Genomic DNA, 60,948 nt, shown 5'->3' with positions numbered 1-60,948 from the left:
GTAAAAAAATACAATAATGTAAAAAAAATACAATAATGTAAAAAAAATACAATAATGTAAAAAATACAATAATGTAAAAAAAATACAATAATGTAAAAAAATACAATAATGTAAAAAAAAATACAATAATGTAAAAAATTACAATAATGTAAAAAAAAATACAATAATGTAAAATTACATAGTAACTTGTTCTTAAAAAAAAAAACACACACAGTGTGTAGCATGAGGTGGTGATGTTGTTAAAGAGTCCGATTAAACAGTCTGACGGCAAATGGGATGAACGACCTGCGGTAGCGCTCTGTCTTGCAGGGTGGGTGTCTGAGCCTGCTGCTGAAGAAGCTGCTCAGGGCCCCCACAGTATCATGCAGGGGGTGAGAGCTGTTACCTTACATACTGGAACTTTACTGTCACTAGACCTCTTTATCTAAACATCTTTCAAAGTAGAAATTCAATTTAAAAACAGTAGGCCTATATTAATATTGGCTTTTGTAGTTTTGTGGGATTTTATATTTTCAATATATTTATTTTATCTAACAAATTTAAAACAATAGTCCATCGATATTCTGTAGACCTACATATTTTTTTTGAGTTGGTGGGATCAGAAAGTGTCTTTGACTTTTTGCCCTCTAGCCCCCCCTTGTGGTCTCTCTGACTCTATGCGTTGCGGTTTCCAAGTAGTGAACAAATGCAGAGAAGCAGGTGTGATCACACCGGCAGTGAAAGACAGGTGCACACCGGATACTTCGATGTGTTATCTTCAAAATAAAATACACGCACACACACGGCCTATATATTCTTAAATACAAACCTGCGGTTGTCTCTAAAGAGCCTGGTTTAACTAGGCTATACTTAATTTAAAATCATTAATAGGCTCCTTAGCTCCCACTATGGAAGCGACTAGTGATCAGAATTCAAATGATAAAGCTAATTTGAAAATGAAAAAGAAAATGTCATTTTCTTCTTCGTTTTAATTTAGTCAAAGAATGTGCATTTTTGAAGTTGAAAACTAAAATGAAAATTAGATAAATTTGTTATTTTTGTGTCAAATAATACACCCATATTCTGAAAATTAAAAAAAAGCATTTCTGTTAATGCATTTTCATTTTCAAATGAGCTTTATCATTTGAATTCTGATCACTAGTCGCTCCCATACATTTTTTTTTTAGTTGAATTGGTGAGTTTGTTTTGGTAGAGAATGACTTAAGGTACAGACAGTAAGCTAAATAAATACATAGCCTATCATAACGCTTATTATAGGACTAACTGTTTAGCTTGTCATCAGAAAGTCCCTCTTGGGGCACCGAGCAGATCCGATGAACAAAGGTGAACAAATCTGAACTCTGACCTGTCTGCAGTGTGAACGCAACCGGATAACTAAAGTAGGCCTGTGGCCCAAGCTCCACTTTAAAGCCTGAGAACTTAACACCCGAGGCTTGATCTGACGTCACTGTGTTTTGTAGTTCGTGTGGGTAGCCTACATAATTCACAATGATAGCATTATTATCAGAATATTATGCACAAACAAAAAAAGGGGCATTTTTTTCCCCCAGCTGTGATTAAATTGTATTTATTTAAGATGCATTATTAAAACAAACAAATAATAAGACCTGGTGGCCACAATATTATTTTGATTGTAATTTATTCCTCTTTATTCCAGTCAAAAATCATGTTCATATAATTCAATTGGTCAAAGGTTGGCTACTGATTTTCATGCACCATAATACGGTTTTTATATAACCATTGGCCTTTTCATGAATTATTTATGTTCAACATTTAAAAATAATAGTAATAAAAATAAAACGTGTAGAATCTTTTCACCAAGGCTGCTTTTATTTCAAAAATTAAAACCGGAAATCTACCCTGAACGCAGCGGTGGTTTCGTCAGCAGTGAGGTGTCAGTGGCTGCGTCTCTGTCCGTCTGTCTGTCTGTCTGCCTGTCTGTCTGTCTGTCCGGTGATGCGCGCTCACCGGTGCCGGCTGCAGGCGTGCCCAATAGCAGCGTACAGGACGCGGTACCGACCCCGTTTATCACCGCTCCACAAACTTTGTATCCGTCATGTTTTGACAGTGTGAGAGAGTAAAGGATGCTCACAGACATGATTGTGGACGAAGAATTTGAGATCAAGGAGGAGGAACCGTGGTACGACAAGCAAGACCTTGAACATGGTACAGTTTCCTCTCCGTCTTTGTCTCTTAAGCCTGAAAGATAACGAACCGTGAACCTCCTTTCTTTAACAATCTAACAGGAACACTACAGCTGTTACATGGGAATCTTTGCACAATTTGTACATGTAGGCTGCCTCGGTTAAGACCTATTATTTAGCCCTATACTCATTACATATCAGGATTTTAATTGTGATTGCTACACCGAGGTCATTTTGTTTTGAAATAAGATTAAAAATGTGTCGTGGAAATCTAGCAGGTTGACTTCACATAAGGCAGGGTCAGCAGGACACTCTCATATGCTGCAATGTGAAAAAACAGAAGAGGTGTGTGTGTGTGTGTGTGTGTGTGTGTAAGGAGAAGTGACTTTGACTTTAATTAACCATTTCATCTGAATTGCACACCTTATACTAAAACTCGTTTTTGTTTCGGTGTAATATCCTAACCCTGTTTTTACACCATAATCATGTCAGTGTTAAAAATGTGTTGTGTTTTTAAAATATAACATGATGGCTGAAAGGAAGGTCAAGTTGTAAGAGGGTATTTATACTCAGCACTAGTTGAGTTCATAGTTGTAAAAATGGTAACTTCTGCGTGTAAGAAGATTTGTACTATCAGTGTGTGGAGGTGGTTTGATCCTGTGGCACAGTTTTTAAATAGCAGGTTGCTGGATTCCTGCCAACATCAGGAACAGAACCGCACAAAGCTGCTTGTGAGCTTTGTGTCCATCAGTGACACCCCACGACACACTATGAGCCCTGAGAAGCGTTCACGGTTCCTCTCTCCGTCCCTCCTGCAGACCTGCAGCTGGCAGCCGAGCTCGGGAAGACCCTCCTGGACAGAAACAGGGAGCTGGAGCAGGGGCTGCAGCAGATGTACTCCACCAACCAGGAGCAACTGCAGGAGATCGAGGTGAAGGGGATGAAAGGGTGGTCTTGTCATGTCTGAATTTCTATCTCTGTCCAAAAATCACCAGAAACAAAACACCTGGTGGGCTAGAATGTGCCGGGGGGGCGGGGGGGACGATTAGTCTGGACAAAAGTTGTTGAACTATCATGCAGGTTTTCTTCTTTAAGGATAAAGCTTCAACGTCACATGTTTATACTGCGTTAAAAAGCCTCATATTAGCCCTAAAGAAAACTACAACATGCAAACATGGCGAGGATGAGGGGGGCAGATTCTACAAAAAAAAACCATTATTATCATCCCAACTTTTTTACTGCTAGTTTGTGTCATTCAGTAAAAGACAACTAAAAGGTCAAACAGGCATTCAAGTGCGTGTCAGGCTTTTTAGCCCCTGAATTTCGCCTCACAGGCAACACACAAGCTCCAGTACCTACCTGGGCTTCCTGCTAGTATATCTTTACAGGTTCTATGTTTGTAGCAAAGAGGGACAGAAACTAACCTCTCACTGTGCAAACCTGTGGTGTATAATGAGAGAGGGATTACCTTGCTTTTTGGGTTGTTTTTCAGCTTGTGCGGTGATCTCATGGTTTTGAATTCATGTCATGTTTTGCTTCTTTTTTTTTTTTTTAATTTTAATTAATTTCATTTGATTTAGGGATTGTAATTGTTTAAATTTCAACCCCTTTAAAAATAGAGACTAAGCTAAACCTGCAGACACTGATCAGGGCCTAAAAACTCACACTACTACATGTTATGGTTAGAGAAAAACCCTTTAGTGCTCCTGAAAAAGATGCCAACATTCATCATACAATTAATTTGTATCCAGTGTTTGTGAGAGAGAGAACTATTTGAGCAGTTTTAAGATTCTGAAAAGTTAGGATATTTTGTCAAACATCTTGACCATTTCATTTGGTGTTTGTTGCTACATTTGTATTTCTTGTATATAGTATGCATATTTGTGACTATGTTGTTAGCTTCTGAAACCACCCCTCCCTTCCTGTTGCTTTATTATGTTCCTCTGTCTGCGTCTCTGCAGGGTTTTCAGTCGACCTTTGACCAAGTCGTTAGTTCAAGGTCTTATTTCAAACTTTAATTACAGAAATTCAATATGAAGCTTCGGGTTTTCCTCGTTTAATTTCCTTGAGTGAGTCTGCCGCTAAATCCTCACCTTCCCTCCAACGCTGACACGCTGAATTAATCTCTTAAGGCCGCCTTTTGAATGGTGTAACGTCACAGGTCTGAGTCCGGCTCCTGACCTGTGTGGCAATCAATTAGCCGCTTTACTGTCGCTCTTTGGCGGAACAAAAAGCCTCTAACGGAGCAGGAATATCACTCTTAAAATAGAACTACCCTTCTTACTGCTTGAATAAAATGTTCTTCATCGACTCCTGATGGATTTGGCCAGTGTTCATGTGCAGTCTAATGTTGAATTTAATAACACAGTCTAACACTTATATTGAAGTGTGAACAGAGAAGTGAAGCTGATGTTCAAGTGTTTCTCTGTCAGCAGAGGCTGTGCAGGTAGATTAGATGATTAAAGGTTCAAAGTGTCCTCATGGCTGCAGCGGCTGATAAGATAACCTGTTCTCACAGAAAGTGTTTCTCTAAGAGGCTTTTTAAAGACCTTTAGGAGCTGTTAGTCAAATAAACAAACCCTAGAGTTCCTCTTCACATTTATTTTTCAGCTTCTTGGCCGTTTGTCTGCAGAATAAACCCAGCAGTTCAATGATGATAATGATGGAGGGGGGGGGGTTTGGTCTGCCACTGATCCCTGTTTTAATCATCAGAAACTCCAGACTCTGCTGGTAGTTTGACCTTCTGATTACTGATGTGTTCAAATTGTCCACGTAGTTCAAAGATCGTCATGAAACTGTTACTGTAAGCTGTACAGATAAATCACAGAACGAGATGGAAGACGTCCCGTTCACTGATGTGATGTTAAACATCTTTCCAGTCACAGTCCATCATGACGTTTCCTTACAAAGGAAAAGAACATCTTTAAAATAAAGTGCTGTCTTCCTTAAAACATCCTTTTTGTTGGGGCGCTGGTGGCGCAGTGGTTGGTGCGCGCACCCCATGTGTGGAGGCTGTGGTCCTTCAGGTGGACGGCCCTGGTTCGATGTCCGACCTGTAGCTCTTTTCCCGATTTCCGACTCTGTCCGCTGTCCTATCTCTCCAATAAAGGCACAAAAACGGCCTAAATACAATATCTTTAAAAATAAAATAAAAAACATCCTTTTTGCTTGGTTTTAACTGTTCCTGTTAATTGAGTCTGTCTTTTTACGGGTATCTTATGTCTCTTGTGAAGCCTGTTTGTAATGTATTATAAGACAAAAGAAAACATGAGAGGTGAAGAGACTATACTTTAGATCAAGTCTTCCTGTTAACCCTCTCCTCTCTTGACAAATGTGACATTAAAGGAAGTGTGACACAGTTTGTCTCTGTGGCCTAACTGCTGTAACGAGAAACCTGGTAGTGCGGTGGAAACCACAGCAAACACTGTCGTTCAATCACTGGTGGTACCTGCTGTTAGAAACATGGTCCTAGGAACTCTCTGTTGCACGGTTTCATGGTGCAAAAGGAAATACCTTAAGTCTTAGTCTGAAGCTCAGTCAGTTGTAGAATCTCTTGCCAGCAGTAGGGAAGGTTAATTGGGGGTGGGGGTTTGGGGGGGATTATGGTCACTCACCAGGGAGGTAATCGAGGGGTTGGCATTTGGTTGTGTATGCATGTGTACTTGTTGTGGCTAAACACAAACGGGGATGAATATGATGTATGTTAACTGTCCACACAGTTGAAGTTATCTGCAAACTTCTCACACACATGCTCTAAGTCAAGTTGTGTATTTATTTTGACTTGGATCATAGTTGATGTTCTATGATTGTGTTCAACACTCAGTTTAATGAACTTCCTGTTTCCTTATTTTCTGAATGTTTATGTGGATGTGGACAAGCTCTCAATTTAAAATAAAAAAGGAAATCTGGCACAGTTCATGGAGACTGAATGACAGTATGACCTTGTGTCTCTTCTCAGTACCTGACGAAGCAGGTGGACCTCCTCAGGCAGGTGAACGACCAGCACGCTAAAGTGTACGAGCAGCTGGACGTGGCGGCCCGGGAGCTGGAACAGAACAACCGCAAACTGGTTCAGGACAACAGGACGGGCCAGCAGAAGATCCAGGGGTAAGAGAAAAGTGGTGATGGACAAGTATCCCAATGTTTTGGATTTAAAATATCCGTCTAACCTCAGAGAGCTGTGTTTTATATTTCTGTGCAGGCTGATGGAGACGGTGGAGGTGCTGCAGACGCAGGTGGAGGAGCTGCAGCAGCAGGTGGAGCAGCTGAAGCTGGGTCCATCGCAGTCTCAGAGGCATGCACACAGAGAGAAGTGGCCCCCACGCGGCTCCCAGAGTATGTCCTGTCTTACAGAGCTACAAAACACACTCAGGTGAGGATATATAAGAAGCCTGCGTCATGTAAACAATCAATGATATTTTTGTTTTTAACTGCTTATTAAAGTAGCCGTTGTTTGTTGTCTCTGTCGATGCGGCACCAGGTCCAGGTCTAACAGAGAAGTTTACACCATGCACACTGAAAGAATCTTTACATTTCAGCTGCTAAGTTTCACATTAAGACTGCTATAGAAAGTGGAATAGAGAATACTCTGCACACATGTTGGCAAAGAGATAACACAAACAGGGCCATCAACATTAAGAGAGAAAGCTCTGTGTAGCTTTTCTAACAAGAAATATATGTGTGTGGGGGGGGGGGCTGTCAAAATATTCATGCATCCTTGATTCCTTTTCTATAACACCCAATAAATATAAGATTTAAAAAAGAAAAGAAAGAGAATATGCTAAAAAAACAAAAAGTGTTTCAATGTGAAATGTTGTTTGTGTGAATTTAACAGCTTTAGTTTCTGAATGGTTAGAAGGACATTTTTTGAAGACTTCATCTTATGCTTCTAGCTTTTTTTTTTTTTCATCTTTTCTCAGGAGAACTAATTGAAATGAAGCATTATGTGTAGCCTAACACTTTAGACTCAGACTCGGCAGAGCAAAGTACGTGTAAATGAATGTGTTGTAGAAAGAGTTGCATGAAGTTGCAAAAGAAACCGGACTGAGAGACTTCCTTAATGGTTGTAAAGCAAAGAGTTCAAACAAGCACTTCCTCAACCGATCTATTGTTAAGCAGCTTTCTTTCATCTGAATGTTGAAAATTTTCTCTCTTTTTTTTATATACATTTCAGTTGAACATATTTAAACTTTTTGGACCGTTTGTTTGTTGAAGAAAAGAAGCAATTTGAAGCAGTTGTCTTTCATTAGGGAAATGTTCTCCCTGTTCCCAAAAACAAGATAAACAGTGTTGTAACACTATGATATGCACACCATAAACCTGTATCTGCGGACGCTAATCTTTTCATATCATAGCTTGGCTTTGCATGAATACTAGAAGCATAGGGAACAGGTACCAACGCTCTGTCGAAAGCAAACATGAACCAGTGAGCTTTAAAAGTGCTGCTTGACTTTTTTTTCTTTTAACCCTTTTCCTGAGCTAGGCTAGCTTCTCCTACTTGCCTCAAGTGTTTATGCTAAGCTACGCTAACCAAACGCTGGCTTTAGTTTGACACTCAACATACAAACATAAGCATGGTGTGGATTTCCACAGCTTGCTTTGAGCAGGAACGAAAAAAGGTAATTTCCCAAAATACAGAAGCCTTTAACTTTACAGCCAGAAGGAACCTTTGAGGAAAATATTTACCATCTCTTAAAAAATGTTTAACCAAAGACGTGTGTGTTTCGCAGCCAAAATTGCACATTTACAGACTTCAGTTGTAAATGTTTGAAGACACACAGACACACACAGCATCACCCATTTAGGATTCAATCAAAAATAACTGTGCATTAATACACTAACCCATCTGTTAACAACTTAATCTACATAACTGTTGAAGTATAATCTGGTGTTATTAGGCAAAAAATAAATCCTTTCAATAACTGTTAAAACAGCATTCTAAATGTATTTCTTAACCTGGTCAAATATGAAATCTTGCTTTGTCACCGGTTCAGAAACTCTTTGTAAGATGCATGAAATCCTCCCCTGAGTCCTCCTGGCTTTAGCTGTCTCCTATTGAGTCCTAATCCTCCTCCCTGGCAGCTGTCCATGTCTACCTCACAGCCCTATTACTCTGAATGTTTCATGCCGCGGTCACTTCCTCTGTGTTGGTGTCACAGGTTAATGCCGTGCCTACGTTTTGTCTGTGTGTGTGTGTGTGTGTAATCCTGTTAGTACTGGTCCCTAAAAACATCCAGGTTAGGTGGATGCAAATCTCACTGAACTATGTTTGCTGTTTGATAGCTCAGGTTGGAACGAAAGAGGTCAAAGTCTAAGCCTGAGGGTACGAACATGTCTCAATATCGCCCTGAAGCCGCCATTGATTCTTCAGCTGCTTTTTTAATCGACTCTGTTTGACTGATAAGTTGTTGATGAGTGTGCGTATGTTCTGTTCCTTGTTGTCTTACGTAACCTGTCCATGCATGGTTTCTGTTTTCAGCTGCTCATATATTCCCCCCATGTGTGAAACAAAACATCCTTGCTCAAATGATATTGTATAGATATTTTAAACACAGATATAAGAGACAAAGGATACAGAAGAGTATAAAGTTTGATTCATTCATTTGCATCTGTAAAGACCAATAAAGCTGATTCTTGTTCTGCACTGTAAGCACATTTATGTATGATAAGTTAAGACAACTACGATTTAATGAATGAAGCACAGTTTTCAATTCATTGATCACAATCAGCATTTTTTGTATCTTGATTAAAATGATATATTAGGTCATGCAGTATTTGTCTGAACCCAGCTTTATGAGTTTTTATACATTTTTCCCCACTTCTCTTAAATTTCCTTAACCTCTAAATTTGTTTTGGGTTGTTATAAAGCACGTACGTGTGAAAGGTAAAATGCTAACGTAAGCTGTGAACTAGTGCATATCTGGCTAAATGGAATGACAAAGGTTATACAGAAGTAGTTGACTAGCAGAACTCAAAGTGCACTTACACGCCTGCTGTGGATGTTTTGATCATATCAGATAGCATTTATCAGCTAATGAAGGTTAATCAGTTGTTATGGAATCATAGGTGCTAAAACATTTCATTTAGGGAGTTTATTCGGGGTATTTTCTTCATTTTGGCTTCAGTCATGCCAGTGGAATCATCATTAATGTTCAACTCTGGTATTTAGAGAAAATACCCACAAAACTCAAATTTAACAAGTTAAGCGCTAATTAGCAAATGTTAGCATACTAGAATGCTATATTAAGACGGTTCATGGCATTGGGATGATGTTTAAAATAAATGTACAATAAATATTGGTTAAGTTTGACACTTAACCTGTAAATAAGTTGTTAACAAGTGTGATATAAAAGTCGTGAACTTGTGAGTTGACGCTAGGTGTGAAACACAGCCAGGCTAGCTGCTTCCTTGTTTCTAGCCTAGCGGAGCGCTCGCTCGCTTTCGCTTCATTAAACTTTGCACGAGAGTAAAAAAATGTATTTCCTAAATCTTTTAATTATTCCTCAGGTATACTAATAAAATAGATAGAATATAATAAAGAAAAATGTAATGAAGGAAAGAAGAAGGACAAAAGTAGGAATAGGGGTATAGAGGAAGGGAAGGAAGGAAGGAAAGGAGGGAAAGGAAAGGAAAAAAAACATACACTCGAATTACACACACACACACACACACACACACACACACACACACACACACACACACACAGGGCCCTTCAACACCCTCAAAACGTTATTATTACTCCCTGTCTCCTACATACTTTTGCTCTTGTCATGCCCCTCACTTGTCTTGTATTGTTCTGCATCACCTCAAGAGAAATCAAGAGAAAAAAAACTAATATAATAGATATACTTCTGAACTCATTTTTAACTAATATTCATCACTATTAAAAACTCTTAAATATTAATAAAAACTCAAGGATTCAAACTGGGTGAGCAGATAACATCCACATAGTAATGACTGTCTGTGTCTGTGTACAGGTATGACTATGACGCTGAAGAAGCTTCGGATGATTTTGAGTCCTCAAAGGAGTCGTGGCGCGAGGAGGAGCAGGCGTCACTACGACAATCCCTCCGCGCGCTGCAGACTCAGTTCGCAACTGAGCGTGCTCGGCGGGAGGCGTCCGAGCGAGAGGCCGAGATGCTCGCCGGTGAAAATGCAGCGCTGGAACAGCAGGTGTCAAAGATGGAGGGATGTCAGGTATAATAGATATGGTGTATTAGTACTTTTTTCACACGTGCACCTACTACAAGTTAACCAATAATGAAAAAGACTTCAGTCAAAACATCAACTATGAAGTGTTTAAGGTTTGACCGGAGGGCGACATATCTGAATATTCTAGGGGTGAAGCTTTTTCCCGCTAAATTGTTAGCTTTTAGCTTTTTAGCTGTTTTTGACACAGTTGATTTATCTCTTTGGTCACACTTAAATATACCAAAAACGTTTTCTAAGATACATAAAAAGTATTAAGAATTTCAAATACGTTCATGGTCCCTGTGGGATGAATCCTACCTACTTTCTTGAACACCTCTCTTTTGCTGTCGTGCTATCATGACCGCAACATCTTTTAAGGGAAATGTCTCAACAGCTAGTGGAAAGAAAGTTTTACTGCACACTTAGTATTAGCAAGTTAGCATTGTCGTTCTGAGGAGATGAGCATCAGCAAGCATTTCGCTAAAAGTACCTCCATGTCAAACTGAAACATCAGAGAGCAGCCAGCGTTTCGTCTTTTCCCTGAACTTTGATCTCTGAAATCCCTTCAAATCCCTTTTTATACAAGAATACCTCTATTCTACTGTCACTAAACTTCAAACCACACTCTTGTTTTTTTCTCAAACAGCATGATCACAGTTTGTTTTGGTCCTCTTGACCTTCCTCTCCTCTCTAAATCAACGTATATTGTGTTTTAGGTCAGAGTGTCCGAGCTGGAGCACGAGGCTGAAGAGCTCCGCCAGCTTTGGAAATCAGAGTCTTCCAAAAAATCCGCCAGGCCGGAAGTCCTCCATACCCTGCTGTCCAACTCGATGTTCCTGAACCCAGAGGACGAGGGTGAAGGGGAGTCCGCTGTACCCAGGAGCCCCCGGATCCTGAAGCGTTGTGACAGCGAGCGGCTCATGAAGTTGACCCAGATGCCTGACTCTACGGACAGGATCTACGACCACGAGTGCTCCTGCGTGCGCAGAGCAGAGGTGGTGAAGTACCGCGGGATCTCGCTGCTCAACGAGGTCGACGCCCAGTACAGTGCCTTGCAGGTGAAGTACGAAGAGCTGCTGCAGCGTTGCCATCAGGGGCCGGAAGAGGATGAGGACATGCAGAGCAACAAGTCAGTCCAAACTGCATCCCTCGCTGCTGCCGCCGCCGCTTGTTCAGCTCTGGCCGACATGGAGGACTTTAAGGACGACTTTCACCAACCGGAGTACAAGGAACTTTTTAGGGAAATCTTCTCCCGCATACAGAAAACCAAAGAGGACCTGATTGAAAACAGAGAGAGACTCTCAGCTGGTGACGTGCCGCCTATTTTACATTAACTGCTTCCCAAAAAGAAAATGAAAAAAAAGAAAGAAAGCAGGACAAACGAAAACCTGCTGCAACATTTCTATTTGTCTTCCAGTTCGGAGTTTTTCTGAGACTTTTTTCAGCAGCAATTGAAGCTAACTAATTCCACTTTTTAGTGCATCTCTTTTACCCCGATAGTGATCTGCATGTTTAAGGGTTAAGAGATGAGAGTGATACAGGAACAGGAGGGGCAAACACCAGCAGCTCACATCTCAGATGGGACTCATTTTGCACTGAAACACCCGTGCCTAATGCTGCCATCTCGACTGAACAATCACTCTACCTCACTCGCTCGGCAAAAACCCCGTTCTGAGACAAACCCAGAAGATTTTGTATTAGTTTAATTTTTTTTAAGGATCCTATAATTTCCTGTATAGGAATTGACAACTCTCCTGCAGGTAGCATGAGAGGGGTTAACGTAAAAGTAAGATTCTGTATTTAAAGGCAACAAGAGCTTTTTGCCAATTATTGTAGATATGTTGAACCTATTATGAAACAGTTGCTTATTCACACATCTTACAGCTTGAGAGGAACATAAATATGACTACCTTAGAGCCTTATGTCCACCTGGTGAATGTAAGTTACATATTCAGTGTCTTTTGCTCTAGTTTTGGTCTCCACCAACTCCTGGGGGCTAAGCTAAGCTGATTCTAAGCTATGTTGTAGCTGCTCTTTGAGGTTGTCGTCCTATAAGCTCTGAACATGAAGTTGTCAGTGAGTTTTCAAGCAATTTTCTCTAAGAACGGCATCATGAGAGCTGCAAGAGTGAACCAGAACAGTGAGGTTGTGGGTCAGACAGCTTAAAAACAAGCTAATGGTCACTATGACGCTCTTTAAAGGCTGAAAAGAAACCCCACATTCAGCTGAGTCATTTCCAGCGACATGTTGTTTTCATACAGCCGTTTAATAAACTGTGTAGAAATGATTGATTATAGCTGCTTCAGGCCCATAATTTCCATCCAATACCTTCTTATATATTCAGTACCAAATCATATAACTGTCACCGGGAAACTTAAAAAAAAAGAAAAAGAATGAAGGATCCATAAAGTCAAACATGACGACTGTACGTGCGGTTTGTTTTGTTTACTTGTTTCTTTTATTTTTCCTTTGCAACTTTAAAATCAAAAAAGAAGAACCTTCCTCTGTGACGGTTTTGCCTGCGCCTATAAGAGCAATATATGCAAGAATGTCGGACATGTTTTTGGCGATGGAGTTGATATATATTATCTGGAATCGGTGATTTAAGGTGCTATAAAGTGATTTTTGTAACTGTGACATGTATTCTCAATACGTTTACTTGATTACTGTATGATAGGGTAGACGTATGTGAGTGAATGTGATATTAAAATTAGGAGGTCTACTAAAGGACTGAACATATGTATTTAATGTATTTACTGGGCCTCGTGAAGGATTGTATGATTAGAAGCTTTCCTCCTCATGCTGCCTGATGTTTGCGTGTTCAGCTTCATACTGAGCACATAGTTTGTCTTAAGATTCACTTTGAGAAGCACTTTAGGGTTGCACATGTCAGATGTTCTCTGACACTTTAAGTTTCTGTCACATGTAGTTCTTAAAAAAAAAAAAAAAGATGATGTTCACCAGTAATCTGCAGCATATATGTGTGTATGTGTGTGCACAATGTGTTTTTAAGTGAGTCATGATTGGACGTCATTGTTTGTTGTTCTGAGCCATAAAAGGTGAAGCAGCGACGTGTGGTGTTTATTTTTATTTTTTTCCCTTCTGCTTTTTCTTCTAAAATCTATGAAATCTATTTATAGAGACGTGTCGTACAAACTCGTATATCTGTCACAGTTTGAGAACTGTATAGACAGTAGTTGATGCTTCGGTGTTTCCGAGCTCAACACATTAGTCTGAGAGTAAGACTGAACAAAGCAGAACTCACTGTTAAAATATTATAAGCATCATCCATCAGAACTATTGTGCTCCTGTAGGAAATCTAACAAAGAGCTTTCAACAGTTTGGAGGGTTGGGTAAATAAAGATGTCGATTTGCACACATAAAGCAGGATCACAGAGGAAGTTATTTTAAGGGGTAACTTTAAGAATGAATATCCTTTTAAGTGTGCTTTTAATGTGAAAATATTTTAAGGGTTTAATCGTGGGCTTTTTTTCAGCCGTAATTGGAGAGACAGGATAGAGTCGGAAGAGAGTGGGGAATGACATGAGGTTGGATTCAAACCCAGGCCGTCTGCTTGGGGGGGGGGAACTACAGCCTCAGTACATGTGCTGCACAAACAAACCGCTCAGCCACCAGCGCCTCTAAAGGTTTGTTTTTAACAGACTGCTTAGAGGATCTTAAAGATGTTTAAACTCAAACGGCAATCATTATTTATACCCAACAGAAACAGAAATACGTGTTGCCCATTTCAGTCTAAAGAATATAATGTGTGCATCACTACAAGTTCAAGCAGGTGAAGGTGAATTTAAATTTAACTTTTTTTTTAACCACGCAGCTAAAAGAAAAATAATTCTCCTTGTGGATCAATGAGATTCTAACAGACACATAACCATTGATGTATTTATCTGAACATGCTAACTTAATAAGCGGCAGTAGCTAACTTGGGTCGGTAACCCGAGAGGGTCGCTGGTTCAAATCCTGGCCCAGAAGTCTGGAAGTTGGTGTGATAGTGGGAGAGGTGCCATGGCACTTCCCGTGTACTGCAAAGGAACCTTGAGCAAGGCAGCGAACCCCCAACAGCTCTGGGGCGCTCCCTGTGTAGCAGCCCCACTCTGACATCTCTCCACTAATGCACGTCCACAGGTCCTGTTTACACCACGTTCCTCTAAATGTAACACCACCGATCAGAGAGAAAACACGTCACAGAAGTGTCATGACAATGTTTAATGAGCAAAGTAACAAATGAAAAAAAAAAAAACATCTGTTATCACTTGATGTGCCCCTTTTCCACTTTGGAAGGTTAAACTGTCTCGAAAGTGTTTCAATGAGAACCAGAGTGTTTATTTCTTCGTGTGGGAGTTTGTCCTGAATGCTTTGTGAGACGGAGGCACTTTAAGATGGAGGCTCAAGATAGCAGCAAATGGCGACACATCAGCGTATCCATAGCAACAACTCCCCCATCATCCGAAGACGATGGTCCAGCTTGCCAGTTAATGATGGAATCAATCCAAACCGTTCAAAATATGACTTTTTTTTTTTTTTTTTTGGCCATCTTTGTTGGCCATCATCAAAATCAGCCTCTCTCCTAAAGAAAATAAACATCATGAACTCGTTACATTCAACCAGAAACACACCTCGAAAAACCAGTTCTTAAATCCACCTCACCTCAGGATTTATATTTCAGTCGTCAAACATCTGAATCATAAGTAAATATGGGAAGAGCCACACTGGATGTAGCAGTGATTGCATATCAGGAGAAAGAGATTTCTTTTTTTTTTTTCCACACTTTATATTTTAGGTATGCTGACTTTTGTGTGTTGCATCAACTCTTTAAGTGCCTTCAAATGTTTTGATCACATGAATGTATCATCTGAACGTCATGCATAACCATTTGAATCGTGTATTTAAAAAATAGGAGAAATGCTAGTTTGACCTTTTACACTTTAACTATGTCAGATAAGGATTCAAAATCATCTTAGTTTTTTTTAATAGGCCTCAAACTGATTTTTTTATTTTATATATATACGATAAAGTAAAAGATGTTTCCTTAACCCAGGAGTGAATTTAAAGCACTTTAAGGATTGGCTGCTTTCAATAGTAAACACCATCCTGACATGGTAAAAGTTTAATTCAGAAATAATCAAACATGAGATCTTAAATCCAAAAATCTATTGATAAACCGTAAATATATCTCACTTTTCTTCATATTTTCCCTTCATACACTCCAGCTGTGTTCGTGTGTGTGTGTGTGTGTGTGTGTGTGTGTGTGTGTGTGTGTGTGTGTGTGTGTGTGTGTGTGTGTGTGTGTGTGTGTGTGTGTGTGTGTGTGTGTGTGTGTGTAGAGCTGTTTTCTCCCGCGCTGCATCAGAGTGCTCGTGTTCTCTGTCAGAAATGCTTCTGTTCATCCAGGACAAGCTCCACTTTCTGAAGCTTTGTTCTCCAAACCGCTCGCGCCCTCTGTGCAGGGCGAGCTGCGATTGGCTCACATCTGTCTCTCTGCCCTCCCACCGGACACCTGTGAGAGGATTTGATTGGCTGACGGTAAATCACAGGGGTAGGGGGTGGGGGGGCAGGCTCTCAGCGTCATGACTGTATTGTTCCTTTGAGGTACCACATCCCTGCATGGCTGCTGCAGCACTCCTGGAGCAACAGAAGACAGAAGAGATAAATGACAGAAACATAACAAAAAGTAAAATTAAATAAAATTAGATCAGAACCGTCACCCGTCTTACACTGAGCAGCCGGTCGATGTCCGCCTTCGAGACGTCTCCAAAGTCCTGAGCCAGTCTGGTCTGTACCATGTTCCTCCTGACCCGGTAGTTCTTCGTAAACAGGTCGTACAGCAGTCGACGCTGCTGCAGGAGGAAACATACAAACACAGATATAGAATTTAAAACAATAGTTCAACATTTGGGAAATACTATTTGTTGCTATTTCACCCAGAGCTCAAAAATCCTCTAAATAAAACTCAGATTGAGAGGTTTGTTTTGTTTAAACTGAACACCAAGGCTTGTTTTTACAACTACTCAAAGTCTTAGAGTCTGGCCAAGAAGTAGTCAGACAAAAAATCCTCTTAAAACCAAAAGTTGTTGTTCTTATTTTATTCTTGATTAAACAAAAAGGCTTCTTATTATTTATTTATTTTTTTAACTTTAGAGGACATGCAGAATGCTGCCTTTGACGGACCCAGGCGAGGTGTTTCCTTCAGTCTACAACCTTCATGCCAAGCTAGGCTAAGCTAACAGCTATCTGACGCTTCATATTTAAGCATACAGAAATGAGTGTGTTGTTGATCTTCTTGTCCAATTCAGACAAAAAACAATAACCAATCATATTTATCTATAAAAAAAAAAAAAAAATTAAAAAAAGGTGCAATCTTTCGACATAAGCACCGCAAAGAGAAGGAGACACATCTTTACATTAGGAAATCTGACAAAGGAAGTCTTGTGAGGACATTTTAAGATGTGATTCATACTGCAAAAGCTTCATCCATCATTGCCTCCCATGTTCTATCATTATAAAAGAGAGGAACGAGAAGCATGCAGCTTTTTCACTTTAACTGTGCTAGATGCTGGCAAGCAGAACTGTGTCCTACTTCTTTTTTTTTTCTTTTTTTTTATCTGTGTTGCTTTGCAGTGATGCAACCAGCCAATCATCTCACTGTCACACTGTGTGGTTTCTTAACTTCATGTGAAATTCTGTGATGGCCGACATCTTCGACTCGAGGGTTTGTGGCGAGTTTTTGGTAAATGTCTACATGTTTTTGCAAGAAGAGACGGATGTGAGACGACTCTGAACCTCCTCGACGAGCCTCAGGGTTCTTACCTTGTCGAAATCCTCTCCCGTCTCCCACAGACCAAACACCTTCTGTTCATCAGATGCTGCTTTGCTCTGAGCGGGAAACTGAAGTCGGACAGAAACAGCGAGGTTAGAAAATCAAGTTCAAGTGGAAAGCTTTTTCAGCTGAGCTCCTTTAACATACAGAATCAGGGAGAGGAGTGGAAAAAGCTTCTGTTTTCATTCAGGCTGTCGAAATAACCCGTTCGTTTTGATTCATCAGTCGCAGAAAAACAACAAGTTTGAAACATTAAAACGCAGATTAACGGCCCTGATGACAAACACCACTGATCACACAACCCTCACAGCAAATTAGTTAAAACGATAAAAACCAAAATGCTATAAAGGCTTTTAGGTTCATTATCTTTTCTACGCTAGAAAAAAAAAAAACCTGCATTCGTTTAATAAGTCTGACAAGGTCTCTCCCCAACACATGACATGAGGAGGTTCTACAAACACACTAAAGAGTTCTACAAACACACAAGCTTACATACAGAGATGTGCTCAGGAACATCCAAAGTTTAGATGCATGGATTAAAGGGTGACCTTTTCTGTAACGCTACAAATTCACTCTAAATCTACCCCTGCACTTTTTAAAAGCTTGGAAAAAATGTCAAATATCGTTCAGAACATCTCTCTTTTGGATTCTTTCTATACTGTATGTCATTAAATTCTAAACGGACTTGAGCTTGTATAGCGCTTTTCTAGCAGTCTGACTACTCAAAGCGCTTTTACACAGCAGGTCACACCCTGATGACGGAGGCCATACACCGCCAACGGAGCAGCGGGAGCAGCTTTGGGTTAAGTGTCTTGCCCAAAGATTTATCAGACATGTGTGGCTGCAGGAGCTGGGGATCGAACCGCCAGCCTTTTTTTTTTTTTTGACAGGTTCACATATCAGTGACTAAAAAACTGCTCCGCAACCCACTTTTGCAACCAACCCACCAGTTGAGAACGTCTGGTCTAAATCACACAAATACATTGGCAGTGTTTCGGCACATTGGTAACATGACTGTAATTCAAAAAGTGTGTCATTTCTGGTTATTAAAAATCAAGGTATTATCCAATATCACGTGCCTAAGATGTATTCTAGCATCTTGAAAACCTTCGTTAAAAATGTTCTTGTGGGAGTTGCTTTGGGATTTTTTCAGCAGGACATTTTTTAAATGTGTCTCCCATGTTTGTCCAAAGCTGCCTTCAGAAGCTAAGATACCCAGCAGTCGTGTAGAAATATTCTCAATAATTAAGTGAAAACTCAGGAAATGTAAGAGAACATCTCCTGAAGAGGGGGGGAAATTGCCAAAATGTTGGTACATATTTTTTTTGGTTATGTTGTCAAGAGATGTGAGCTTTAAGGAACAGCGAGCAGCCTGGAAGAAAACACAATATCATTGTTGTCGTTTTGACGCCACAAACAAGAAAAGAAAACATCAAGTGAAATCTGTGCAAAAGCCAACAACTCATAGCCAATCTGTCCTTCCTCTCAGACACATTACTTGATCTTTTGTCCAAATGCCAGGCTGAAAATATGCAGAGTCCGAGCACTGCTGTGACCAGAAGGGCCAGCTTTAAGTGTCCAGACCAGGGTTACCCTCCTCACACATCCCACTGACACAGACCTGATCTCTGTCAGACGTCTCTGAACAATGAGGCCAGCAGTGATGCAGAGAGAGTCACCTGATTCAAGATCTGCCAGAGTTTACACACAACAAACCTGATTAGTCCCTCTCTGATCACTAATCAGCTTTACTTTGAGGCCAATAATTGGTTGCATAACAAAGATGGCGCCCAGCCACTCCCCCCTACAGTGACTAAAATCCTCTAATGTCAGGGAAACAGATTGGATAAGACCTAAGCCAGGACCAGGACCTGGCATGAGATCTGGCTGCTTAATGAAACAAGGCGCCACTCCCTGTCCTGTGAGCAAACACCACACCAAGGAAAACACAGCTAAAACAAACAACAAAAACAGGTCTGATCCATCTATATTAAGCCTTAAAACTAGAGTCTAAACATAGTGGAAGGACTACAAACACCAGGTATCAGGTGGCAGCAGGAACTACAGGGCAACCCGAGAAGGTCCGCATTGCTCCAGTGCATCGACTGCTTTGAAGACAAGAAAGCGCTCACAAAAGCAAAACGACCGTTAATGTCGTTATTCTGTTGGAGAAAACTGATAGGGTATTGTGCGTTCAAACTGCAGAGAGGGGAACCCACCCCCCCCCCCTCCTCCTCCTCCTCCTCCTCCTCCTCCTCAGCTTACACAGGAGGTTACAACTAGACTGGGACTAAAGCAGCAAGGACTCAATCCAGGACAAAGAGGATCATACTCTTGGATCCTGATGAGACAGAGGAACCCTCAGTCCGGCTTCTTGCTGAGGTGTGAGCCTTCAGTATGAAGCGAGTATGAACTGAAATCTAATCCAACTTATCGTTACTTCGTATCCTGGAGGACATGTTTGAACAATTGCAGTTCAACAGAGCAGACTAGCGGTTATCAAATGATTCTACATTAGAGCCACAAAAAAAAAAAAACTATCTAATGCAACTTCAGCAAAGATGAAACAGTTCTTATCATTCTAGTTTTTTTTTTTAAATGGCTAATGAAGGTCAATGAAGCTTTGTGTTAATTAGCATATGAAGCGGGAAGTGAGATCTGATCACAAGTTGTCACTGGAGACGGATATGGAGGCGCATGATCTAGCCATGTGCTAGTATGTTCCAGTAAATTGACAACATAACTAAAGCGATGCTACACTTATGTTCTCCTGTGTTTTGAGGAGAACACCCCTTTCCATAAAAAGGAACCGTCACACACACACAAAAAAAAAAGCATCATTTGATAATAATTTTAGGTCGCATTTCCCGCCCTGCCTGACAGTAACATCAGTTATAACAGTGAGAAAGATTAAGAGAAGAATACTCACAGGCACCAATATCTGTCTGCACGGGCTGAGCAGTATGGCCTCCTGCAGCATGTGATCCGAGATGGAGTGGAAGGCGCTCCGACCCACCGGCATGGAGGCCAGGTGGAGGTTTAGCAGCCTCTTAAACTCGTTCAGCGTCAGTACAAAATGCTTCCTGAAAGTCTTTTGCACAAAGTCCTGCAGCTCCAGAGACGACGCGTTGGCTCCGTTGCCGTTAGTGTGATCGAAGCCAGCGGAGGTGGAGCCGGGGTAGCCGTTGACGGAGCCGTTGGGGATGGAGGAGGAAGACGACGTGTCCATGGGTTCCTCCTCCCCGACGGGCTCCTGCTTGATGCGGACACTGGTTCCCGCCCTTTTTGCGTCCAGGTCCTTCTGTAAAGACGAGCGGTGGTCTTGTGCACGTTCCTGAGCCATCTTTAGACGCTGCTCCCCGCTTATTTGAACCGGCTCTGGACCCCACCCCAAAAAAAAAACATTAGCTACAAATGTTCATGTTATTCCTTTGAATTTTTGAATGCACCAAGGTGGATGTTAAAATTATAACTCACCAGGCTGAGGTGAATTCTTTGGCATGAAATCTTCTTTAGAGCAGTTGAAGACCTTTTCCAACCTTAAAGGACAGACAACAGGTTTGTACAGATTAAACACATTAAAGGGCACTTCTGTGACCGACGAGAGCACTCCATTATAGAAGCAGGAAGTCGTTTTTTAACCGCACCATCTCACAGGTGTTTCACACCTACGCAAAATGTGTACATCGTACTTTTCTGTTCAACATGTTCTTCTCCTTGAACTGTGAATGTGTTTGTAACAAATCAAACTGTCAATAAAGTGTCATTCTCTGCCGCTTCTCCTCCAGTTTGGATTTCTGCAGCAACAGGAGCAGGCTGCTGACATTTTCAGGAGTGCATGTGTGCAAACAGCTTCACTGTGACCTACTTGCTCTGGATGCCGAGCCACAGCATGTGCTGCCTGTGGGCCACATCTGGGTGTTTCTTAATGAAGTCTGCATCAGTAGGCAGCAGGAACTCCCAGCCCCGGTTGACTCGAGGAGCAGCGACATGCTCCAGGAACTCTTTAACATCCTCTGGAGGAAGCTGGGGGGGGGGGGGGGGAGGGGGGACCACAGGAGGAAGAAGACGTTAGTTCAGTTTATCTTCATGAAAAGAACAACTGAAGCCTCGGGGTGAGACGAGGAGGATGGAAAAGGCGTTCAGAAACACTACGGCTCAGCTTCTAAACAATCACAGACTGAGAAGAGTCTTATAACAAAGTGAAGAAGCTGTCTTTTCTTTTTTGAAAAAACATTTACAACAAATTCATACCATCCCTGCAGTATTTTGTAATTTATTTATACATTCCATGTCAGACTAAAGACAAGTCAAATTAAAAATAGTATCTCAAACTTCCAGAAACAACTTTCTTGCAAACTTGCCGAACATTCAACATCTTTTTTTTGTGGCATATCCAGATAATATGCAGATTTATGGTCCTAATTCTGCTACAGTATAAAAAATAATGAAATGCAATTTTTGCAAACTGGGTCCAACATTGTGATACGAGACAACAACAACAACAACAACCTCAACAGCAGAATGAAGCTCCCAATGTGCTACTACCAGAGCAAACATCATTCCACAACAGAATACATCATTCTGTGGACAGACACTGAAATTAGATGTCTTGTCTGACTCGTCAGTGTGACTGTTTTGAAGGGGAAAAAAAAGGATCTCCTTGCTAATGATCCATGTTCAAAAGCCGTGACACATTGTTTCCACAGCAACACATGACAATTGGTCAGTGAGGTCTGGACACACATTTCCCCTTTAATCACTGAGACTCAAATAAAAAGTCTGAAAGAGCAGATCTGAGACAAATCTGATGTTCCTGCAGTCTAAACAAAGTCTGCAGTCAAAAATGGAAAATAATAATAAGAAAAATAAATCCTTTGCAACATACAGTTACTGATGTACAAAATGAGCTAATATTAGTTTAAGCCAGCGTCAAATGTCCTTTCCAAGCTGCAGTGATCGGAGGAGTGATTCTTACTTTGATGATGGCTGCGATCTCTTTTCTCATCACAGAGCGCTCCAGAGTGAATCTCCACATCTACAATAGAAGGAACAATGAGTCACTATGATTTTATAACCACGTCAAAAGAAAAACACATCTCGAGGCCGTACACTGCAAAAGGTCTCGAGCACGGTGAGGGAAAGCAGCTCACCACAAAGTCTCTGCCACGACAGAGCACTTCAGCTGGGACGCCACTGTGAGGACTGCAGGTGTTTTTAGGATAGAGAACATCACTGCAAAGAAAAACAGGAATATTGCTCACCTGACAGACCAGTAAGTTTATCAAAATAAACCAGAAAGAACAAATAGTCTCTTATTAAAGGCTGAAAAAGCGTTCTCGTGCAATGTGAGATACACGTCATTTTGAATAACACCTTTCGATCTGTGTTTAAACCTGTTGTGCCTTTTAAATGATGCTGCACTGAAGCAGTTGTCTCACCTCTTAACAACCCAGTTCCCCTGAACCAGCAGCGCCACCTGCTGGATGCAGCGCAGCACTGCAGTCGAGTCGGTGCCAGAGGCGAGCAAGCCCATCAGGTTAGCAAACGGCATCACTTTGACTAAAGAAAAAAAGAGGATAGAAAACGAGAAACATGTCTTTCAGAGGAAGTCAAAAAAACTGTGAGAGCGAGAGTAACAAGACTTTAAAAAAAGATACACGATCGAACTGTAAACAAGCCTTAGCTTTGGAAAACACAAGACAAGAGAATTCTGCACTTCTTTTTGAAATGAATTGAATATTTCTGTAACTGAGGAGGATCAAGTTTTTTCTGGCATCAATTCTAATGTTTTGTCGCCCCCACCTGGTACAAACAAAAACTGCATGAGAAACACAGGCTGTCTGATAACTGAGCTGCTGTCTAAATTATAAAAAAATATATATGATCGTCAAAACCAGATGCTGCAGACAGACAGACAGACGCTGGATCATTTTGTATCTATGTGTCATCAGCCTACCGTTCTTCATCAGGGTCTTCACTTGGTCTCCGAGCGGCAGAGTGCGGAGTTGAGCCATGGAGAGTACATTACTGGGACCAACAGGCTTCACACTGACAGGTAGGGGGGGGAAAAGGAGAAACAGGGGGGTAAAGTCTCTTTTGATATATTAGCTCATTTGGCTCGCTTAAGCAGGAAGTGAGATGAATACTTACACTTTTTCCTCTGCTAGAGGAGGCATCAACATGGCCAGGTACTCCCTACAAGGAAAGAGGAGCAATAAGAGGTCAGGATGTTAAGTGGGAACTAGAACCAGAACTAAAGGTGAACCCAGAGATCTAAACTCTGTTTGACTATCTTTTTTTCTTTATAAAGCTGCATCTGTAGAAGCTAGCGAGGACCAAAGCTCGCCGACAGATACAAGGCAGGGGGTCTGTTTTCAGAGCAGATTTAGTAAAATCCTGAATCAGAAATTAGATCTGAAATGGGTTGTAATGCTTGATAATGTATTTTTTTTTGCATCTGTATGACAGTATGATTGTTTAAGATTGAGTGATATGAACATTGAGGAAACACTGTAAATGCTGTTTGTTACCGAAACAAAGAAAATGTTTTTTTACCAGAAAAAAAATAAAATCTACACTCCCAAAGTCATAAAAGCAGGAAATATATTAAAATGTTATCAATTGATACTCACTTTGGAGTTTTGACCAGTTCAGAGTTCTCCGATGCATCCACCGACTGACAGAACAGGTACTGCCTTTCATGCTCGGAGCGACTATCCTGGATTTTTAAAAACAAGGTCAGATGGTGCAAACATTTCACAACTAGAGCGACAGCCAACAATGTCTGGAGAAAAAATATTGAATTAAATTTAAAAAAAAAACTATAAATACTTCAGTTAAATGCTCTCTCACCCTGACTCCGTGGTAGTGCAGGTGAGCCCACGGCTCCTCCGCCTGCTTCTTCTGGAGGAACTCGTACGACTGAATCCTCCTCTGACGGGCCTGCTCAGACTCGGGACGAGCAAACCTCACCTGGATAAGATGGACATGCAGACATGATGTTTTCAGAGAAATGACAGGTTCATATCGACACATTAACAATGCGTAATCATGGGTTAGTTTGTTAGTGAGCGGATGTGAACTCTCAGGTTTTACCGTTATGGCCTTGACTTCTTCCTCAGCTTCATCCTGTGAAGAATCACCGCCTGCAGACATGAAGCCTCTGGTTATATAACTGTCATTATATTTGACCACACACGCTTGGTACAATACTTTAATCCATTTTCGACATCTGATAAAAACGGCCAGAGTGATTTTTACCTTAAAGATAGGCAAAACGTGTATGTGAAAATATACAGAAATTAATAAAAAGGGGGCGCTGGTGACGCAGTGGGTAGTGCACATGTCCCATGTATAAAGGCTATAGTCCTCCAAGCGGGCAGCCCAGGTTCGATTCCAACCTGTGGCTCCTTTCCCGCATGTCAATCCTCTCTCTCTCTCTCTCTCTCTCTCTCTCTCTCTCTCTCGACTGTCATATCTCTCTCTCTCTCGACTGTCATATCTCTCTCTCTCTCGACTGTCATATCTCTCTCGACTGTCCTCTCTCTCTCTCTCTCGACTGTCCTCTCTCTCTCTCTCTCTCTCGACTGTCCTCTCTCTCTCTCTCTCTCTCTCGACTGTCCTCTCTCTCTCTCTCTCTCTCGACTGTCCTCTCTCTCTCTCTCTCTCTCTCGACTGTCCTCTCTCTCTCTCTCTCTCTCGACTGTCCTCTCTCTCTCTCTCTCTCTCTCCAATAAAAAGGTACAAAAGCCCAAAAATAAACCTTTAAAAAATAAAAGAATAAACATGAAGGCATTTACATTATTCCAGAGGAATTTTGAATGAAAAAAATAAAACAGCAGACACCTTCATTGGCAGCCTCCCTCTCTCTGGTTTTGTTGTCGGCCTTGTCGAGGTACGAGAAGCTGGGTCTCATCTGCAGGATTCCAGTCAGAGGGGTGACGTGAAGCTCACCTGTTGACACGAGACAATAAAAACATCACAAACTGAAACTGCACTCAACGAACTGTGCTTACCTGAGATGTCATGTTAGTACGTTATGAAGATAAACATGTTGTAATATAAGTTAAATAGACTAAAAGATAAGATAAACAAAGTCACACTGATAAAGGTTCATATGGACGATGTGAACACACTGCATGATTGACCTTTGTGAATTTACAAAGAGCAGGTTACACAAATAAAACACAAGTAACGCTGCGCAGTTCAGACCTTTGCGGAAAACAGCGGCGGCATATCTGGACGTGTTGGTGGTGGCCTGAATGGAGGAAAAGGTCTGTTTGTCCATCATTTTCCTGCAGAAGGAAAACAAAGAATCTGCATTAGTCTTAAAAAACGTGGCAGCTATTCATCCTAGGTATAAAAGAAGAATCTGACGTTGGTCGACATTCTCGTCTGAGGCGAGATGAGAAGATGACGTTCTGAAAGTGTGTGCTCTGAATGACAGAAGCGGCAGAGTTGTCATTTTTATTCCTCACTTGATGAGGGGTAAACGTACGCTGTGTAGGTGTTGGTCTCATCGTACGCTGTGCCGTCCACATTCAGAGCGATCTGCTCTCCTTTGCTGCGACAGTAGTTTGGACTCATTGTGTTGATTGCCATCTCCAACTCCACCTGCATGACAATATACATATTCCAATATATATGGTAGAGGAAAACATCTGTAAACTTTTTCAAGAGTCATGGAAGATACATTAAGAAACAAATAACTGTTGTTTACCCTCTGCTGCTTGGGTTTGATCCTCGCTGCTAAGTGGTTGACATCATCATAGGTCATGGTGGATGGTCGGACAGGGTACTGTGTCACAGATAACATAGAGGGTCGTTAGTCAGGGACTCACCAACGGCCTTTAAAAGAAGTGAAATGCATTTGAATAAAGTACAACTGAAGGAGTCATCACCTGGAAGAGATAAAGCTTATCTGCAAGACTTTTGGCCAGGTAAACATCAACCTGAGAGAAAAAGAAAACATTGATCAAAGTTATTTGATTATTCTGATTGCCTGGGTTTCATATCAGACCCGCTTGTGATTGTTACTGATGCTGCTTGGGTGTGTTTTGTGTTGTGTGTCGCGTCTTTGCTGAGAGGCCGAGATCTCATCGAGATTACAATAAAACGTCATAAATAGACATCATTATAAAATCAAGTGTTTTTCTTATCTGCCTCATTCATTGATTCTGTTTTGCAGCGCTACATAATTGTCGTGGCTCATGCTACCTAACACAGATGTTGTCCCAGAGCTGCGAGCATACAACATTTCAATAAGGGGAAAATGAGAGAACTGCTACACGACACAGAGCCATTGTTAGCAGAGAGCAACACTTCATCCCTCCATATAATTCACATATTAAAATGTGTTAAAAGTCCCGTTTATTCAAAATCAATACTTGAGGTCATGACATTGATTCTGACCACGGATTATTTTATATCTTCCAATAATTGAAAATTGCATCTGTACCAGAATAAAGTAGACAAAGCGATACGTTAGAAGCCTTTCTGAATATTGGAAACACATTTTAATTGACAATTAACACATTTAATTATATTGTTGTCAACAAACTTTAATAATACGATAGTAAGGGGAGTCAGATATCCTGGCGGTTAAGTTGCACGCCCCATATACATTAAGGCTCGAGACTTTGTCGCAGTGGCCGTGTGTCCTAATCCGACCTCTGCTCTTTGTCGTATGGCTTCTGCAATATTTAGTCAGCTAAAGAGTACTTCTGGTTCCAAATAAACAAGTTCTTTCTGAATCTACCTAAAAAATTTAGGACGGTATCGGTATGCCACTCATACACAAGTCTCTCTGTAAAGTTAAATGATTAATATGTACGTTTTTTTAATCCATTGGATTTGTATTAGCCATTACACACATTCACTGACTGACTCGGCATCATGAATGAAAAATAGAAGATCTCTAGTTGTCATGTCTGATCGCTAAACGTGGATCTATCAGCGATATCCTGGTTCAACTTTCAACACAACGTGTTTAGAATCCAGAGAGGCCGTGTATTTAACACTGTGTGTAAGCACAAATGCGTCCCAGCTGAGCAGCATGTCACTCTACACTCTGGGTGTAACATACAAAGCTATCGTAGCATCTGGTCCTCGCAGAAAGCTTTGTGGATGTTTACGCATTTCTCCTTTGAAAATTTACAACAAGGGAGTCAAAAGAGAAACCAAAAAACACAGAACAGCACAGGTAGGCACAATAATAAACACATTTGATCTGTCATTATCCAGTTAAATGCCCTGGCTTTTTAATCTTGGATAACAGACGAATAAAATGTACATTTAATTAGCAGGTTAAAGCCGATTGTGGGTTCGAATAGTTACAGCTTCATTCTAAAACTTCTCCTGTACCTCTTCTATAATGGGGTCATCATCATCCCCGCTGGCCATATTGATGTGAACAGAGCGAGGAAGGGGAGGGGAGATGAAACAAGAGGAGCCGCAGCAGATCTTAAGAGATCCAACCTGGAAACAAAGACACACTGATTTACAGAATTGCACACTTACATCTATACACTGAAACTGAAGTGGTTACACCCCAGACTTGTCAGCTGACAGGCTGCTGGTGCAGACTGAACAAGAGCGATATGAATCATAATATCAAGGTTACACAAGATTAGATCACATAAGCATTTGGTTGTCAGGTTGTTCATGACGTACACAGAAGAAAACAATCCATGTAAAAGTCAATAAACAAATGATCAGGCAGTCTGTTCAGTGAGGTTACATCTGACACAACCAGGTACAACTCACATGGTGCAACACAATGAAATCTTCCAAGTTGACTGACTGATCTTTTAAAACAAGACTGTGACACATTTGTTACGTTAAGTTAACACGTTGAACAGATTCACATATTAATATTATAAAACAGTAAACAAGTTATTCCTGTCAAACTGGACTCGTTAGCTTCATTAGCAGTAAGTACTCATAGGCCTGCACTACAATGCTGGTCGAGTTGTATCATTATATATATAAATGTAAAAGACATGTCAAAGACAACACAGTTTAACTAAACCTACTCGTGTTCTGCACACAAAGAAAAACGTAAAAAGAAGCGAAACTAGTGAGTTCACATGCAGGCAGCCGGCTAAACGTTGCCTAGCCTAGCATTCAGAAGCTAGCCTGGCGTGCTAACATGAATAAAAAATAACACAAAGATTTGGTTTTTACTCATTTTGTTTAAAACGCAGGTCAAAAAAATGAATTCGGCTCTCACCTGCACACTTCACGGACCTTGTTTTGGCTACCTCATTCGTGTGTTACATGTGCCACAGCCCATAAATGAGGGTGCGCAGAGGTGAAGCAGTTCAGACTAACTCAGGATGTGGAGGTACCATGTTGACTCTGCTCCACTCGGACACGTGGGGAGGAGCTCCTGCCCACAATGCACAGCGAGATCAGCACTAGGTGTTTGTTTTTAATGTTTGTTTTTGTCACTTATTTACTACACACTGGACATTCAGGTTGTTAGGATACAAGTTCATTACCTGGAGAATATTCTTTTATTCGATCGGTAAAGAAAAGATTATGGCAGCGGTGGGATTCGAACCCACGCCTCCGAAGAGACTGGAGCCTTAATCCAGCGCCTTAGACCGCTCGGCCACGCTACCTCACGTTGAAGACACTCGGATTTCACGATAATATATTAACAAATGAGGAGATTTGATATGATAAGATATAAGATAAATCTTGATAGGTGGAAAATGTTTTTTCCCCATAAAACAAAATCGAAAAAGTAAAAAAAAAAAAAAAAAAAAAAAATCGAAATGTCGGAAATAAAAAACAAATTTGGAAGAAAAAAGTTGAGATGTCAGGAATAAAGTTGACATTTTCAAAATAAAGTTCAGCAAAAAGATAAGACCCACTCATCGTTAAAAAAAAAAAAGAGCTTTAGATAGATAGATATTGATCCTGAGGGAAATTCAAAGCATCCAGTAGCAGGTTACAAAGACATCACATGAAACATTTGTTACAAATTAAACCACAAAACCGACTCCCCCCCCTCCTCCCATACATATATATTAACCAGAAAAAAAGATTTAAAGAATACCCCTAGATGAATCAAAACTTAAACTGTGCAATTAAAAATAGACTTATACAAGAAATGTACATAACTAGTGCAAAGATTAAAAAAATATATATATGTGCAATTTAAACAAGAACCTATAAACAGTTGAGGAAAAAAAATCTGTAATTAGACCTGAATTAAAAAATAAGAATAAAAAAGTGTTGACCTTCTGAAGTTGTGTTGTTTATATATGTACAGCGTTGCTTTGACATGAATCAACGATTTTGCCCTCTTTACATTTTTGTTTGTTGCTTTTGAACAGACGCTCCATTATTATTATCTTGACTGCATACAGGATAAGAACATTTATTTTTCAAGAAGTATGTCTTTGCTAGGTTGTGGTACAAGTAAGCTGAGATTGCAAAACAATAAAAGGTGAAAGACAAAATTATGAGATGAGATGAGATGAGATTCAACTTTATTGTCATTACACATGTACAAGTATAGAGTAACGAAATGAGGTTTTGCATCTCACCAGAAGTGCAAATAAGCAGAAAGTGCAAGAGTCTGTGCTATGTACAGTAATTACAAAATTTACAGATGTAGACTAAAAAAAGTGAATTATTAGGTATATATGGATGGCTGGATTAATGGGATGCTATAAATATAAATAAATGCTATAAATATAAGTGTATTTTTAGGATTATAATATACAGATTAAGATGCAGTGAGCATGCTATACTAATAATATACAGATTAAGATGCAGTGAGCATGCTATACTAATAATATACAGATTAAGGTGCAGTGAGCATGCTATACTAATAATATACAGATTAAGGTGCAGTGAGCATGCTATACTAATAATATACAGATTAAGGTGCAGTGAGCATGCTATACTAATAATATACAGATTAAGGTGCAGTGAGCATGCTATACTAGTTTACAGATAATATAAAGAATATGGACATAATATGAACATACTATAATACAGTAATACAGGTGGATGAGAGATGTGTGTGTGTGACCAGGAGGAGTGGTGGGGGGATGATGGGTGTGAGGTGATATGCAGGGGAAAGGGGGGGGGGTCAGCAGGGGGCGGAGAGAGAGAGGGAGAGAGAGAGAGAGACAGAGTTCAGAGTTCGGGGGGGTAGAGTTCAGTAGAGTCAAAATGTTTTCAAATTCAAAGATGAAGTCACCAGTTCAAGTTAACTTACCTTATTGCAGACGTACTTTTAACTTTGAACTAAAGCCTGTCTCTTGTTATTTTCCTTATTTCTTGCTATTAGATGTGTGAGGATTTTGTTTGTAAGATTAAATACAAGTTGGAATAATTTCAAAAACCACAAAATAACAGAAAAATAATTTTATACCGATTTATATGCAATTTAATGTTCATCCTTCTGACTTGCGGACAAATTGTTTCAGTTTCAGACATTTCATGTCAGAGTTGTAGCCCGGAGAAAAAGACAAAGAAATAGAGACAAGCCTTTACCCAAAAAGCAGATTAAACTTTATTTACATTTTTCTTTCTTTAACATGCAATCATAAAACAACTTTGTTAACGTTTGGGTCAAAGAAAGTAAACGTTACTCTTTATTTGATTCTGCAGTTTTTCCTCTTTCATGCATTCATGAAGCAAATAGGTAAGTAAAGGTGGAGATTAAAGAAAAGAGGAAAAAGAAACAGGAAAAAGAAACTCATTAACTATGCTGCTAAACTAAGACTGAAAGAACACACACACACACACACACACACACACACGTAGCACTGTTAGCAAACATCCTGTAATATAAAATGTAAACTAGCCTGGCTATCGGTCAGACAAATGAACCCCCGTGGCCTTTTTGTGATAGAAATGTGAATCTAGAATTACTCCTCCATTAGCGCCCAGGCTTCTTCAGCTTTCATGTAGTACTGGTTTGCCAGTCGACCTTTCATGGCCGCCATGGCAGCTTCTGCCGCTTCTGTGAACAGATCACCTAAAACGAGAGAAGGTTTAGGACGTTAGGATGAAGCTAGAGATCATTATCTGCAGCAGGGTATGTATTTTATTTCTCTATGCTATTTAAAAAGTCCTAGGGCATGCTTCGTTAACCTTTAAATATACTGCAAATGTCACAGATTTAAACCACAGCATCAAGTCCTACTTCATTGTATTGGATGTATAATGTATCTGTTCCTATCAATTAACTATAAATAAACTCTTAAGCAAATTACATATATTCATCAAGCTGAATTGTTTATCAAGAGTGTTATTTCAAGCATGCATGAGGTAGGATTTTAATTCTCGTAAAAAAAAAAAGACTATCGGAGTATTAGACTATATTTATCACAGCTGGGTTTGTTGGACAAGCATGAAGTCGAACCTGCTCTCTGTGGGTCAGCAGTGAGGTTGTGTCCTCCTTCTTGGTACATCTCTGCCTCTCTGGCCAGCAGCAGGTGTCGAGGCTCGTCCTGCGTCCCATCAAACTCTCCCCCCTCATCGTGGTCTGTCGTGTTCAACACTCCGTCGTACCAGTGGATCGCCTCCTTCCAGTCCTGCTTTCTGAAAAATGTAAATGTAAAACACAAAAAACATTCAGCATCACAAACAGAACAATCCTGCTTCTTGGATTAAAAAAAAAAAAATCATCTCAAGTTTCCACTAGGGGGCGGTATTGCCAATGTCTGAGATATCAGAATTCTGGCAAACTTCAAAACAAGAGTGGGTCCAAATTTAACCCTGTGTCACTGACCTGTCAGCTGGCAGACTGATCCCAGTGTCAAAGCCTCTGGCCACTGTGATCATAGCCGATCTCTCTCCAGCCTCGGCTGCCAGCAGCAGATATTTAAAACCCTTCATCCTGTTTCCTGCATTATCCTGCAAACAACAGAAAACAATGTCAGAGAAACAAAGGTGCATTCGGTACAAAAACCAAAAGATTTATTCCTATAAGTTTAAAAAAAATATTAAAGAAAGTGCTTTTTACCTCGAACTTCAAGTCAGGCAGGATGTGATGAGGCAGCTGCATGTAGCACTGTCCTAACGCTACAATGGCCTCCAGCTCTCCACACAGAGCTGCTCTCTCCAGGTGGAACATGGCCGAGTCCTGATCCCACTGCTCGTCCTTCTCACAGAAACGACCCGCCTCGTGGTACCGCACCATCGCCAAGTGGACCTACACGGAAAAAGGGTGATCGAGGATAAACTCTCCAAGTTACACTCAATGTCGAAACAGAGGAAAACAATAAAACAGGAGGTTAAGAGGATTTCTGCAATATTTTACATTTCATACTGTGCAATATCTATTTTATATTTCTGCAATATCTATTTATATTCTGTTATGCTACCACCTGTAAATGACTTTTTTTATTTTCTTCTTTTGTTGTTTTTAGCTGAGGATGCTTGTATGTGTGTGCACTTTAAGGTGAAGCCAAATAATTTTGTTGTACAATTGTATAATGACAATAAAGACATTCTATTCTATTCTATTCTATAAATCACCGCAAAATACAAAACTGTCTTATTAGTCTAACAGCAGCATATGTAGTTTTGGCTAGGCTAACTTTGTGGTTGTCATTTTCTGTTGGCATAATCAGATAAGAAATCGTAGTTTTAATTTCTTATGCATTTACTGTAAACATACTCAGATAATGCTGTATTGAAATATATTTGGCAGATAAACGAACATAGGATTAACGCTGGATTAAAACTGGGATAACATATTTTATATTTCATGGGGAATTTAAGGGGTCGATATTTTTCATTGAACACCAGAAAGTTAGTTTGTATGTCCCAGCTGTAGTCTACCTGACCTCCAGTATTCTACATTAGCTCATTGTAGGTCGTCAAGAAAGAGCAAAAACTTTTGTATAAAAAATACTACTAAGCAGCGAAAAAAAATGTCAGTGTATCCAGTTTATAAACAAAGTAGTATACATACAGTATTACATATAAAATCATCTACAAGCCAGTCAGATTTCTTTTTACCTTCCCGAGGTTCGACTGGCCAATCTTTGTCTGCAGCAGAGCGTTGAGCCGCTCCACCTCTGTGGCCACGCAGGACGATCTGTGGACGTGAGCGCGAGACGAGTGGTAGAAACTCCAGTTTTCCTCAGTCAGCTGAGGGGAGAAAAGAGGGAGTGAGAATGTCTACATCTATTTTACATCACGGCAATGAAAGAAAAAAACTAGATAAAGGAAATTAATCGTGAAAAATATTAAATTCAGGGGTGTACTCATCCAGAAAATGTAGCCTTAATTTAAAACTCCTGTGGGGAGCTTTTGATTTGTGTGGACTTTGGCGCCCCCTGTGGTCAATGTTGTACCACTTACCAATATGTCTTTGCTAATTTTGTCCTGTGTAGTTATAAGTAATAAATCTCACACTGATTTCCTTTAACCATCAAATGTATCATTGCTAATCAATAATCTTTGCCATCGAAGACGTAAAAAATGTTTTGGTAGCGTGGTAATCACCCGTCTGACACCTATCCTCTGGCAAAGGTTTCACATATTAGAAATAACATTCTACAAATATTAAATCTTTAAAGCTATTGTCTGGCTGTTTCATAAAGCGAATACAATTCCTCACAGGAGGAAACAGATAAATGAAACATTTCAGCTGCGAGCAGGAGGAGTACACCCCCGCTGGCCTCGGTGAATGCAAAATCATGTAAAGCGTGAAAACAGCACACAAACACAAGTTATCATGGAAAGAGTCATGAGAACAGTAGAGTTGATAAAGAGAGGTAAGATGGTGTTTCAGTTCCAAATCTCATCTGCGTGTTTAGCAATTCTCCTCTTTCAATTTCTTTTCAGGAATTAAAGAACGAGTTGACCTGGAAAAGCTGCAGCTTGTCGAAGCAGTAGCTCAAATCAAAGCCTCATGCTTTATAATGCTTTAGCGTAAAGCTGGCACAGAAATGCACAGGGGGCAAAATCCCAGATTTTAAGGCCTCCATGCAAATAATCACCCATTCGTTGTCAGGATTGTATGAATTTAAAGCTGCAGAGACTCTCGGAGGAGCTACCATCTTCCTCTAGTGAGGGAACACAAAGAGCAGCAGGAGTTGATTAGAGGGAAGGTGAGGGATGGTTTTCATTGTTAAAAAAAAAAAAAAAAAAAGGGGTGAAAACAGAGTGAAGAAAGAAAATTAGGGGGAAAATCAGAGGGTTATTTGATGTCGTCGATGATGAAGGTGAGGATGACATTTGCACACTGATGTCTCTACGTTTTGTTTACCCGTCTGAAACTGTCCTCATCCGACTCAGAGTAATGTCTGTGGGAGCGATGATTGGCCTACGTGACGATACAACATGCATTCATGAAAGTCATGTCAGAAACAGTTCAAATACATGTGAAGAAAAATAAATGTCAAGAGACTAACAGCTGCTGAGAGGAGTGAAGCCAAAGGAGAGTGAACGAGAGACAGAAACAAGAGAAGTCTCACATGTTTATAAAGTGTTAAAAAACAACCTGGTGATTCAAGATGTAAAACTAGTTTAAACACATTTAATCCTCAGAAGCTACAACATATTTAAAAGATATTTAGCAAAGTGATTATGTTAATTAATGTCAGACATAAAATACTTTTGTTGGCATAGTTCATCTGTACATAATGGATGTTTTGTATGTATTTTTTGTTTGTTTTAAAAATCAATTCTGGACATTTTGGTCCAAAATCATTCCAGTCAAATGGAAACCTTTACCCCGTCTACGTTGTCATTTGGGTCGCCTTCACTCCTCCTCTCGCTGGGGTAGCCGCTGTCACTTCCGCTGTCGGATTCCTGACGACAGAGAAGAATGAAAATCATTTATTTGTCAGACTCAGGACTTACAGACTGTTGGACCAGCTGGGTTTATTTTTTAAATTCAGCCTTGTTACGACATCAATCATGACTACGTGATCATTCAAGTTGCACCACAGAGAGAAGTTTTGCAAAACAGAAATCTTATGGGGCCTAATTTAATTAAAGCCACAGTGAGGAGTTTTTAGTGGATTATGAAACATGCTGAAATGAACACTAATGAGCTACTAAAGCAAAAGAGACCACCAATATGAAGATCGACTATTTATAGATAATAGTTTTTAACAGATGAAACCACTGCTGGGGGCGTAAGGTGGCAGACCAAGTGATTGACTGGAAGCTACAGAAACATTTTTATTTTTTTATTTTTACATTTTCTGAAGCATGAATCCTCAATGAGTGATAAATCTGACTATTTAAAGAAAGCAGGATGAGACTTTTTGTTAAAAAAAAAAAAAAAAACAAGACCTACACACAGGACAGAATCAGAAAGAGATAAGAAGTATTGCTTTGTCCACTGGGGGGCGCCAAAATCGACACAAACCAAAAGTTCCACACAGGAGCTTTTATATAATATTTCAATGTAGAACTTTCTTACTACAGTGTGCTCCACGATTTCAAGTGGCTCCATCGACCGTATAAAGTGAGAGGCTCATTTCAGCCAGAAAGTTCATGGGAACTGAAACTACGGTTGCCTGAGAATTATTTTTTTTTTTTATGTTTGCCACCTGCCGTAATTATGACCTTAGATCAATATAAGTTTCTTACATCTTTTTCCTGTAGCTTATTCGGTTACCAACTAGCTATTAGTTAAAAAGCCTCTCTGGTGACTTTATAATCTAAATTATAAGAGGACTGGTTCTTAGCTGGAGCGACCCAGTGAAGGACTAATTAGTCTTCGAGTCATCAAATCATGTTGTCATATAATACGTCTAAATTATTGGTTCAAATAAAAGTCATGGCTCAAGACAAAATGTAAAGGTATCTTTAAGTTTTAGTCCTTCTCGACTGTAAACACGGAGGTTTTTTGACCCAGTAACATTTTTAATCCACTTCTCTGACCTTAACACATAAACACTGATCTTATTGACTTAGTCTGTACCTTTGGTGTCATGCCCACTGAAAAGTTGCTCACCTTGTGTTCACCTGTGTTGTTATTGTTGAGTCGTTCATATTCATACATCCCAGTTAAAGTGTATCCTGTAAAAGGTGGAGATAACACATTTAGAATCTGGACAACACAATTTATTTCATTAAACACGGTTAACATGTGCAGTGTGTGATATTGTCTCCATGTACCAAAGGGGGACTTTCCCATATATCCTGATGCAGCCAGTGGGGAACAGGGCAGGATGAGAGGGGAGCAGGGCACAGAGTCCACGTCGCTCATGCTCTCGTCTGCAGACGACGTCTCAGACAGGCGGGACAGCAAAGGAGGAGCCCGGCCCACTGAAATGGTGCGAACACGAGGAGAGCCACAGGGCTCCTCACAGCCCCGCAGCACCGTCTGAGCCGACTTCTGCGATCAAAAAATGAGGAATAACTCTTCAGGACATGTCAGCAGTGAGCAGCAGAATAAACAACAAACACTGAAGAAGAGAATAGTGTATTATAATTGTTATGCTAATGCTTTTAAATGAGCTCCTCTCCCTATTTTCAGCTGCAGATCCGTTCTTTTTCGCTGATCAAAAACTAATCTTCTCTCAGGAAATAAGATCCCAGCGGAGCAGATGAGCAGCGTCTATAAAAACATGACAAGTTGTGATTACGAGCAGTTTGTTGGTGGAGTCCATCTGGGACTTCTCCGCAGGTGAAATATCGAAAGGCGTCAGGCCCATACTCTTGCAGATCTTGTTACACAGGTGGGAGTGGAAGAACAGCGCCATGCCTCGCACACCTGCAACACAAGTATGAATGACACAGCTTCTTGGATAATGTCAAACCAGTGCTCGGCTCGTGTACGCTGCAGAAATAGAAAAGATGAGGGACCTAGATTTCCATCTCCAAAGTCGGTGCCCTTCTCTGTGTGGATCTGAGGGTCAGTGTAGAGATCTCCGACTCCCTGGATGTCAACAACGATCAGCTGGTGACCCGATCGCTCAAAGCTGAAGTGACTAAAGGCCTGATGGGTACATGAGAGCAGAATAAATAAAAGATGGCTTAAGTCATTATTATCTGTATTAAGACTATGAATACCAAAAGGCACAATCACTCACCTGTGGAGTGAGACGAATGTTGTCGTCCCTCACAAAGCCTGAGTTGGAGTTGTATTTGATGTATTTGCCCTCGATGTAATGTTCCAGGTGGAAGAGAGGTTTATCTGGTCTTTCTGCCATCTCCACAACGCACATCTGCATGATGTCAACCTGCAATTCCAAACAGACAAATCAGTCGTCTGAGTCTCACACACGTCAAGGCTATAATAGGCGTTTATTCACCGTCTTTGGTGATTAAATGGCTTCGATAAGAAAATGATATTCAAATGTATATGTACCTGTTTAGGAGGTCGGTGACGGTTGAACTCCTCTCCCCAGAGTTTGGCCTCCATTTGCAGCCGGACGTCCTCAAAGTAAACACCTCTGTCCACTTCCTCCATGTAACGCTTGGCCACATAATTGGACGCCGACTTCCAGTTGCTGCTGTGTGAGAAATTGGAGAGTTTCTTCCTGGAGGAAAAAGGAAATAAAAGTGAGAAACACCACATTATTAAAACCTTATTCAGAAGAAGAAGAAAAAAACACAACAAAAGCTGATCAGAGGATAGAAAGTCCAATCTGGTTCAACCCGACGGAAGCCAAATGTTACAGGAACAAAATACCACTTTCAGATGTAGAGATTTCCTCTCTTCAGGACTTGACTTGTTTGTGCTTGTTGGGCTGGCTCTGTCTGTTTGGGTGTTTTCTGTGGGATGCTGCAAACAGCAAACAGCTGAGATGCCGCTCTTTAACATTTCCCACATAACTAAAGACCTTCATCCTCTTTTCTCTTTCATTCTGCAATGTCGCACACAAACCTAAACACAGCCGAGCCGTGACAGAATCACATATTTAAATTTAGTAAATATCAGGGGAGTTAGAAAAGTTAAAAATAAAAAAGTTCCAGTGCCATCATGGAAGACTTCAGTGAGAACCATCGTTGGCCCCCGAGTCTGACAGCAGCATCCTCTTGAGTCAGGGCCAAACATTTGAGGAATTTGGTCCTGCACTTCCTAAAGGCGTCCATCTATGAACGACAGAAACCCCTCGTTTGGTTTACACTGAGACCATGATGGCCTGGACGACTCAAACATGAGGGCAATAACCGCTTGATGAGAACTGATGAATGTGGAGAAATGTTTCTACTCACGTTCTGAAGCACTCCCTCATGGCCCCTTTCCCAAACGGCTGTGAGAAACCAGGAAGAGGAAATGAATTGGGCAAGAGATAAGACGCAAGAAGAATGTGTAGCATGTGTCTTTTTTTTTTAAATAATATATATTTCACTACACATATTGTCAAAACTGGAACATTTTAGAGCGTAAGAATACCTGGGCACCCATCTTTATGTGGACCTGGTCTTGAGCCCATTCTCCTGTGATGGCGTTGTACCTGTGAATTAAATAAATACATGTATGACGCTTGAAGATGGTCTTTAAATTACAATCAAATTAAAAACATTAATCACATAGATTCAATCAGAATGAAATATCCAAGGAGTTATTAACTCAATATCAGTGTTAGCATGTGGCCAAAAACGCAAATAGCTACAGCATCAAAGAGCTGCTAGAACGGCTGGAAACTTTGAGCCGTGTCACATTTTGAAAGGAGAAGTGCTGAATGAATCCATTTACAAGTCTAAAACAACCATTTCTGATCATTTATTAACCTTGAAACTAAACATTAGCTGGTTTCAGATTCATGAACAGTATGTTCGATGCCTGTTATCTTTACATATTGACTGACTGACTGACTGACTGACTGACTGACTGATGGTTACACAATGTAATTCGAGGAGGTTATTGTTTTTATCTTTTCACACTACAAATTGTGAAAGACAAAAAGAACAAAAACTTTTCCGCTAATTCTCCTGCAACTCCTATCAAGAGCAGCAGCTGTGAGACTTTCCATGAGCGGGTCTCGAATAGGTCACAGAGGAGACCCTGTGACCCTGCTCTGTGAGGAGTAGACTAAATGGCACTTTCCACCTGTTAAAACACAAATCACCCCTCCCCCTCCCCCCGCTGGACCGTCTACAGCACTGAGCTGTCTGTGTGCACTCCTTTATCATGTGATTTATAAAACTCTGGTTCAGCAGTGAGAAGAGTTCTAGTCGCTACGCTAGCCAAGTTACTCTTTGGCCTCTGCGAGGGAGTCAACATGCCTGTTTTCATTCCTGTCACGGGGGCACACTCAGCCTGTAGTTTCCTCTCTAAGGAAGAGACCAACAAAGAGAGAAATTAAACATAAAAGGTTGTGCTCGGTCATGAAAGGTCACGTTGTATACGCCCATTTCCTTTGGGACTTTTTGGATTTTGTCGTGTAAGAGATAGACGTAGTTGCAGGAGAACGTTGACAGTCAATATGGTGATACTAACGTGTGTGTACACACTGCGTGTCTGGGTCAGTGTGTCTGTTTGGCTTGGCAGGGTGTGTGTCCTGAGTTAATGAATACAACAGGAGTAAAAGGTGCGGCTGCAAAGCTTCAACAGATTTGAACCCGAACAAACTCAGTGATAAACTGGAGTTCTCCGTTTTAACAGCGTGCTCTTGAGCTGGTTTCTCTTAAACAAAAATCTAATCGTGGCTGGTTCCTGCCTACAAACCGTTTAAGGCTGGGGACAGCGTGTACCGGGACTTTCATACCATCAAGTTGATACGACAGAGAGAGGAGGAGAGGAGGAGGAGGAGTGAGGTTACAGGGGGTAAAATTAGCACATGAAAAAAAAAAAGGGTTAGATGAGGGTAGATCCCAGCTCCTTAAAATCCCTCTCCCCCCTGTAGTCTCAGCCCTGTATGTTATGTAACAACCTGACACACGCGACAAACGAGTTCACTTTCTCCTTGCTCTCTTGCCCACGCCCTTTTAATTGTGTTGCTGTCTTACTAAAACTCTTTCCACTGTCTGAGAACTCTGCAAGAGGCTGGGATCTCTGGGTCGACACTTCAGTCTCCCGCTCACATTACGAGATAAATAAAGAGACGAACTGGGCCGGGCCAAAGAGGGCGTCACTGCTTGACGTGCCCGGTGTGATCCTGAAATGTTTGTCAACATTTAAGATTAGCACCACTGACCCAGATATGAACCTGCAGCCACTTTAACAGCCATCCAATACCAACTCAATACATCAATGTGAGGATGTGTCAGCGTAGACTCTTACAAAATGATGTTTCATCTTAATACTATTCGAGAGTGTCCAATCAAAATTCTGATATAAGAACTTAATTAAGCGGTTCCTTCGATAGACTGTTTTAGCGCCTCTCAGCTTCTTGTTTTGGTTCCTCTTTGTTTGACGCAGCGATCTCTACAGTGAAGTTTTTTGCCACAATATTCATGAATTGGTTTTACCCTCATCTTTGCTCCTTGCTTTGACAAGTCTTAAAAAGTTGTATTACTGCGGAGGATTAACAGGCACTCTTTAGTTAGTCGTACCTGTAACGAGTGCAGGGTTCAGTCTGGATTTCCTCCAGGTGAAACTGAGCCCAGGGGTCGGGCATGGCTTTGGCCTTCTCTATTGCATGTTTCCATGCATCCTGTAGCAATGACCAAACACAACATATTAGCAGTCAGTCGGCGATATTATGCAAACAAAAATATTGGACAGCTTAGTTTCCCTAAAAGCTTTTTAGAAAACATAAAAGAAGGAAGGGAAGCTTCTGGCAAGGGATCCCTCTAATGCAGATCATGTTACAACAAAAGTCAGGGACACACCAATGCTAACATGAGCCTGCTGTAAAATGACACATGGTTTAGTTTGGTTTGATAAACAGCATGCACATCAGGGGCAAAGAAACAAGTTAAGGAAGGAAGGGGAAAAAAAGGCATGAATATGTCATGAATAGATACAAACGAGAAAGAAAATGATATGGAAATTAAACTGATTGATAGAGAGATCATAAGACGTTATTTTTTTTTATATGATGCGGGGGTAAAATGCAGTTTAGTGTAAGTGTTGGTCAATCAAGGTCTTCTATCCCACGATAACTTAAATGTAAAGTCTTCAATCTCATCTGCTAGGGCTCTCTTAATCAAAACAATGACCAGGCAAATATTGTAATGACATTATGAAGTTACTTAGAACCGTCGCTGTCTTTATTGATAAACAGCCACCATTGTTTTTATTTGTTTTATTCATAAAAAGGCAAGTCACAATCGTCTGGGGTTTCTTTTGTTTTGACGGAAAACAGGAGACCAAAATAATAGTTTTATTTCCTTGAACAAAATGATTTTTTTTTTTTTTTTTGATGGAACATTGTCATAAATATTTGGTAAATATCAGCACATATATTTCCAGGTATTTTTTAACCATTTTATGTAAAAAAAATAATTGCACATATCACCTGTTTAAATATTTTCCAGCAGCTTTAAAATGAATGTGAGGAATATCTTGTGTGACATTCTTTGACCGTCACCAGTCGTGGCATGTCAAAAAATAACTTTCTTGGTAGGAACCATGAATCACATGTTACTTGTAATCCAAACCAGTTCCAGTTACCCAAACCGTCCCCCTCGGCCTCGTACACCACTGTTCCACTGTCGAGGAGGGATTTTAGACGTGTTTCTATGTAGGGTGAACATTCCCATGAAGAGAAACATGAGGCATCATGTGACGTGTCTGTCTGTGAGGAGGAGCTTCTTTCGACACGTTACATCACACCTCCTTCTCCTGCAGGAGCGTGCAACTTCAGCATTTTTACAGCTCAGTCAAAGGAGTCCAGTATCACATTTAAAGTTGTTAAAGCCTGGTGTGATACTGAAATGCACAGCCATACTTATAAAAAGAGTTATAACCTCAACTTTCTTCTGTATTTCCCTTTTTTTGTGGGCGTTATTTCAGGCATATTTAAGTCGCAGGACCTTAATTTTTTACCAGTCTAAGGAAAATAGAAAACATTATTTCTGGTGTTTGTTAATGCAGATCAATTGAATTAAGTACATGATGAATAATGGCTGAAAGGAGGGAGGATGCATTGATTAGGAAACATAACGTCAGCCATAGAAAGAGTCAAGGGAAATAAGAAAAGCGGACAAAAACGTAAAGGACAAGAACAGTAAATTATAAGTTTGGAGTGAGGAGAAGAGAGGAATAAACAGGCGCTGGGGAAGAGGCGGAAAAGGAAAATATAACTTGATCTGTAACATACCCGTGCACTCTCGGACAAAACCTTATACGACCTAGGTTCTTCCACTGTTTCTGATTCATTCTATGTAGAAAAGTGAAGAAAATGGACGGCTTTTCATTTGCAAACAAGATTGAAAATACACCATCAGACATTCAGATACAACCCTCAGATATAAAAAGAGTAAGGCGATTCATTCCAGCAGCTGGCTGGTGCACAGCTGCTTTCATAAGAAGCGCTTTGTACTGAATGCTGCTCTTTATGTAGCTGTGAGAGAAGAGAGAGATGTGTTTAGATGCAACGTAATCACGTGGTAAAAACCACTAAATAGTGGTGTGTGTGCAGGAGTCGTGTACAATTCATCTCTCCTTATAAGGTAAAGAGCTGTACTCGCAGAAAATTGCAGAACTGTGATCTTTTGATCATGTCTGAACACAACTCAGTAATACAAAGTGCTTTTAGCCTTATTATGCGATTCTCCAGACCTTCATTTCATCTTCGCTTCCTTTACTGATAAGATCATGCATCTCCATATCAGCTCACCTTGAAAACAAAGTTGGTCTTTGGGAGAGAGTTTGACAGCTGCCGGGTGTGAACAAGGTCCTTCAGGTAGTGGCAGATCTCTTTGGCTGAGTCGTCCAGGATGGGGCAGATGAAGTGGTCTTCGTCATCGTCGTCACTGGCATTGGCGTCACCGACAGAGTGCGCCCGCTGGTGGTGGGCGCTGCGTTGGACAGGGGGTCTCTTGGCGCTGCCCTCCTCCTCCTCCTCCATGCTGAACATCAGGTCATCCTCCATGATGCTTGTTGTTAAAAGGAAAGATAAGATAAGATAAGATAATCCTTTATTTATCCCACAACGGGGATAATGAGATGAGATGAGATGAGATTCAACTTTATTGTCATTACAACATATACAAGTATAGAGTAACGAAATGAGGTTTGGCATCTCACCAGAAGTGCAAATAAGCAGAAAGTGCTATGTACAAGTAATTACAAAATTTACAGATGTAGACAAAAAAAGTGAATTATTAGGTATATCTGGATGGCTGGATTAATGGGATGCAATAAATATAAATAAATGCTATAAATAAGTAATACTACAAAATAAGTGTGTTTTTAGGATTATAATATACAGATTAAGGTGCAGTGAGCATGCTAAACTAATAATATACAGATTAAGATGCAGTGAGCATACTATACTAATAATATACAGATTAAGGTGCAGTGAGCATACTATACTAATAATATACAGATTAAGGTGCAGTGAGCATGCTATACTAGTTTACAGATAATATAAAGAATATGGACATAATATGAACATACTATAATACAATAATACAGGTGGATGAGAGATGTGTGTGTGTGACCAGGAGGAGTGGTGGGGGGATGATGGGTGTGAGGTGATATGCAGGGGAAAGGGGGGGGTCAGCAGGGGGCGGAGAGAGAGAGGGAGAGAGAGAGAGAGAGAGAGAGACAGAGTTCAGAGTTCGGGGGGTAGAGTTCAGTAGAGAAACAGCTCTGGGGAAAAAGCTGTTCCTCAGTCTGCTGGTTCTGGTCCGGAGGCTTCTGAAGCGCCTGCCGGAGGGCAGGAGGGTAAACAGTCTGTGGGCAGGGTGGGAGGAGTCTTTAAGGATGCCATGAGCTCGCCGCAGACAGCGTGTTCTTTGGACATCCTCAATGGCAGGAAGTGGACACCTTGTGATGCGCTGGGCGGTTTTTACCACGGTTTTTACCATGTACATTGTTACAGCAGCAAAGAGCAAAGATTGCAAAGTGAACACAGTACAATTTAAATAAAAAAAAGAAAAATTAAGAATGTACAAAAAAAATAGATAGATAGTAAAAAATTGATTTAAAAAAAGCTGAGCTGCAGTTTTGACAAAAATGTAGTCCGTAATATTCCGTGTAACACAGACATGCACACAGTGAACATAAGGTGTAACATGTTATTGCACAAAGTGGATTGGTAAACGCAATATAACATTATTATTGCACAATGTCAGAGTGAATTGTCCGGTTGTGTGTTTTGTGATCTACTGGGAGCAGGCTTGGTTGAACAGTCTGACTGCAGCAGGAACAAAGGACCTGCAGCTGAAGTCTGCTCTGGCCTTTCTTGTAGAGAGCTTGGGTGTTAACAGTCCAGTCCAGCTTATTGTTCAGGTGAACACCCAGGTACTTATAAGAGTCCACTATCTCAATGTCCTTTCCCTGGATGTTCACCGGTGTGGGAGAAGCGCCTGCGGAAGTCCACCACCAGCTCTTTGGTTGAGTTCTCTGTACTCCCCCTCGTCCCCATCAGTGATGAGGCCGACAATGGCAGAATCATCAGAGAGAACTTCTGCAGGTGACAGTTAGGTGTCTTATGGGTCTTATGGGAGAAGTCTGCAGTGTACAGGGTGACGATGGGGGGGGAGCAGAGAGTGATGTGCAGGGGGGTGAGGTGGGGGTTGTGCAGTCAGCAGCGTGGGGAGACCAGGTTGCAGCACAGTGGAATGGGTAGGGGGAGGGGTGGATGGCTGTTCAAATCTGTTGTGTTCAGGTCATTCACCCATTCCTGATCCCTAACCAGTTCAGTGTTGGAGTCCTTGTGACCTGTGACCTGAAATGGTTTTCAGGCCCTTCCAGACTCCGCTGACATTCGTCTGCTGTAGGGGATAGTACCTCCATCTTCCTCCTGTAGATGCGTTTCCCCTCCCTGATCTTCCTCCTCAGCTCTCCCTGCACAGTCTTCATCTCCTCCTCCTTGTCCCCTGACCTAAAAGCTCTCTTTTTGTCCTTTAGGAGGACCTTTATTTCAGGAGTAATCCACGGTTTGCAGCTGGCAAAACAACGTACAGTCCTGGTGGGAACGGTGTGATCCACACCGAAATGAATACAGTCTGTAATATAGTCTGAAACAGGTGAGTTAGAGGAACACAGAGCCACATGAAGACAGTAATTGGAGCCGTGATACTGTTGTACGTGATCACAACAAGCATGCATCATGGCTGCACAACTGTACACCAACATCACATGCCACGAGTGAGGGAGCTTTCTGTTTTTATCTCAGAAGTGGCTGAACCAGAATTTAGAGCATTAGCATGCAAAACAGCGACCTAACTATTGTAAGCACCAGTAAGTTCCAGTAGATTCTTTTGTTGGCAGATGTTAAAGTGACAGCTGACAGCTTGCAGACCCGAGCATTATACATAAAGTTCCTTTACTCTTGCATCGCTGAAATCATGCAACAGCAACAATGGCTGAATAATTTTATCTTACAACAAACAAAGCGTCAACTTGAGTTTAGTCTACCTGCTGCAGAATCCATGTTTCACATTCAGAAACAACATGAAAATCGGAAAACAGTCTCACCTTTAATCACTCCTCCTCTATCTTCTTCCTTCTCTCCGGTCCAGTAAGAAGTTAAACCAACAGACAGGAGTGCAGCAGCGGCAGGTTAAACTCCCCTCACAGACCGGTCTGGGTCGGCCCTGGTTCTCCAATGTATCCCGAAGGTCCGGAGACGTGCCTGGAAAGCCAGCTGTAGTTTCTGTTGCCGTCCACCACGGTGACGTCGGGCCTCGACACGTACACACCGCACACACACACTGCTCTCTGACAGACACGCCCCGAAAGCCTCTGCTGCCTTCATGGTAATCAGAAATTAAGTTTTCGCGATATCGGGTGTGTGTCAGGCTGGGGATGTAAAAGATTTCCAATGATGTATCAAAAGAGTCAGATCGTGCTCATCGAAAATCTACTTGTTATTAATTTACATAAGATTTTATTAATTAATCTAATATTGTCGATAAAGTGAAATTGATTCGTATTACTGTAGTGTTAAAAACGCGAGAGTTCGCAGTTCCGGGACGACGGGATTGCACTGTAATGCAACACTGGATTAATTACATTCTAGCGCTGATGTTTTAATGTAAAGTACACAAGATATCCGAGTAAACAACCTCGTAGGGAAATTTGAAGAGACATTCACAGGAATTTCTGACAAAGCATTTAAATTAGGACTGGTGCAGCTGCTGAAATGTCACCGGAAATACACTGCAAACACAAGGTTGAGCTGGCTGTATTGTGCAGCAAGCTTTTGAAATAGTAATAGTGTGTAGTATCTCACAATATTTAAGAGAAATGCCCATGAAGTCATATTGAATTGTTGACCTATAAAATATTTGAGTCGTGAAGTGAATGGGACGAGGTAGCGTGGCCGAGTGGTCTAAGGCGCTGGATTTAGGCTCCAGTCATTTCGATGGCGTGGGTTCGAATCCCACCGCTGCCAAATCGTTTTAATTTCCCTTATTTTGATTTCATTATCCAATACGAAAACAATATCAAACTTGTAACCCTGCAAAGGAGGTACTTTTAGTAAGAGAAATGCATTTAATCTTCTCTTACACGTTCACGCCTGAGGTCACTTGCAATTACTGAGACAACATTGCCATCTTGTGTCCATATGGTTGTACAAACCATGTCCTATAACAAAATGTTTTCGTGTCTGAAAATTACAGCTGGATACAGCTGGTATTTTCTTTATTGTAATAAAACTCCCGAAACTGAAATCAAACAAAACTGTCCCAAATGTGGCAAGAAATGTTGAGCTCTTTTCCGATCATAATGGCCCCAGTATCAGTTCTTTCAATACAAATATGACATTTCTAAAGAGTTGAGGGCAAAATACTGAAGAAAAAGAACTATGACCAAAAAACAACGGTGTAACAGATTTAATGGTATTACAATCTTGAGAATAAAAAACTGATTCAGGTGAAAATTATTATATAAAGACATGTGCAATAAAAAAAACTCCAGATCTCATCCAGTGTGTATTTCCCTCAACCTTTCTTATCAGTCCCAGTAGACATCTTGGAAGCTATCAGTATTCACTGTGCCCGGAGCTTCTCCTTCAAGAACTGAGAAGCCACAAATTGCATTTTCTGGATGGCCAGCTGTGTATCTTCAGGGGAAATTCCAAGATGCCACACAGCACGAACTGAGTTTCCATAATGAGGGTACATGAGAACTATAATGCCCTGTCCAAGCGCGGCCTCCTCTCCCTCGTCAACTTGGCCCATGCGCTCACAGAACTCAGAGGGGCTAAAGGTGGGCTCCTGTAGGCGGAAACGCAGGATGTTTGTCTCCACTGCAGCCATATCGACATTGAAAAGGGGAGGGTCACAGTCAATCAATGCTAGGAGAGGGATGACAAAGAGCAAATGAGTTAGGCATGGGACTAAGAGAGCAGGTAGTTATTTAATGATGCGATTTTCATGGACAGTAATATGAGCTACTCCAGTGATACCCATGTTAAAGCCGCGGTCTAATGGTTGGCTCTGACAGAACTGCAGGTGGGCCAAGTGAATTCATTTACAATCAACAAAGAAAAGTTTTTAATTTGGATGTTTAACATTTTCTGTCCACTTACTTTTTATAACTTTAAAAATGTTAAAATGTATGTCTGTGAATTATTTCCATTGCCTTGCATTGTCATATCTTCACGTTGACATAGAACATCCTTTTATTGCTGTCGTTGACACAGTTAACCATCAAATCCTCTTATTCACGCTCTCTGAACTTGGCATCTCAGGATCTGACGATCTTTTCGAGTGTCTTGGAAGGGAGAAGTGTCAGAAGTGCATAGTTTATCCACAGGGGTACCCCAAGGGTCAATTATTGGTCCCCTTCTCTTCTCCATATACACAAGCTCACTTGGTTCAATAATCCGCTCTCATGGCTTGTCATACCACTGCTATGCTGACGATACCCAGCTCTTCCTGTCATTCCCACCAGACCATGTTACAGTCTCAGCAAGAATCTGGTCATGCCTTGCTGACATCTATAAATGGATGAATGAACGGCACCTTCAACTCAACCTTTCAAAGACTGAGCTCCTTGTCATCCCAGCCAGTCCCTCTATGCAACCACAGATCAATATCCAGCTTGGAACAACCAAACTCATGCCCACAAAGTCTACCTGTGGCGGAACTTCTGTAGTTATTTAGATTATAATGTACAGACATAATTAGGTTTAGTCACTGTTCTCTAATGTCAGTCAGACCTGATAGAGTTCAGCTGTTATTAGAACACCAAGTACAGCTTAGAGAGTGTCAACTGTTTTTCCTGATATCTGCAAGGATGTTTGGTAGACTTAATGTCTGTTCCAGTGTAATTGACGTCACAGATTAGTCTAGGTGGGTCACTATGACCCTGATAATGAAAATGTCTTTTGGGATATATGCAATGCCTTCGAAATGTTCGGCAGATGTGGTTGAGCAAGACACGAGTACAGGAGTGTGATGTTGACTCATGTCTCCTCATGAGTATTTTTATATAAACTTTCATCAACGTAAGCCATCTGAATCATCCGAGTCTTATTGTGTGGAGTCAAGTCTTAGTAATTTCCTCGACACTACCTGGAACCTGGGTGTCATGATTGATGACCAGCTAACATTTAAAAGGTTCAAGTGGCCACGATTGCCTGGTCATGTCGATTTTCCCTGTACAACATCTGGAAGATCAGACCTTACCTGTCAGAACATGCTACACAGCTCCTGATACAGGCTCTTGTGATATCACGCATTGACAACTGCAACTCTCTAATGGCAGGTCTTCCTACATGCACTATCAATCCCCTGCAGATGATACAAAATGCAGCAGCAGGACTGGTCTTCAAACTACCTAAAAGAGCACATGTCACTCCGCTGTTCATCTCCTTACACTGGCTCCCAATTTAAACCTCTGCTGCTCACTTACAAAACAGCGACAAAAAAACGTCTCCTCCTTACCTATACTCTATAATCCAGGTCTACACTCCCCCCCGCCCTCTACGCTCTGCCAATGAAAGGCGTCTGATCCAACCTTCACAACATGGTCCTAAGACGCTAACTAGACTCTTCTCCTCTGTTGCCCCCGGTGGTGGAACAAACTTCCAAACTCCATTCGATCGGCAAATTCCCTCTGCACCTTTAAGAAAAAGCTAAAGACCCAGCTCTTTCATGAACACCTACGACCTTAATGATGAGCTCTCAAGAACAGCGTCACTGTTGTGCTTTGCCTCTGTGCAATGCCTGTCAGCAGCTGTGTGTCCAATTTGACTCTTAGCTGATGGTTTGCACTCACCGACATTGTTCCCTTTTTTCTAGATCCTTGCTTGTGTTGTACTTACTCTCTGATGTACGTTGCTGTGAATAAAAGCGTCTGCTAAGTGAATTGTAGAATAATTAAATATATATTGGGAAATATTTCTTCTTTGTTTCCAGTGTTGATCTGAGTAGTGTAACTGAAGTTTGCAAAGGTTGCTGTTATATGTTTTTTCATATCTGGCAGCTAAATTCTTCAGTTGTGGGGATGGCAGAGTTACTCACCTTGAGCAAAGGTTTTTGTATTGCAGTGATCCTCCTCCAGTCGTCCAATCATCTCAAGTAAAGACAGTTTTCCAGCTGCTGCAAGAATACCAGCCTGTCGCATCCCTCCACCAAGGGCTTTACGGCACCGGACCGCATGGGATATGAAGTCTTTTGGTCCAGCCAGCATGGTCCCCACAGGGGAACCCAAACCCTGTAAAGAAACATGATGTATTTTGACTTTAGAAAGGTTTACTTGTCTCTGGGGTCTGCCTCTGCTAACATATTGACTTTAGAAATAAATGCAAATCAATCTCCACATCTGGTGTATTCTGAGTGTGCGGTTCATCGTTTTGGTGTTGCACCTTGGAGAGGCAAACACTGACGGTGTGTGTGTGCTGCAGTATGGTGGATGGAGGCACTCCCTGGGCCACAGCAGCGTTCATCACTCTGGCTCCATCCATGTGAACGGACAGACCATATCTATCTGCCAGAGCACGGACCTTGGAGATGGAAACAAACCAACCAAAGATGATGAAACATGTCATGAAATTAGACAGCTTCTTTCGCATGTTGACACTCAAACGCCTTTTCCATCTGTATGAACTTGGCTAAAAAAAAAAAGATCGACAAACACACCTCCTGCAGGAAGGTCAGAGGCAGCACACGTCCTCCCTGTATGTTATGTGTGTTCTCCACACATATGAGGCGTGAGCGGGGGTAGTGCGGGTCGGGGTAACCGTGGCGGATCTTGGATTCTAACTGCTCCAAGTCAAATGTTCCATCAGGGAGCGTGGTCACCGTGGTGGCATGGACACCAGCCAGCTGTGGCAACAACAAAAAAAACCACAGTGAATGCAGATCAGACGATGACCTGACCAGTGTGTGTGTACGCTGCTCTGATGACACTCACCTGTGCGCTCCCTCCTTGCTCATAGATGTGCAAATGGGACAGATCACCAACAATCATCTCGTCTCCCCGCTCCCTGCAGTGCACCATCACTACATAATGAAACGCGTGCACATTTAGGACCACCCTGACCTCATAAAAAAATAGATTCACACCCCGCTCTTTAAATGCTCAGCTCACCTGCGATGAGATTACTCATGGTGCCAGTGGGAACGAACAGCGCAGACTCCATACCAAACATGTCGGCCGCTATTTTCTGTAACTCTGCAGACATTTTCAAATATGTAGCATTTAATTGCAAGTATTTATGTTCACCATCATCAGCTATTTGATAAACATGAACATTATCAGGGGTGGGCAACTGGCGGCCCCCATTAACCCTCAACGTGGCCCTCAGGTCAATTTTGACATATCAATTAATTGTAAACATGAAGAAAACATGACAAAATCTACCATGAAATCATGAAAACCAAAAAATATGTCCATAATAATATTTGATCACTGGTTAAATTTGAGACATAATTGACTGTAATCGTTTTTGTATCCTACGATGTGGCCCTCTGGCGGTGAGAATTAAACGAATGTGGCCCTTGCTGTGACCAAAGTTGCCCATCCCTGAACATTATTATAACATGTGGTTAATTTTTCACAGAACAATTTCAAGACCACACTTCAGGACTACTCTCTGTCTTGCTGTCATCTATCAGGTATGTCATAAAAATAAATGTTGGCCTAAACAAAACTGTGTAGCTGCTCTGTGGTAACCATGGACATAAACAAAGCAGCAACAGTCAAGTTCACACTAGTGCTGACATTCAGGGCAACATAACTCCCTCTGACCAGACTTTGCTTCAGGGTAACTTTTATCATAAGACATTATCAACACATTTTGTTTAACAATACCTAGTTCTGATACATACACAGATTCTTCATCATTGTCTGTCAAGCAACCTCAATATTGTAAGTTACTTAAAATCTGCTTTTATAAGCTATCTCCTGATGTGGACCTAATTCTCTCTTTGGTAGTAGTAACTGTTCCAGTCTAACCATTGACAGTCGGATCTTCTGCCATGACGTCATCGCCGACCACGGCCTCCGCTATGGCCTGCCTCATCGCTGGCCCCGGCTTTGTCACCGTGTCGCTGCGGAGGTCCACCACCCGGACCCGGGCCGCCCCATCTGTACACCTGGGTGTCTTGGTGTTGTAATACCCCCTCGTAGAGCTCCGTCCCAGCACTGCAGCCCCTCTCGAAGCGGTGACACCATGTTCATGAAGTCTGAACAAAAACCTGCCGCAAAGTGTCTTCAGGGACATGACGCTCCTCTTACGAACACGCAGCTCAGCGTTGTTTACATTGAACTTTGGATCGTTCTCGCATAATCGGTAATAATTCACTGCAAGGAATGTTAATCGATTACCTATCACCCTGTCAACATGCGCTGAGCAGCGTGGACCTCAAGGTGGTGCTATTTGCCCAAACAAAGCTAATAATAAGCCTGCATAGCCTATGAAAAACAATTTAGTCAATTACTTCCTCGCAAATTGAGCTTGTGTTTGAAACATAACTCTTACAACATATTCTGTTTTATTTTACTCTCAGATAAAATACAAATTGGCCTACTAAAATGACTACAGCTTTAACCAATTATATAAACATATGTTATAGTTCTGCAGCCTGGTGTTGACCTAGACTTCATTTGATTAAAACAAAAAAAAGTAAATCATCTTCAGGTGGACACTGTAAAAAAAAATAACATAAAAACACATTATTGATGAGGTTATATTGATAAAACATGATTGTGTCTTCTTTGGTATCAACTTGTGATTACTCTGAAGAAGTTTATGTTTGTATGTAACCTTGTTCCGATTTGTGCAGAGCGAGTTTAGAGATTTAATCAAATAAAAGAAAAAGTCCCACAGTAGACGACGTCATTAAAAAAACAATTTCATGCGTTTCTCTCATCTGTGATGGAGACGGGATCACTTTGCACTTTTATTATGGCCCTTTTAGAAATCTTCGTCTACTTTAGTTTCATTCAAAATGTGTCTCATGCATTAAGTGAGCTGTGCCTTTCTCAATGTCTCTGTGATCTGCGTGTATCTTGTCTGCTCCTCTGCCAGCACTGTGAGTGTGTACGATGTGTTTACGCTAAACTGTGGTCACAAGTGCTCTGAAATAACTGTCACACCCTCAGATTCTTCAGGGGGCACAAACCAGTTTGGGCTTGACCTTTCATCCCCGCACACAGCTGTAGAGCTAATTCTACCGTGCCTGTCACCAATCATGCGTTCATTTTACTGCTGCTGTGAGCAAGAACGGAGGTGAAAACACATTTGCAACCCCCCTCCCCCATTACACATTCATATATATACTCAAACAAAAATGGGGCAATGAGCTCAGGCCCAAACTGGACTGGCTTAATCCAGACGTACCCTCTATTTCTATCTGCAATAAAGCCCCGGCTCCCTCATGCCTCTGGGTCTAAGTCAATATTTAGAGGTGAAGGCTTGTGGGAGTTTATCTACCACAGGCAGAGATTAGACTACAAGGGAGATTCACTCATTACATATCAACCCCCTCCTCCCCCTGACAGTTTTTTTTCTCTCTGACCCACAAATTCCCACTACAACAAGATTCACAACACCAGCAACCCCCCCCCCCCCCCCCTCCCTCCCCCTCCCTCCCTCCCTCCCCTTACACACATTTCCCACTCATGTGCATGCTTATGCTGTCTTGTCTGATTTTAATCACCCGATAAAAGTCCCAGTGTGTGTTATCAGGACCGCACCGTGCTGTAGTTAAAGTTCATACTGCCAGTAACAGAGGCAGGTTTTATGAGCCATAACAAGTCATCATTAAAAGTCATTAGCAAACATCAGCATCGTAAAAAGGCCACAGTCGATCTCAAGAGTCCCGCAAGCCGTGAACAGAGAGAGATAAAGATGCGTCTGTGAGATAGACAGGGCATTGATGAATACGTGTGATAAGACGGAGAAAGTGGGAGACTTCCTGAGCAGGAGTTTTTCCGGGATCACTGTTGGCACTGTTACCTCAGAGTTTGTGTGTGTGTGTGTGTGTGTGTGTGTGTGTGTGTGTGTGTTCTCTGAGTCTCTGCTTGAGTGTTTTGTTTCTCTCAAACGCCTCCCAGCATTCCTTGCTTATGTTGTAGGGGGTTGAGTGTTGTTTTGGAGAAAATATTGAATTAGAGAAAAAGAGGCAGAGAGAGAGAGAGAAATGAAGGAGAGGGAGAAATATTGACTCCTTCTGGGAAGGAGCGAGGCGGCAACGCCTTTCCAATAACCATAAACCCACTGTGCTGAAAATAGACGGGCCGAATGAATAAACGAATGTGTTCATCCCACATGAGCTCTTCTCTTTCACAGACGGAGGGGAATGGAGGTGAACCCCCCCCCCCCCCCTCCTCCCCGTATTCCCTTCTCTCTGTGTTTCTCTCTCTCCTCCTTTCACTGAGGCCATCATTTCTTCACCATGACGAGAGATATTACCCGGAACAAAACAGGTGTTTATGGGAAGCCTTCCCCCGAATGAGGTATTCCATACACACCACTTTTCTGTGCAGCATAAAGATGTTGACATCAGTTACTACGAAACATCTGTTTCACATTTCACACAACCAAACCCCCCCTACCCCCCCCACCCCCATTCATATCTCATGTGTTGCTTTAAAGACACACACACATTCACAGATGCGTTGCTATTAAGGAGATTAAGGAGAAAGGGGGCTCAAAATTCTTTAACTTTTTGAAAAAGCCAGATCAGATTTAGTCCTCTGATTGATTGATTTCAAGTTTAAACTTGAGCTTCTTTTCATTTTAAAGTCACAAACACATTCCCCAATCTCTCTTGCAAGTTAGATACATATATGCCCTATAGATAAATAACAGCTGCCAGGAAAGAAAACGTTATCCATATCCTTGTTTGTCATCTTGTCCTTAACTGTGACCTCGGCTTTCTTGAAAGGCTTGCCAAAAGATTTTTTTTTTTCCTGCAGACATTCAAGCCATTCAGGTTAAGTGGCAACCTCAGCTGAAATGCTGTGAAGGGTAAAAAAAACTGCAGTTCTTTGATGCACCGCTAGAGGCTGATTCCAAAGGCAAGTCAATCCCCTTAGGGCTAAGTATTTCAAGTTCAACTTCATAGCAATTGCAAGGCTTGAAGTTACAAGTTATGAATCTCATTCTGTAACAAAAACTGTTGTTAATGATCTTAATGGCAAGCGGATGTAGAAGCCACCAGGCACAGACTGTACAGCTTGGATAGCTCAGAATGCGCCAACCACTAGTGCCTCTCAAGTCTCATCCAAATGTTGCCTTTATTGGTTATAAGTGAACACAGCTTCGGCCATTATGACAAACTTGAGGCTTCAAACAGTAGTCCATAAACCCATGGCTGACATCACTGTGGTTATGTCCACTTTTTTATATTCAGTCCATGATTCAGCCGTAGTGAATTGGCCAGTAATGATTTGGTAACTCTCTCAGCCAACTCTCTTGTTTATCCCTAAAGGTGTTTGAAGGGGCGAAGGTCAGGGTTCGGTGCACGCCGGACAAGTTCCTCCAAATTAATCATGCAAAAAAGCATTTCTTCATGGACCTCATTTTGCACCATGTGGGCATTGTTTTGTCAAATTAGGAGAGCAGCTTTCCGGAACAGTTGCCACAGATTTGGAAACACGCTGATGTCTAAAATATCATCGTATGCTGTTGCAACAAGCCTTCCACGGACCTTCGAGGTCAAAACAATCAATGGATTTTACCCTTCATTTTCTACCATTATTAAATGCAGAAACTTTAATCTATGCATTTCAATCAATAAATTTAATGTCTTTTTTCTCTCGTCTTTACTTTAACCTTATTCCTTTAAACGTTTTTAAGGGTTTTATTCATAATTCCTTTAAAATATATTGATTAAATACTTTTCTTTGCTAATATTTGCCTGCTTTGGCAATTTATTGGCACCGTGCTGCTTGTTGATTCTTCACATGATAATGGACCATAGACCAAAGGTCTGCAGAATGGAGCAAACCACTGGGGGCAATGGGGCAGTTAAGTTTGTATTATGTTGATATATTTTTCTGTTTCCATCCAATGTCAATGTAAGCTAATGATACTTTGCTCTTGATCTCTCGATCTTTCATTGAAAAATGATATTTGCAGAGCAGCGTCAACTGTTTCCACAGAACTTGTTTTGAACAGTTTTTTGTTGGAATCAATCTACCACCAGATAAAGACTCCCATTAGACATTCTGCTGTAAAAACCAGAAAATTGCCCCAATAGAAAAAAACAAAAAAGCGAAAGGATTTTAAGATGCTTCGATTGTTCCAGCGATGTTTAATTGATTTCCAGAGGCTGGAACCAAAGCACGTTCATAAATGATAAATATGATTGTTTGTGTGTTTTAGGTGAACCTTCCTTTAAAGCATTGTGGTGAAAATAGTTTTAGGTTGAGTTAACCAGACCATCAAGATTACCAGCCATAGTAATCAACGGCAACCACTATCGCCTGTTTGTTGTTATTCCCTCATGCACCCACTCTGTTATTTTTTCTCATTTTCTTTATTCAGCTATAATTATAGACCACCATCAGCTTGTGCATTTTCACTTCCGAGAACAGCTACATCTGTCTCTTTTTTACCTCCAGTCTGCGCCATTCATTTACCAGATTTTCAATTCACCCCTCGCAGCGAGCCTGTCAACCTCCTGACCCTCATTCACTCCTCCTCCTCTTCATCCTCCTTTCCCACATTGCCCACTCCTCTCTCTCTCTCTCTGGGAAGTCATGTGACTTCTCTGAAGCTGGGTCCTATAAAACCAGCAGTACATGGGGGGCTCAGAGTCTATACAGCTCTTTGATTGGCTCTTGCATTCAGAGCCTGTGCACTGCTGGGTGCACTGCACACACGCACAGCAGACCCCGTATTTCTTCTTTCTGGAACAAAGTGATCCCTTGCTTTGCTTTGCAAAACACAAACAGGAGGTGTGTGTGCGTGTGTTTTTTTTTTTCTTATGCCAAATTTTGCAGGAAAAAGAGTATTTCCTTAAGGCAATAGCTAGTCCTTAATGAGTGTGACAGTCTCACCATTTGCCCTTTGTTTAATTGTAGGACGGGGGATGTGTGCTGTGGCAGGTCAATGGCTGAATGGCCCAAGTCCAGAGGGCTCTGCATTGAGACTTCTTTAATCCGATTGGATCCTTGTTGAGATGGAACAGAGCAGCCTGACAGTTATTGTCAGAAAAGTGCCACTGTCTGTATTTAGAAATGTCCAGTTTAAATTGTAGTCTTGTTTATTTTAGTTTGCAGTGAAATCCTTGTAAACGCCAGTGTGTCATTTCAAACAAAGTCAGGAAAGCGTTGTTGTATGAACTCATGAGAAACACAGGCTTTTATCTTACAATGAAGTTCTTGCCAATTGGTCAATTACTTTTTTCCCAAAGCAGAAACCACAATGAAGGTGTAATCAATAAAGAAATGCTGAGGAGCAGGGAATCCTCTTTGATTTCAGCCAAAGACCAACACCCTCTCTCACACTTTTCCTCCTGCCATCAGATCATAACCTCACGGTATAGTGTTGACTAATTTAGATACAGTGTGTGTGTGTGTGTGTGAGTGCAGGCAGATTATCAGAAGTGGGAGTCATTACTGGAAACACATCTACACAAGTGTGTAAATAACTTAAAAGGCACAATATAAATGTGGCGAATAAAAGTTCTTTACGTTTTTTTATCGTGCTATATGGAAATGTGTTTATCAGCCACATCCACAGGGTGTCTTTTAGAGAGCTAGTGCGTTGATGATTCACAACTTTAGTTTACACTGAAATAACCGCTCAACTATTCAACAGATTTCCATGTAATTTAGAGGATCTGTGGTGATCCCCCGGCTTTCCCTCTAAGGTAAAAGTTTCTTTAGAAATTCATGTTCACGATGTGCAAATAAGGAAAAAAGTGAAGGAAGTTGTTATCTGAGGCTGTTCAAGGCTTCTGATCCTGCCTGCAGAGAGAAAGAGGAGTGGATGGAGCCTGACTGACAGGGTTTTTAGAGGCCAGCCAACAGGTGCCAGGAATCAGTGGATGATGGAGGAACAGTTCCAGGATACCTTAAAAACCAAGCACACAGCAACTATGGCCATGAAAGATGGATGGCAGTTATTTTCCCCCTGCAGATACTCATAGTCCCTCGTTGATGTCAGTGGTGATGTCCTGACTTTTCTTCTACTGTTAAACTAAAGTTTAAACGCATCAGGTGAAATGTTTCTACATTAAAGGAAGCATGTCCAACATTTTACACATAAAGAAATCAAGTATATCGTCTGTAAATGTCTGAGTCATGACTGTCTACAATGAGTGAGAAGCCTGAGTCCCGCCAGCTGTATTGTTGTCAGATCTGTGTTTACATCATGTTTACGTGAATGGGACGGCCTTGTGTATAAAGCTGTTTTAGTAAACAACTAGAGGAAAGAAGAGCATTCTCACTGCTTATTTGGATGTCACGTAAGTGTCTTTAGATCAAACTCATTCCGTGTCAATGTATGTCTTATATGACGCTATGAGTTAAGTGTGCTAACATTAGCATGCTAACAAAACAAGGCAGGCCACGCATCACACATTCCACCTTTAACAGAAAACATAGATTTACTGAACTTCTTCACAGTCATTTATATTCCTCACAAACTTTTCTATAATGCAACTAGAAGGTCAAAGATAACATTTCAACACCCTGTAGAACATTTTTGCTTTACCAAAAACAATAGTTTGATGGAAACGTCAAACACAAGCAAGGATCTAGAAAGGAGGAAACAACGTCAGTAACGAACAGCTTTAAGTCCGATCGGACACACAGGTGCTGACAGGCAGAGCACGACATCGACCGTCTTCACTGTCAAACAAAACCATCGACATCATCGTCATCATTAAGGTCGTAGGTAATCATGAAAGAGCTGGGTCTTTAGCTTTTTCTTAAAGGTGCAAAGGAACTCTGCAGATCGAATGGAGTTTGGAAGTTTGTTCCACCACCAGGGGGGCGACAGAGGACTAGTTAGAGATTTAGGACATATAACATTAAGCAAAAAACAAGACATTAAAATACAAAATATACACCAATTTGTTTTTCGAGATTTGTGTTGGTTCTGTCAATAATATTGAACAATTAGAGCTGATTACAAAATACACACAAGCGCACACAAGAGTCCGGTGCTCTGAAGTCGCTGACCGCAGAGTCTAACTGTCCCGCCGGGCACAGATTCACCTGCTGGTCTCGCCTAGTCGAAATGGATTCTGTTTATTATCCCACATAAGAACTTTTTCCTGAGGATTTAGGCTCACAGTTTGCTCCGTCTGTGTCGAGTCACAGCTCGCTGAGGCTGGCTCAGACTTCCAGATACCCCTCTTCGGGGCACCTTACACAGCCCAACGCTCACCAACTACAACTCAGAATGCCTAGAATGTGTTATTATAATTAACTAAAACTAATGTTAAAAAAAATATAACAAAATGAAAGAGCTTGGAAGCAGATTGAAGAAAAAAAGTAAAATTTCTTTCATCACTGTAGGTACCTCGAGGGTGTTGCCATTCAGTTATGACCAAAAACCCCTTACTCACCACATATGTATGTGCACATGCTGGAGCTCATGTGTGCATGCCTGCGTCAGTCTCGAGTTCAAATATCCTGCAGCCCTGTGTGCAGGCTGCACGGACGCAGTGACACCTGAGAGTGTTAGAGGGTTTGGTCTGACTCCATGCTGTTACAGTAAGCCATTTGGCATCCACGCCTCTCTGCCGCTACGCTCGCACAGCTGTGAACGGAGAGGAAAAAGAGTGTAAAGAATCAACCTCTTAGAAAAACACAATGGGCCCACTACAATGTGGCTCATAAAGAAATGCTTTCAACAACCTGTTTCATACCTTTCAGTTCGTCCACGGTGGTTTTCTTTGTTCGTCCTGCCAGTAACAGCAAAGACACACCCCTCTGTTGGTTTGTCCAGGTGTTACGGGAAAACCATTTCAGTGACGATTTAAGTGAAAATGGAGTTAGTCACAATGAGTTTCAAATGTGGAGGCAGAGGGGGTGGTGGTTTAGTCAGCTTAGAATAATATTGTGGTTTGAGAGTGTCACAAGGAGCAGGTCAGTGAGTGCAGGTCAAGACTGTCTTTATATGCCTTTGCACACACACACACACACACACGCGCACACACAAATACATACATCCACATGCACTCCTTTTTGAGTGCATTTGACTATCTGTATGCTTTCCCATATGGTTTTTATTGATCCGTGTCCCTGTTATACCCCTCCTGCTCCATCTCGTTCTCTCCGTCTCTGCTCTGATGGTGAAGGAATGATGGAATGCTGGAGGGTAAATCTCTGGTTTCCTGGAAGCTGGTCTGGCTTTATCAGAAGCGGCTGTGACAATACTCCAGCTGATGGGCCAACCAAACGTCTTTCCTATAAGGGGCCGATCAGCCAACAAAAAGGCTTCCTGGAAGAAATAATCAGCAAACCTGGGGCCCTTCCTGGAAGACCAATGTGGATTGCTCGATGCAGGGCATATTCCTAACCCCTTTAATATCCTTTCCACCTACAACGCTCCACGGCGTTGACATTGGCATCAGCTCAAAAATGAAAAAGACGCATAAGAACATAATGTTTTCAATCAGACTCTGAGATTGTTATCAGTCAAAGCACCTAACTGTTAAGACATTCGTCCTCTAGATTAACATCTCAGTTCCTTGTGTTGCATTAATACCATTATGAAGCTCGGGAGGCAGTGCCCAAACCTTGGTGTGAATGTTTTGTTGAAAAAGTCGAGCTCAGTTGTTTGAGAGAGCCGGGTGTTGTGCTTGGCATGGGACTCTGTTGACAACCGTTGAGTTGGACGCAGAAAGTCATTACCCGAAAAAATGAATCATGGTGGAAAGACTTTCTGTGAGTGTGTGAGATTCACGAGAGGGGCCGAATGATACAAGTAAAATATTCCAGCCCCACTAACCAGGCAACTATGGGGAACATAAAGTGAGTCATCGTGAGCTGAGCTGGCTTATTTAGACAATGTGTGTGCGTGTGTTTGTGTGTAAAACTGGATTATTCTGGTTGGATTTTGGGAAGAGGGCTCACTCATTCCTGTTTGTCTCTCCAACTACGTCATGCATGTCTATAATTTCCCTACTCAGTCTTCCTCTCATAGACAAATCGTGACACCCACATACGTTTGCACACAAACACAAGCGTACAAACAGCAGCTTTAAGCACACACACACATTTTTTCCTGTAAGTGTCATAGCAAAAATAAGGAGCAATGGAAGTGAGTATTTGAATCATTGTAATTACCTGGACTGAGGTAAGCTGAAAAAACAGTTATTAAACATTGTCTGCACACTCCCACAAAC

At 41.3% G+C, this 60,948-nt stretch overlaps 4 protein-coding genes, 1 long non-coding RNA gene and 2 other non-coding genes across 12 annotated transcripts; 2 read left to right on the top strand and 5 right to left on the bottom strand.

Annotated features, from left to right (window-relative positions):
* Window positions 1-1,905: 1,905 nt before the first annotated feature.
* LOC109993320 (cerebellar degeneration-related protein 2-like) lies at window positions 1,906-13,403 on the top strand. The gene is made up of 6 exons (XM_065949445.1): window positions 1,906-2,166; window positions 2,963-3,075; window positions 6,103-6,251; window positions 6,346-6,516; window positions 10,121-10,340; window positions 11,051-13,403. Exons 1-6 carry the CDS (start codon window positions 2,085-2,087, stop codon window positions 11,666-11,668), a joined length of 1,353 nt encoding a protein of 450 aa, XP_065805517.1. The 5' UTR covers window positions 1,906-2,084; the 3' UTR covers window positions 11,669-13,403.
* A 1,484-nt stretch (window positions 13,404-14,887) lies between these two features.
* polr3e (polymerase (RNA) III (DNA directed) polypeptide E) lies at window positions 14,888-28,556 on the bottom strand. Of its 2 annotated transcripts, none has more exons than XM_065949444.1 (21): window positions 28,403-28,556; window positions 27,535-27,648; window positions 26,073-26,123; window positions 25,892-25,969; window positions 25,670-25,785; window positions 25,384-25,466; window positions 25,018-25,125; window positions 24,268-24,317; window positions 24,025-24,144; window positions 23,805-23,890; window positions 23,323-23,367; window positions 23,129-23,220; window positions 22,611-22,731; window positions 22,323-22,404; window positions 22,148-22,207; window positions 21,038-21,195; window positions 20,647-20,708; window positions 20,099-20,547; window positions 17,160-17,237; window positions 16,067-16,189; window positions 14,888-15,974 (listed from the first exon to the last, which is right to left on the bottom strand). In XM_065949444.1, exons 2-21 carry the CDS (start codon window positions 27,571-27,573, stop codon window positions 15,918-15,920), a joined length of 2,058 nt encoding a protein of 685 aa, XP_065805516.1. In that variant the 5' UTR covers window positions 27,574-27,648; window positions 28,403-28,556; the 3' UTR covers window positions 14,888-15,917. The 2 variants fall into 2 exon arrangements, with proteins under 2 accessions (XP_065805516.1, XP_029135616.1); XM_029279783.2 differs by having other exon boundaries at window positions 28,420-28,537.
* Window positions 28,557-28,714: 158 nt separating this feature from the next.
* On the bottom strand, window positions 28,715-28,796 carry trnal-aag (transfer RNA leucine (anticodon AAG)). Its single transcript has one exon. It is a non-coding gene; the product is annotated as a tRNA-Leu (tRNA).
* A 1,886-nt stretch (window positions 28,797-30,682) lies between these two features.
* Window positions 30,683-45,860, bottom strand: eef2k (eukaryotic elongation factor 2 kinase). 5 transcript variants are annotated; one of them, XM_029279782.2, is made up of 19 exons: window positions 45,656-45,860; window positions 42,846-43,104; window positions 42,327-42,386; window positions 40,615-40,715; window positions 38,513-38,573; window positions 38,332-38,369; window positions 37,481-37,652; window positions 37,203-37,352; window positions 36,976-37,108; window positions 36,756-36,883; window positions 36,286-36,505; window positions 36,122-36,186; window positions 34,888-34,965; window positions 34,421-34,477; window positions 33,166-33,297; window positions 32,165-32,353; window positions 31,931-32,055; window positions 31,562-31,740; window positions 30,683-31,174 (listed from the first exon to the last, which is right to left on the bottom strand). In XM_029279782.2, exons 2-19 carry the CDS (start codon window positions 43,098-43,100, stop codon window positions 31,065-31,067), a joined length of 2,253 nt encoding a protein of 750 aa, XP_029135615.2. In that variant the 5' UTR covers window positions 43,101-43,104; window positions 45,656-45,860; the 3' UTR covers window positions 30,683-31,064. The 5 variants fall into 5 exon arrangements, with proteins under 5 accessions (XP_029135615.2, XP_065805690.1, XP_065805692.1 ...); XM_065949618.1 differs by lacking the exon at window positions 34,421-34,477 and adding an exon at window positions 34,152-34,217; XM_065949620.1 differs by lacking the exon at window positions 34,421-34,477.
* A 632-nt stretch (window positions 45,861-46,492) lies between these two features.
* trnal-uag (transfer RNA leucine (anticodon UAG)) lies at window positions 46,493-46,574 on the top strand. Its single transcript has one exon. It is a non-coding gene; the product is annotated as a tRNA-Leu (tRNA).
* A 427-nt stretch (window positions 46,575-47,001) lies between these two features.
* On the bottom strand, window positions 47,002-51,936 carry tha1 (threonine aldolase 1). The gene is made up of 7 exons (XM_020646256.3): window positions 51,590-51,936; window positions 50,723-50,806; window positions 50,546-50,634; window positions 50,272-50,457; window positions 49,998-50,135; window positions 49,654-49,846; window positions 47,002-47,480 (listed from the first exon to the last, which is right to left on the bottom strand). The coding sequence occupies exons 1-7, from the start codon at window positions 51,855-51,857 to the stop codon at window positions 47,173-47,175; spliced, it is 1,266 nt and encodes a 421-aa protein (XP_020501912.1). The 5' UTR covers window positions 51,858-51,936; the 3' UTR covers window positions 47,002-47,172.
* An 88-nt stretch (window positions 51,937-52,024) lies between these two features.
* On the bottom strand, window positions 52,025-60,276 carry LOC136177278 (uncharacterized). Its single transcript, XR_010664918.1, has 3 exons — window positions 59,467-60,276; window positions 59,164-59,357; window positions 52,025-52,281 (listed from the first exon to the last, which is right to left on the bottom strand). It is a non-coding gene; the product is annotated as an uncharacterized lncRNA (long non-coding RNA).
* Window positions 60,277-60,948: the final 672 nt, after the last annotated feature.

This window comes from Labrus bergylta, chromosome 21 (assembly GCF_963930695.1).
Source record: "Labrus bergylta chromosome 21, fLabBer1.1, whole genome shotgun sequence".
In the NCBI taxonomy this organism is placed as follows: Eukaryota; Metazoa; Chordata; class Actinopteri; order Labriformes; family Labridae; genus Labrus; species Labrus bergylta.
The sequence above is the reverse complement of the archived record's forward strand: the minus strand, read 5'-3'. Positions and strand labels throughout refer to the sequence as shown.

What these genes read in the sequence shown, in the direction of transcription:
- LOC109993320 (XM_065949445.1), top strand. Translation starts at nt 2,085, where the DNA reads ATGCTCACAGACATGATTGTGGACGAAGAATTTGAGATCAAGGAGGAG. An exon ending in GGCCAGCAGAAGATCCAGGG is followed by an intron (nt 6,252 to 6,345) that starts GTAAGAGAAAAG and finishes ATTTCTGTGCAG; the next exon opens with GCTGATGGAGACGGTGGAGG. An exon ending in CAAAGATGGAGGGATGTCAG is followed by an intron (nt 10,341 to 11,050) that starts GTATAATAGATA and finishes ATTGTGTTTTAG; the next exon opens with GTCAGAGTGTCCGAGCTGGA.
- polr3e (XM_065949444.1), bottom strand. Translation starts at nt 27,573, where the DNA reads ATGGCCAGCGGGGATGATGATGACCCCATTATAGAAGAG. An exon ending in AGATCGCAGCCATCATCAAA is followed by an intron (nt 21,196 to 22,147) that starts GTAAGAATCACT and finishes CCCCCCCCCCAG; the next exon opens with CTTCCTCCAGAGGATGTTAA. An exon ending in GCAGACAGATATTGGTGCCT is followed by an intron (nt 17,238 to 20,098) that starts GTGAGTATTCTT and finishes GTCCGACTTCAG; the next exon opens with TTTCCCGCTCAGAGCAAAGC.
- eef2k (XM_065949618.1), bottom strand. Translation starts at nt 43,100, where the DNA reads ATGGAGGATGACCTGATGTTCAGCATGGAGGAGGAGGAGGAGGGCAGC. An exon ending in ATGAGGGAGTGCTTCAGAAC is followed by an intron (nt 37,653 to 38,331) that starts GTGAGTAGAAAC and finishes TTTTTCCTCCAG; the next exon opens with GAAGAAACTCTCCAATTTCT. An exon ending in ACATTCGTCTCACTCCACAG is followed by an intron (nt 37,109 to 37,202) that starts GTGAGTGATTGT and finishes TGTACCCATCAG; the next exon opens with GCCTTTAGTCACTTCAGCTT.
- tha1 (XM_020646256.3), bottom strand. Translation starts at nt 51,857, where the DNA reads ATGTCCCTGAAGACACTTTGCGGCAGGTTTTTGTTCAGACTTCATGAA. An exon ending in CATGAGTAATCTCATCGCAG is followed by an intron (nt 50,635 to 50,722) that starts GTGAGCTGAGCA and finishes TTCATTATGTAG; the next exon opens with TGATGGTGCACTGCAGGGAG. An exon ending in AGCAAGGAGGGAGCGCACAG is followed by an intron (nt 50,458 to 50,545) that starts GTGAGTGTCATC and finishes TTGTTGCCACAG; the next exon opens with CTGGCTGGTGTCCATGCCAC.